The following is a 72,089-nucleotide window of genomic DNA, read 5'->3' as shown; positions in this document are numbered from 1 at the left end:
AATAAATATGTTTAAACAAAACCCCTTAAGGGGCATCTAAACAGCAAATCCAGTCAAAACATTAATATTTTACAGGCCTATAGATCCCTATTATGGTGCAATGTCACAGAAGTAACATGATGGACTTTTAAGTATGTATCATGGCAAACCCTGGGTCTTGCTGTTGACATGTAATTTGTTGAGCTGTTTGTAAATTTCAACAAAACGTAAGAAAAATGCATGTTTCAGGGGGACATAATTAACTCATTTGTATCCCATCTATTACACAAACTTGCCATGTCGTTTTGCTCACAAGTATCTAAAGCACAAAATAGGAGCATTGGTTTGACCAGCTTTGACGTTATTATATGTAAAAACGCTGTTTTTATTTTGATCTTGAATTGCAAATGGCGGTCGTGAATGATATCACACAAATATGGCATATAAGGAGGTATTTAAAACATCAAAAATGCTCTTATTAGACAATATAAAGTATTCTTGAAGTGGCAAGAAGACTGCTTTATGAAAAAATGTTCAACCGTTGAGTTTGGGGTAAAATATGCCTATTTCTGAAAAAGGCTGCAAACTCACCATTTTAACAAATTGACATTCAAATGTTCATGTTACTATGATGAGTTGTCTTAAAAGTATGATATAGGAGTTTTGTTATTAACTGAAATGCCTCCTTTAAGCCATATTTGTGTAATATTATTCTCAGCTGCCATTTGCATTTCAAGGTCAAAACAAAATAAGTATTTATACGTACATACAGTAAAATCCGGTCAAACAAATGCTCCTACCCTGTGCTATAGACACTTGTGAACATAACAGCATGGCTATTTTTCAGGTTTGATCATTTGCGTGACTTAGAATTATTCCATGCCAAATCTTACCACAAAGTTACTCTACAGAAGAAACTGGTAGCATCTATAGCATATTATTGGTGATTGTAAGAAGCTACATGTCCAAACAAACATTTTGGTATATTACATGACATTTTTTGTGCAAATCTTAAGGTATTTATTCGTGTTTGAAATTCAACACTATTCTGCTATATAGATGATCCCTTAAGAAAATATGCCGTACTACATTGTTGTGTCGTCTAGAGACAGGTGTACTATTTCAAATATTACGATCTAAAGAATGCGGTATTACATTATACACGTAACACTTTTATATTAGCTAACTCGGCAAGATGATGACAAAAATCCTGACCCCAGACGTCATCGTGGGTATGACGGAGGACGAAATATTGCGCCTGGGTCACGAGATATACTGTAAATATGTCTAGTTAATCAGACATAATGCGAAAGATCACATTTATAACACCTTAACGTTTAATCGGTCATTGTTATTTTGATACAGGTCTTAATTTCAATTTAAAATAAATCTATTTACATTAATAAGTTCATACGTGATTATTTTACTGAGGAATATTTTGCCAGAAAGCTCGATGATAAAGATGTTTTGATGGTCATGCACAGACATAGGTTTGTCCTTTGTCAATTTTAAGGTATGTTTTATGTTATATATATGTATATAACTTTACACTATTGTAAGTAGCAGAAACTCTGTTTTTTTTTCTAACGCCAATTGACGCCAGTCATACGTTTCTCAGATTTCAGATTTCATTGATCACTCAGACACACACATGTGTGTTACAAGAGGTCAAACATAAACAGCCAATTTTTTACATGGCGGAACACAACAAATCTCATACATTCTTTATAATTTTTTCAAGCCTTTCGTCGTGCAGGTAGACCGAAAGAATGGAGATAATTCCGTCTTGGAGCACCGAAACCTCCAATTCATTATTTTATAGATTTTCTACCCCATTTTTAGCCCACCATCATCAGATGGTGGGCTATTCAAATCGCCTTGCGTCCGTGGTCCGTCCGTCCGTCCGTCCGTCCCTCCGTCCGTAAACAATTTTTGTTATCGCTATTTCTCAGAAAGTACTGAAAGGATCTTTCTCAAATTTCATATGTAGGTTTCCCTTGGTGCCTTGTTATGCATATTGCGTTTTGAGACCGATCGGAAAACAACATGGCCGACAGGCAGCCATCTTGGATTTTGACAATTGAAGTTTGTTATCGCTATTTCTAAGAAAGTACTGAAGGGATCTTTCTCAAATTTCATATGAAGGTTCCCCTTGGTGCCTAGTTATGCATATTGCGTTTTGAGACCAATCGGAAAACAACATGGCCGACAGGCAGCCATCTTGGATTTTGACAATTGAAGTTTGTTATCTTTAAGGGATCTTTCTCAAATTTCATATGTAAGTTTCCCTTGGTGCCTAGTTATGCATATTGCGTTTTGAGACCAATCTGAAAACAACATGGCCGACAGGCAGCCATCTTGGATTTTGACAATTGAAGTTTGTTATCACTATTTCTGAGAAAGTATTTAAGGGATCTTTCTCAAATTTCATATGTAAGTTTCCCTTGGTGCCTAGTTATGCATATTGCATTTTGAGACCAATCGGAAAATAACATGGCCGACAGGCAGCCATCTTGGATTTCGACAATTGAAGTTTGTTATCGCTATTTCTGAGAAAGTACTGAAGGGATCTTTCTCAAATTTCATATGGAGGTTCCCCTTGGTGCCTCGTTATGCTTATTGCATTTTGAGATCAATTGGAAAACAATATGGCCGACAGACCGCCATCTTGGATTTTGACAATTGAAGTTTGTTATCTCTATTTCTCAAAGTACTAAATGGATCTTTCTCAAATTTCATAAGTAGGTTCCCCTTGGTCCCTTGTATTGCATTTTTGGACCAGTCTGTCCTGAAAACAACCTGGCAAACAAACAGCCATTATCGTTAAATCTCAAGTACTGGAGGGATGTCTCAATTTGCACAGATTAGTAAAATGAAGGGAAAAGTAGAGAAAAGATCAATCTGACATGGAACCTATGAAGATCATTCAATGGTGGGCGCCAAGATCCCTCTGGGATCTCTTGTCTAACATGAAACGATATGCAAGGACTGTGTCCTAACTCGTCAAATATACACATGACTATACTTAGCAGTGGTGCATTTGATTTGTGAAAACGCTAATTATTCAATCCGAAAAAATTAACGTCAACTTAACTTCCCATATATATGCCATCACGTGAACTGAAGTACATAATTGACAGATATTTTAACTCTTGATATAAACATTTATATACCTAATTATAATATCACAACCTTTGAACGGATCAAGGTTAATATATGCCCTAATTACAATTTAAAATATTTATTGACCTCCAGTTAAGTATATAATGAGGAATGATGTGATATTTTTACCTATATCATATTTTGTCACAACCCCTGACAAAGGTTGTCATGCGTTCCTTGCCTGCTGAATTCTATATACTTCTTTGGAAGTAATATAATTGAAATGTTATTTAAAGGGTTACATGAATTCAAATAGCAAAGTTGCAAACAGACATTTTCTAATACAATACAACCTTGTAATCTCAAACTCTGATAATTCGAGTTCCCTTTTTAACTGGAACGAGAAATTCAATTTCGAATGAAAAAATTATATATAAAATATACTCTTTTATCTCGAATAGTTTTTCATAACCACCACAGACCTCTAGATAATGATGTTCGGTTCTATACAAAGAGGAGATAATGATTAAGTTGTTTTTCTTTCATTTCTTTTTCCAATCACGATGTTTTAAATATTTTATCGTCTATTCAATTTTGGCACTTATAATTATTTTACATACAAAAACGCACACTAGCGCCGAACGAGACTGGTCAACATCTTAATATTTCTATGAGAGATAATTCATCCGTTCAAAAAAACATTTTCAAGTAAGAGAAAAATACATCTGCAGACCCGATATGAAAAACTAAGCTACTTCTTCTTTTAGGGGCTGTGATGTCCGATTGGTTAAGGTGTCCCGACACTTTATCATTGTTAGCCCTCCACCTCTGGGTCGCAAGTTCGAAACCCACGTTGTGCAGTTGCCTAGTACTGACCGTAGATCGGTGTTTTTTCCCCGGGAACTCCCAAAACCAGGCAAACCAAATCCTTCTTTAGGAATAATAAAATCAGAAGTATTGCGAAGAATTTATGTATAAATTTAGGGTCCGAAAAAGGGAGAGGAACGTAAATGTGTGATTTGCTGCTGTAGATGTATATTTAGATACGGTATTAATATTAGATAATAGTCATACAAAATGTAATGTACATGCGACGTTAGCATGGAAAATCTGTTGGATTTTACCAGGACTATGTCGGCGGCGGCAGCGTTCGCACAATGGTTTCCGTCCAATAACTTGAGTTCCCTTTGGCCAATCAAACTCAAACTTCATACACTGCTTCCTTACCAAAAGTGCTTGCTTAGTTTTGATTTTCAGGTTCAAAGGTCAAAAAGGTCCTTGCTACTATAAATAGAAAATAGGTTTGCTTGTGATAACTTGAGATCCATTGGGCCAATCAAACTCAAACTTGATGCTTTGCTTTCTTATAGGAAGTGCTTGCTTGGGATTGCTTTAAGTTTCGATTTTCAAAGGTCAAAGGTCAAGGTCACAGTTGCTTTTAATAGAAACTTGGTTTCCATTTGATAACTCGAAATCCTTTGGACCAATTAAACTCAATCTTTGTATTTGTATTTATCAGAAGTGCTTGCTTGGGATTGCTTTTCAGGTTCGAAAGTCACGGTCACTGTAAATAAATAGAAAATCTGTCTAGTTCCCTTTGGGTCAATCAACGTAAAAACCTCATGGTGCTTTCTGGTTTCTGCATGAAAAACACTTAATTTTGCATGAAACTTGTTTTGATTTGCAAAGCATCTCAGTTTGATTTTTAACATTCAAATCCTAGCTTGCTGTGCAGGCGACACATCCACTTCCGTGGAATTCTTGTTAAACATGATTCTCTGTTTCCTGTTATACAAATAATTTGATGGTAGATTCTCTGTCTATCAATGTTTCAATGTTATCCATTTGTCTGTATTCTTATTCTCTACACTGTAATGTTTACGAGAATGATCAAATTGTCATTGTCATTGTCATTGTCACGATATCATTATTATAAATCAAAAACAACAGAGGGCCAAGAATAGAACCCTGAAGAACTCCAGCCTTAATATCAACCCAATCAGAATTTACGTTTTTAATTACGGCTCTCTGTTTCCTCAAAAAATAATTTTCAAACCATTTTAAAACAGATCCTGATATACCAATTTCGGACAATTTATGAACTTATCCCGAATGTTAAACCCAATCAAAAGTCTTGCTTATATCACAAAATATTACTCTTATTTCTTTACCAGAAGCAAGACCTTTCGCAAAATTATTAGAGATGCGAATTAACTGATTTATAGTAGAATAACCTGAAGTAAAGCCCGATTGGCATTTCGGTATTTTTGTTGTTGTCGAGAGGAAAATTATTTACATATTTATTGACACATTGTTCAAACACTTTTCAAATTATACTTAAAATCAATTACAGCATTATATAACTTTATCTTGGCAGGAAGTTACCTAAAATACTCCCCCCCAGACATTAGGAAAGAAAAGTTCAAGGGTTTGATAGGGCGTCCTGCTCGTTTTGCATGTAAATAGCAAAACGCTACAAATGTATATTGAAGACATAAAACGGGTTAAATTAATTTCTAACTTTATTTCATTATAAAAATTGCATATCATATACACAAACTTTGTATTGTACAGTGTTCCACATTTTTATTTTGCTCAATTTTTACCGGAACGGGCTGATTATAAATTCGTAAATGTATTAAGTGTTCTTTAAGGCTTTAGAATAATATTCATTTATTGTGATGTTAATAAAACGGCCTTGGCGGTCTTGGGAAAACGCATGCTTGTAAACAATCTTGGAAGGTCTCGTGGTTGTTGGCATTTCCTTCACATCCGCCATACACAAAAGGGAGACACAATCCATTGACATGGAAAAACCGTTCTAAATATGCATAACAGGGTCCAATCTCTGGGGGTGCCGTGCAAACTGGAACACATTAAAATACAGTACATGTGTATACATATTTATTGAAACATCACCACATTATTTTCAATTCGATTTTTTTTTTTCAATTAGCTAAATTAACACCATCAGCTGTTGCATGTGGTATCTAATTTCTATGCGATCAGACCGATTTTTATAAAATAATTTATAAAATAAAAGGTTTTTTTTTCAAACTCTTTGGATTCGACACCAGGGTCGTAATCACGTCAAAGTTTATAACTTTAGCAGTTAGGGAAAATAACCAAATTTCAGAAATTTTCATTTTTTCACGATTTTATTGTTTCCGAAGCCAGGTGGGGCTTTAATGCTTTTAGTAACAAATTTTAAGAATATGAACTAATATGGTTTTTATCTTTAGATTTAAACATATTTTATTGTTTAGACACAATTGGATTGGGCAGAAGTTTTTAACAACTTATAAAAGCCCTCTCCATAAATACATATTACAAAGATTGTGATAGCGATACAGTATACTTATAATGATTATAAAGAAACAAAAGCAAAGAAGAATGGCAGGAAGAAAGACAGATCTAGAGATCTAAGAGTAAGATGAATGTTGCTATATTAGAATATACTACAAATTAGGGTTCATTAACGATGTACACAATATATATCTTTAAATACGCTAAATTAAAACTCATTAAAAACTAATGCATGGCACATTATAGCTACACATCCAATACACGTCACTTATAAATAATGTCTTTAGATATACGAAATCATTTCAGAATTCAGTCTAGTTACGGACTCCATTTACATTCAGGTTTACTCCATCCGCCTTCATTTATCAGCCGTCCAACCGATAAAACTGTATATATATATATATATATATTATGTGATTGTATTTGTGATTTTTTGTGTTTTGATAAAGGGGCGGATTGCCTCGAAAATTTAACAAACCTTATTGTTTACACTGTTTGAATTACTTCTTTGCCCCATATTATATATATATATATATATATAGCAACATTTCAGTATCAAAAGTGATGATGTCCAGCCGGTATGAGAATTTTCAAGAAAATGGTGGACATTTTCCTCGATATGTATTTAGACGTTAGTGCTTAAAAAATATAAAATACTGTTTCCGCAGGTCATAAATAAACAGCCATGTCAGCGTATGCATTATTTCAATCATTAAAACCTACTTTGAGCTTTGTTACAAAAATCAGGTTAAAATATAGATCGCCATAAAAAGGACAGTCCTGAAGCGATGTTTGATTCTACAAGACGTTGTAAGGGTAAACTTACTTTCGGTCCGGGGATAAGGCCTCCATCCTCCCATCGTTACGTTGATTAAAACTAACAGCAGAAAAACTTTTAACATTGCCGTTTCCATTTCTGAAACAAACGAGAGTATGAGTGGGTTTGAAGAATGCTTCCCGAAGGACTTTGTCGGATTTAAAAAAAAAAAAAAAAAATGTCTATTTATTTCGTATTTAGTTAAACGAGTGACATTTATCTGTAAAAATGGTAAAACGGAGAGTTTGAAAGTGGAAAGAATAATGTTTTAACAAGAAGTATTGGGATATTTTACATACCTGAGTTATAGCTAACTTTTGTTATGAAAACAACAAGCAAACTAGCAGGACAATCGAGGAAACTTTGTTTGCTGTTTATAAAAAAGATGATGAACATTTCCTGACTAATCGACTTACAATTAAAGATTTTTTTATTCTCTAGTATAACCAATGCTTCTGTATTTAAAAATATAAGTAATGAAAGAATTCAATTGCAATTTTGTAAACCTATTTCAGATTTGAGTTGTAGTACGCCGACTTTTATGGCCTTCGATGAATTATATCCGTAAAGTGTTCGAATAAAATGTAGAATGACTATGTTAAATTTTGGTATTACAAAAAAAAATGTACTTAATATCTTCTGAAAAGTTAATGTACACAATATACATGAAAATGGAAACATGGGTTTCAAATGAATGGGTAAAGATGTGTCATATGTTTGCTAAAATGAAGATTAGTTTCTCAAATCAAATGAAAAAGAAAAAAAAAGTTCGTATATTAATTAGGCATTTATCCATTAAAACGGGACGATGGTCTGGTCTCGTTCGCCCTGAAAGGATTACTCCCTTGCGCTCTGCGGGTATTGGCGACGATTATCAAAATTTATTTATATATTATTTATAAATATGAATCAGTATGTCGAATTCGACAGTAATAAATATATCCAAAGTCTTATTTGTGTTATGTTCGTGCTCTGTATAATGTTAATAGGTTTGTAGAAAAAAATCAGCAAATTCTAAATGTAGAGATTAGATTTGAATACTTCATGAGGAATGATAATTTTGCTCCGTCATATGTGAAGTTTGCTGAATATGATAATGTGATCACCTGTTATACACATTTGTCTGAGTGAACCATAAAATCTTGAAATCTTCAATATTACTACATATGTTTTTCTCTTTAAAGGGCCATTCCTTCGTTTGAATAAAGTTTAGGTCGTCAAAATTAAACTTACTGGAAAATATGTATTTTTTCCAAGTAGTAAAGTTATAATCTTTACATTAATTCGGCAGTTTTACTCTCATGATAAACCAAAGTTCTTCGAGTATTAAGTCCTGAAAATTCTTAATTCGACCCGAAATATCACTAATTACCGCAAAGACATACGGTATTTGTATACGATACGTCTTTTTCTTGTACAATTCGACATTAATTTAATTACATGTAGACAAAAGTACTCATATAATCATCGTTCGGACATAGATTTCATCAATAGAAATTGTGCATGTTACTGATGTCCGAACGAAGGAATGCCCCTTTAACAAAATGATTTAAAATGCTACATTTTGCTATTTTGTTTCCCATGGGCACGAAACGTGGAACCCTAGCTCATGATTTTATTGCAATCAAAGCAACGAATTTTGATTTACGCTCATCAACATAATCATCTTCAATTTCTCTAATCAAGAAATTTATGAATCTCGACAGATTTTTATAAGAGTGTTTAGCCAGACTATCGCTAAAATACTTTCTAGGAAATGGAACTAGATTCAATTCCTAAAAAGTATTTTACCATACTTTCATTGACTAACTGTTTTAGCGATGGCACTATAGTAGGCGAATAAGGTCCTCGATGACAAATATTCAATAGTTTATAGAAATATACAGATAAAGACACTTACCTGGCTGGTTTACCTGTGGAAATGTCGACAAGGGTTGATCACTACTCAAAATGAACGTCAGCGAGACGTCGGGGACCATTTATATAAAGCCATGCTATAAATCAATCACAGTTTCAAGTTCAAGTTTCACAGAGAAACAAAGCATTGTTATACTTACATAGACGCGTAAACAATATATAATATATATAAAATCACGCGTGTAAATATCCCCTTTACTAATTTTCTATACTTTTTTTCAAATTCAGTATATAATATAAATAAGCACGTGTTGAAAAACTGATAATTGTTTTAAGGCATGAATTAGTATCTTGAAGGCAAGTCATCAGCCGATCTGTAAGTAAACAAGTAAACAGAAAATACACAACAAATTAAAATTGACATTTAGCATGACAGATGATATAGTGCAGGGGGCATTGAGATATAAGTATACGTCTACGTAATGAACATATCGTTGATTAGACATGCATAATGGCATAAATTAAGACTTCTATTATAATATCGCAACTTTTAAACGATTATTATTATGTAATTACAGACCTTAATTACTTGGTTAATTATTCAAATAAACCGCAATAGATAATGCCAACAAAAATGTTATCACAAAGCATAACGATGCGCGAGATTATTGTGTACGTGAAAATAATATAGACATACATGTCCAAAAATAATTTGTTTAGAAGGATAACCTGAAACGATTTAAATAAGACTGTGAGTTTTGTTCGCAGCAAATTGCGTTTTTCTGAAATTAATTTAAAGAATTGCATATTCCTTTTCAGCTATTTTCCTTGAATACACTATCGGAAAAAGATACCAATACTTTGAAGTTATGTTTTTGTTTGATCATTTTTGAAAAAAACAAAAACAAAAAACAAAAACAAAAATAAAAACAAGAAAAAACCCCAACAATCTTATCAATTAAAAATAATCTGTACACTACTTCGAAGAGTTGTTTAGAATTAAATTCACTTCCCTTTCGAATATGAATGATGTCATACAGCCCTTTGCTATTGGGACGGCGTTGAACTCGAGAAACTATGATTTATTTAGAGTTAACATTGTAGACAGCCCCGCCTGTGTCTGTGGATCTGCTTGTGAAAATGCCTATATTTTCATTTTTATGCCCTAATTATGTATATCAGAGTTTTGAACTGTTTCAAAATCTGAACTTGAATAAAAATAATGAAACATCGTCAGATATATCATTATGTGGTTTTCCGGGTCTGTCTTACAATGATGCTATTTTTGAAATATGCAAAACTGTATACATCGCCAGATATTCACGGTTGAATGAACAGCACTACGTACTTATCATGACTTGGCTTAGAATGTTTAAAATATTGGATAACATTGAGGCATGCATACCAACAACTGTACTTTAAAATAATTTATAATAATATGCTGGAGAACGGCGATACGTTGTTAATGAATGTTACACAAGAATTATATAATACTGGCCTAAGATATATCTAGGAGTCAAATGAAGTTGACAGTTGATCAGTTAATATAATTAAAAATAGATTATGTGATTTTTTTTTTCAACAGAAATGTCAAGAAACCATTAAGTCTTATCCAAAAGGTCATATTTTTCAATACTTAACAAATATTTTCATTTTGCAAAATTATGGATTGTTTAATGTTACAATTTCGTTGCTAGACTAGACACACAGTTTTGTCATTTTGAGAATTTGATGTATACGTATTGGATTTGATTAAAACGTATTTTATTGTTAAGACACAATTGGATTTTTTAACAACTTATAAAAGCCCTCTCCACAAACATATTACAAAGATTGTGATAGCGACACAGTATACTTATAATGATTATAAAGAAAGAAAAGAATAATGACAGGAAGAAAGACCGATCTAGAGATCTAAGAGTGAGATGAAAATATTACAACTTGTGCGCAGCCCCGTCGTCTCTGTTTGGCAAATAAATATGTTTAAACAAAATCCCTTAAAAAAATATGCCGTTCTACATTGTTGTGTCGTCTATAGACAGGTGTACTATTTCAAATATTACGATCTAAAGAATGCGGTATTACATTATACACGTAAACACTTTTATATTAGCTAACTCGGCAAGATGATGACAAAAATCCTGACCCCAGACGTCATCGTGGGTATGACGGAGGACGAAATACTGCGCCTGGGTCACGAGATATACTATAAATATGTCTAGTTAATCAGACATAATGCGAAGGATCACACCTGTAAAACATTAACATTAATCGGTCATTGTCATTTTTATACAGGTCTTAATTTAAAATTAAAATAAATCTATTTACATTAATAAGATCATACGTGATTATTTTACTGAGGAATATTTTGCCAGAAAGCTCTATAATAAAGATGTTTTGATGGTCATGCACATACTTAGGTTTGTCCTTTGTCAATTTTAAGGTATTTTTTTCTGTTATATATAACTTTAAACTATTTCATATGTAAATTTCAGGTATCACCGGTACATGTAAGTAGCAGAAACTTTGGCCTATTTTTAGGGTTCTAACGTCAATTGACGCCAGTGATACGTTTTTTGCCGTGTAGGTAAACCGAAAGAGTATATATACTTACATGTACTTAAGCACTGTCTCGGCAATGGAGATAATTCCGTCTTGGAGTACCGAAACCTCCCAATTAAAAATTTTGAAGTATTGGCTAAAATTGAAAAATACTTCAAATTGTATACTAAAAGCTTGTGTAGAACAAAGAATGGAAATGAATGATGAATGGATAAGTATTAAAAATGAGCTAGAAAAAATAGGTTTAGCTTATCTATGGCAATAATCTGTCGTTGATTGTTATACTTACAGTATTATTGAGAATAGAATTAAAGATGTTTATAAACAAGAAATAATTAACAGAATTAACAAGAAATATCTTTAAAAAAGATAAACGGCATACTTTTAATGCTGGTGGTTATAATGTAAAACTGCTGGTGAAATAAATTAACGAACTAATCAATAAATGCGCAGTTTCTACACGGATAACAAAATTATAACAGTTTGAATCACTTTTGGTGATAATAAGACTGCATTTGAATCAGGAATATGATTTTATTAATGTGTCATTTGAATAGATACATCCACTTATTCAGCTTGCATTAAATCTTAATTTTGTTTCGTCTTTAACTGCATATCTGCATTTTGCATTTACCACTACATTGACCAATCACATACTTCATCTTGACCAGTAACGCCACCTTTCGCGTCATATCCGGGGCCAAAAGAAAATTATACGGCTATGCCGAAAAATATGTCAAGGGGATGTCTGCAATTTTATCTTACTAAGCCTATCGATTCTTTGTATAAAAAAGGTATTTCAAGAATAAGACTTTCTTCACATAATTTAAATATACCAAGGTTAAATAGATTATGTTCTTGTTGCCATTAAGAAGAAATTGAAGCCGAATTTCACTTTTTACTACAGTGTCCATTTTATGCAGAAATTCGTGCAAAATATATTAAGAAGTATTATATACAAAACCAAGTGTTTTGAAATTGATTAAATTGTTAAGCGTTAATAATGTAAAAGAACTGAATAAAATTGGAAAATTTATTCAGTTAGCTTTCAGGAAAAGGGCAGAAAAACTAAAAGGTTGATTGTATATTATTAAAGTTTGTAACTTATTTTCCATATACAATATGTCTGAATTGTCCTGAAAATACCATTATTATTATGATCACTCTCCGTCTGTCATATATTCATCTAATTGTACGTACTTGTATGCATTTATATCTATACACATTTTGTAATTTTCTCTTATGGGCTGAAAGGCCTAAGGAATAAACTTGAATTGAATTGAATTGAAAAATCCATTATTTTGTAAATTTTCTACCCCAATTTTTCTTTATTGATGAGCCCTAGGGCAAAACAGCTGTATATATGTATAGTTTTATAAATATTTTTGACAAAGTGATTTGGCACAAATCCAATATCTATGGGCTGTGGCCATGGGTTATCGATTCGTTCCAAGTCCCTATGATTTTTGAGGAAGAAAATAATACCTTCACTATCGAGACCCATCACAGAGTTCTTATTTTCACATTTTCAAATGCAGCTCAACTTGTAGCTTCCATCCGACGTCAACTTGTCAGTTTCTTCAAACGACTGACATTGACCTTCTTTCAAGGTCACAGGGGTCAGATATGTTAAAATCTTTAAAAGACATCATTCCATAAACCAAGCGGTCAAATGACATCATATTGGGTCAGAAGCATGCTGGAATGAAAGGCTACATGCTAAAAGATTGTTCAAATGGCTGACCTTGACCTACTTCCAAGGTCACAGAGTCAAATGCGTTAACATCTTTAATGTCTTCTCGTGATCAATTACCAAGAGGTCCATGGTCCAGTAGCATGCTGGCATGAAAGGCTACATATTAAAAGATTGTTCAAATGGCTGACGTTGACCTACTTCCAAGGTCACAGGGTCAAATGTGTTAACATCTTTGAACCACGTCTTCTCAATTACCAAGAGGTCCAGTAGCATGTTGGGATGAAGGGCTACATTTTTTTTTTCATAAGACCGACCTTACAAACTTTCAAAGTCACATAGGTCAAGTCTGTTAAACATTTTGAATGGGCTCTTCTATTGGACCAGTTGTCTGATGGGATGAAATGCCATAACATTTTTTTCAAGTGACAGACCTTTTAACTACTTGAAAGGGTCACAGGTTTGGTTTGGTATATTTTGTTTAACGTCCTATTAACAGCCAGGGTCATTTTAGGACGTGCCAGGTTTTGGATGTGGTGGAAAGCCAGAGTACCCGAAGAAAAACTACCGGCCTATGGACAGCACCTGGCAACTGCCCCACATAGGTTTCGAACTCGCAACCCAGAGGTGGAGGGCTAGTGATAAAGTGTCGGTACAACTTAACCACTTGGTCACTGCGGTCCCTTCCATTCAAAAGGTCACAGGAACTGACTGTATCTAATTTTGATTTTCTGAAAAAGGAGAGCTAGGGCCATTGCATTGGAAGGACTATAAAATTTGATTAAATGAATACTCTCTCTTATAGTTGAATAAGGTGGTTATTAGCTTAGCATCCACATAAATCAATTTAGTTGTTGCAATAGAAGCAGATGCATGATACAGGTCCATTAGGCATCTTGTTATTAGCAGTGACAATTTGAACCATTGAAATAATCTTAACATGTACTATGCTGTCTTAAGCCAGCCCTTCCCCTGTCTGCTATCAATATAAGGAAGATCAAAATACATTGTAGCTTTGTATAGTGAGGTGAACTTTATACATGTATTTGTATTCTAATGCTAAGTTAAAGAAGGTCATCACATGAGCCTGGCTGTTGCAAGGATGTCAAATCCCTCACATTTGAAATATATCCGGTGCTTTCTAGGAGGGTGTACGTCATACTCAAATACCATGTGAAAGCATTCATCATACTGTTGCATATCAACACAACCTTATCCGGGTAGAACCTATATCTTTTCTTCATCATTCAGAAACCATTCGAAATACATATGACCTTGAAAGAAGTCAAGGTCATTTCTACGACCACTGTACAGTACTCTATCTCGGTTTGACCAATTACTTGTACAATGACCCTGGTTCTTCCAGAACTGAATACTGGATATTTTTGCGTGTTGAAATTCTTGTTTAGTCAGCTTCCAAACTGTTTTGTGGTGTGGATATTTTTGTGCTGTCAGTCATGCTGAAAATATATATTTTCGCGCTGTGATGTCTTTGTTAACTTTGCTAAGTTACTTTTCAGTGAATAGTACAACTGTGAATTTAACAATGAAGTGTTTTTAATGAAATACCGAAGGGGATGTCTATAAACACACCAATTAAATTGTACTAGTACTGTATTAGATTATGTCTTTATCATCAATTGAAATGTAACAAGAGGCCCAGAGGGCCTGTATCGCTCACCTGGTTTCATGAGATATGAAACAAGAACTATACTTAAGTATATTTGCCACTGGTATTGCTATGTCAATACATCATAGGCATTTTATATGGTTACATGAACATTGTTTTTATTGTAATTCTAAAAATGTCAATTTAGCCAAATTGATCTCTTTTGGCCCTGCCCCTCAGCCCCCCGGGAGTCAGCCCCACCAATTGTACAATTTTGAATCTCTACCCCAAGGGGATATTACCAGTCAAATATTTGAGATATCCATTGCTTAGTTTCAGAGGAGAAGTTGTTTATATCAATCTAGCCAAACAGGCCCTTTTTGGCCCCGCCCCTAAGACACCCAGGGGGTCAGCCCCACCATTTGTACAATTTTGAATTCCTACCCCAAGTAGGTGCTACAAAGCAAATACGTGAGATATCCATTGCTTAGTTTCAGAGGAAAAGTTGTTTATATCAATTTAGCCAAATTGACCCTGTTCGGCCGCGCCCCTCAGCACCCCGGGGGGTCAGCCCCACCATTTGTACAATTTTGAGTCCCCACTCAATAGTGATGCTACCAGGCAAATATGAGCGATATCCAGCTCGGTTTCAGAGAAGAAGTCATTTATATCAATAGAGCCCATTTGACCACCTTTGGCCCCGACCCTCAGCGCCCCTGGGGGTCAGCCCCACCATTTGTACAATTTTGAATTCCTACCCCAAGTAGGTGCTACAAAGCAAATACGTGAGATATCCATTGCTTAGTTTCAGAGGAGAAGTTGTTTATATCAATTTAGCCAAATTGACCCTGTTTGGCCCCGCCCATCAGCGCCCCGGGGGGGTCATCCCCACCATTTGTACAATTTTGAGTCCCCACTCAATAGTGATGCTACCAGGCAAATATGAGCGATATCCAATTCTCGGTTTCAGAGAAGAAGACGTTTATATCAAGAGAGCCCAATTGACCACATTTGGCCCCGACCCTCAGGTCCCTGGGGGGTCAGCCCAATCATTTGTACAATTTTGAATCCCCACCACATAGTGATGCTACCAGGCAAATATAAGCGATATCCAATGCTCGGTTTCAGAGAAGAAGTCGTTTATATCAATGTAGCCCGATTGACCTCATTTGGCCCCGCCCCAGAGGCCCCCAGGGGGTCAGCCCCATCATTTGTACAATTTTGAATCCCCACCACATAGTGATGCTACCAGGCAAATATAAGCGATATCCAATGCTCGGTTTCAGAGAAGAAGTCGTTTATATCAATATAGCCAAATTGACCCTGTTTGGCCCCGACCCTCAGCGCCCCGGGGGGTCAGCCCCACCATTTGTACAACTTTGAATCCCCACCCCATAGTGATGCTACCAAGCAAATATGAGCGATATCCATTGCTCGGTTTCAGAGAAGAAGTCGTTTATATCAAAATAGCTAAATTGACCCCTTTTGGCCCCGCCCCAGAGGCCCCCAGGGGGTCAGCCCCATCATTTGTACAATTTTGAGTCCCCTACCCATAGGGATGCTTCTGACCAAATTTGGTGAAATTCCGATCAGTGGTTATGAAGAAGAAGTCAAATAAGTCAATTGTTGACGGATGGACGGACGGACGACAGACGGACGACGGACGCCACGGTATGGCATAAGCTCACCTTGGTCCTTCGGACCAGGTGAGCTAATAATGGAAGTGTCCGTAGCGGGGCAACACGGTTAAATATTTACATCTCTCCCTTCTTCAGCTTAGTAAACTCTGACTGCAAATGAATAAGCGTATACATAGTGAAAAAAGGCTACGGGGATTAATAAGCTCGGGAATCGGTACCATAATTATGACACTGTCTATTTGTGACGAAGAACGTCAACTAGACGGCACCATTTTGAAAGGACTGATCAGCGCAATTTTTGAGTTTTCTCCTGTTATCCGATGGTCTCTGCACAAAAAGCTAACATCAAGTGAGTACTTGGTCACAAAAACTAAACTGAATATTACAACAATATATGCAGTCAATATGATGTACAATCCTTAAATGGACAGTACCGATGAGCACATATCGCCGGGGTATATATAGTAGTCATCAGATCTATAGTCCTGAACCTCATTACTGATCACTTTCTTAATTAGTATAGGGCTCTTTGTCTCAAACACCTGACCGACCATGACAATGTTACACAACACGGACGACATGGTACAAGCCGGCATGGTTTACCACCAGCAACTTCCGTTTTGGATTTTGTTGGATTCAGTTTATTTGATGGAAATTTTCGCGTGTCAGAACTTTCACATCTTAATATGTGTGGAAATTTACGGAAGAAGATGTCTGAAATATCTGCACCAGGGTTCAAACACTTTGTAGCACTAGTTGTCAAGATGACAATGAATCTATCACTATATAACAACACTGGTACATTATACCATGCGAGCCAAAAAAGAAAATGCCAGATATTCTCGTTAAATGATGGTAATTTATTAGTCTGAATGAACTGCTATGTTTCTGTATTTTTGTTTAGATTCCAGTTCAAGTCTATAAAATCTAGGTCTTTCTTTCTGTTTTTATACCCAGCATCACAGACTAAGTTCTGAAGACATGGATGATACGTGTCCTCAAAAAAGAATAAATACAGCTGCAACAAGTGTTTTTGTTTGTATGTACAGTTGAATTCTCTGTCACACATCATCGACTAGTGGCCATGATTCCAGATACACCTGAAACATTGACAAATACACAACATTATTGTACAGAAAAAATAAACACATAATCACAACATAGAGTTTCACTTCTCATAACAGCTATTCCAAGAAAATATATATCCCATGATTTGACTCTAGAAAAAAAGAAATCCTATGCGTGGTGGACACGGGAGAAAATGTGGCTTATGAATAATTTACATTATCATTCAGTTGAATTAACTTTTTTTGATAGCCCCTGTTTAACAAACCATGAGTCCTCTGGGTAGATATTTTACAGGAACAGCCATAGGCATTTTATACATCATTTCAAAGCCTTTGGAATTATGAACGAAAGAACAACAATAATTGGTTTTGACCGGACAGCGACCTTTCTAATATCCTACATCAAAAGTATTACATTCTAAGGGCTATTCAAGTTAAAATTTGCCATCCTCTAGCGGACTTCCCTTTTTGAAAACAGAAAACAGAAGTGATTTCCTTCAGATCGTCATACAGAATAGAAGCATTTTCTTCATTTAGGGTACCACCTACAGAAGCAATTGTTTTGGTCAGATTTCGGTGTGGCACTGGCTAGATCATTCAGAAGTGATTTTTTTTAAATTCCCACCTGGAACAGAAGTTTTTTTCACAAACTTCCGCTAGTTGGTGACATTTTTAGCTGGAATAGCCCTAAGTATTTATGTCAAAAGATGATTATTTTTTCTGCTTCCTGTCAAAATATTTCGGAAGTCCTTTTACAGGCTTGTGAGACTTACTTTCAAATGTAATTTTTTCCGTGATGTTTTTCGTTTTGACGTTTTCTTCTTGGTTCAGGATGAATACGTTGCCATCATTCTGCAGCGTCCATCCGTACTTGTTGATCCACTGTCGTACTTGGTCCTCTGTCAACAAATCAAGTCACACATCAATCTTCTCATAGAAAGCAGCCAAAGTGTATTGTTTATTGGAGACATGCATACAAATTTCTATTTGAAGGATCTGTCATCATATGCACAAAATTCTTCTAAGTTACACCAAAACTTGCTTAAAAGTATTTTGAATCTCTGTGACATATGATGAGAAACTGAGTATATTTATGTGAAAATGTACATTTTCAATATTCAAGAGGCCAAATTTTTTCAGTAGTGATGAGAAACATGCAGACACTTTTAAACATACCTGGTATTTGCCATTTAGTTTTAAAAAAAATCTCAAAATAGAAAGCGAGACATGAAGTTGTCTGCCCTTTGGTGAATTTCGAGTACCAGTAAGTACCCACCTGTGACGTCACCTAACAGCTCCATTAGGGTGTGGACTGGTATCGTCTGGTAGGTCGCTCCGATCACATGACACACGACTATAGTAACACAACAACAGGAATCTTATAAACAAAATGTTCTATTATTGTATTATTATACAATTAAACATGTGGTAAAAAAGCAAATATGCTTATTAGAAGACCGACTACAGCTACTGCTATTCAAATACCTGAGCCCTACCATACAATATCTTTGTTAGTATTCCCATTCTTAGATGTTTGGAGTTTAATACAACAAATTTCCTGCTGTATCAAGGAGACAACCGTATAAACAAGACAAAGGCATGCAGACTTTATACAAAGATAAATTCTACAGAAAGATATTCTGACCTAGTTGATGTAATTTTATGAAGTTGATAAAAGACTTTAAAAGGATGAAATATGAAAAGTACTTAAAACATCACCAGGTACATCAGTGATTGTCACAGAAGTCAAACAAGGGTGGTAGACTAAACATGATACTTACATTTTCGTATTGAGTCATCAAATCCTTTTATGTTTGATGTTACTAAAGGGTTGGATTTCAACTCTTTCTGTAATTTAGGGAAAAATCTTGTCAGCAAAATATATAACATACATATATATAGTACAAGGATTAACAGTTTGAAGATAACTGTCATAGTTGAGGTATTTAGGTTTATCTTGTTAAGCTATCAAGTCATAAATCATTTGTAACAAAACACAGGAGATAAAACAATGCTACAACTAGACCGGAACTGGAAGACTCAAGATATCTTTGATCAAAATTTTTTTTTTCCACACTGCAAACACATTTTTAACTGAAATAATTAGGAGTGAAAGTATTAAAGTATTAGTTCACAAACTACAAACACACATTTTCTTACTTACCCAGAATTCATGAAATTGACAGGTTTCCAACAGATCTGCTAAATGTATGACAGGCACAATAGCCTCTTCCTCATGCTGTAAAACAGAATGTCCTAAAGTCAACACAAGTCGTATTAACATTTTATTCAGATAAATATCTTTTTAATAAAACTTCCAACCAGCCACAGATTTGATACTTCTAAAAAGGAAGCTAAAATTTGGACACAATAATAATTAATATCGTGATAGGAAGGAGTTATGAAAAGTACTCTGCCAACATGTACACTGGACTCAAACTAGCAACCTTTAGCTCTCAACCAAACAACCTACCACTATAGGCTAAAGGAAAATTCCCACTAGTCTGAGCTAGTAATTAGGTGACCTTATACTCTCTATGTTTACAATACTTCCTCCTTCACAATGTCTTTGCCCTCCAACCACAACCAAGTTCAAATTTCTATAGCTCCAAGAAATCATCTCAATCTCTTATAGCTTTCACTTGGTGTGGTTAACGGAACCAAATCTGTAATAGGAAGGAGTAATGAAAAATGTCCTGCCCGCGCTGGGGCTCAAACTAGCAACCGCTCTCAAGGCAAACATTCTACCTCTGGGCTGAAGGGAAATTCCTGCTAGTCTGAGCAAGTAAGGTGGACTTCTACTCTCTACTTTTACACTAGTCCCTACTTCACAAAGTCTTCGCCCCAAAAGATAATCACAACCCATGCTCTTTAGCTCCAAGGAAGCCTCTCAATCTCTTATAGCTTTCACTTGGAGGGGTTAACAGAGTCAAATCTGTAATAGCAAGGAGTTATGAAAAATACTCTGCCCGCGCTTGGGCTCAAACTACGTGAAACTAGCGACCTGTCGCTCTCAATGCATACATTTTACCACCTGACTAAAAGAGAAATTTACTCCAGTCTGAGCTAATAAGACGACCTTATACTCTCTACAAAATGTACTTTTTCTAGATACAAATTTATAAATATTGCTTGACATAAAAGCTATCAAAAATAGAAAATGAGTTAGATTGGACATACTCTATTTCATCTTAAAAGCAGATTTTAATGTTTGTAAAAGGCCCTATAACTAAATACATAAAATCTAAATGAATTTTAATGGTAGACTGTATATATCATTTATCAAGCAATAAGCACAGAGGGCCAACATAACTTTTACTCAAATTTAGGGCTGACTTATGTAACTGTTATGAACAATGAAATAGCATTTATTGGCATTTTTGAGGTTACATAAAGGTCCTTTGGCCTTTCCAACCCTATTGGGATATTGTTGTTACTTAATTTCAATAGATGTAATCTGATTAAATTTATGTCCTAAATTACACTCAGGCTCTGATACTCTCTATGTTGAAGTCAGTTGATTGAAACTTACATTATCAGAGTGTAATCTAAGATCTAGTTTTAATCAAACTGGAATAGATGCAGATAGGCTTATTTAATTGCAAACATGGGTTTATTGCTGAATGAATATAAGAAGTAGTGAATCAACTACATTCTTCCACCTAATAAATACAAAATGAGTAAGCCTCCTCTTATTGAATCTATGAGACTTTTATAGACACTAGTGAAGCACATATTTTATCTACACTATATAGAGACCTACCTTTCCTGACTCTATCAGACATTTACACAATGTAAAGTCGGTGTGTGGGAGGTTGGTGAGGGCTTTCAGCAGGATCTGAGCAGCTACGCTTGGCTGATAGTGATTTGGGTTGAACTGGTATCTGTTAAAAAATTTATAACAAAAAAATCATAACTCATTTTTTTAAACTAAATAACATATACTTATATATTATTCATAATCAATAATCTGTTAAAAAAATTATAACAAAAAAATCATAACTCATTTTTTAAACTAAATAACATATACATGTACTTATATATTATCCATAATCAATAATCCAGTATGCTTCATCACTCATCATAATAAAATTTTTTACTTCAGTCTTGGTGTTTCTTCAAGAAAATAATAAATAAACATGTATATTGTTTGGTGTACAGTAAATACAGTGCTGGCATATCAGCATTTGTTTAAGGTTGCTATGAAATACATGTATATTATTTAGCACTGGTATAAGTCATTATAACTCTCTAAAATACTTTCAATTAAAATGAGTTGGCAGTAAGGACAAGTTGGAGTGTTTTCAGTGGTTACTGAGTGGGATGTCATGCTATGATGTACAGTTATGTCATTTCAGTGTTATAGCACTATAAAATGTCCATGATTGGCCCAATCTTTGGGACCGCTTGGTCTATGATCTTACCTATTGCATAGTCAGATATAAATCTCCTAACAAACATTCACAAATATCATATAAAAGATTCTTTCTTTAGGAATTTGAGATTTAATGATAGGATGTTTAATTCTGTAATAAGCCCACCCACTACTTTGAGTCAGCCCCATGTCAGAGCTAATCATAGTATGAATGTAGGTAAATTCAAAGAATGTTATATGTGAATCTTACAATTTGAGAACAGCTAGGTTAGCCTCGAGATCATATGTATTCTCCTGTGCCTGGGCTGCTATATACTTCTCCAGAGTTTGAAGATTCTCAGGATTGTATCTGAAAAACACAAACAGAGCATGTAGTTATGAAGTAATTATTATATCATTTGTATGTATTGCGGGTAATATTCATCATTTGATTTATTAGAAATAAACAAATGTATGTGTTAATTATCATTTCCTGTAAAACATACAATGTACTACAGTAACAACACCAGAAGATTACAAAAAAAAACCTACCCTACATTTTAATTTGTAGATGACACTTAAACGTTGATATTGAATTGTTTGAAAAGTGACATTTGATTGACGATGCCCCAGTTGTCCTTTTGAGTCCTTGAACACTAGTTATGAAATGTATTGATAAATGGCCATTAATTTCTAATATATTCAAAATTATTGACAGAACATGTGTACTGTGCATGATGAATAACAATGCAAGGGAAGTAACTTTTATAGAAATATATAAAAGACTTGAATATTACAATATAATCATTCACAACTACCACATTTTAAAGTATTTAAACCGTTAAATAGAAATTAGGCCTACGCGTGAAAAGGAAAATATTCTTGGTTTTAGCAATATAGTTTGGCAACATGGTGTCAGACCGACTGTTCATGTAATCCTGATCAAAAACCGACACCGGGCAAAAACGTCAACATGGTATAGTGCGTTATTTTAGGAATTTGTCGACTGGTAATCGGGATATCGAGTAAGTAATAGAAAAGAAAATAAAGTTGCCGGTACATGTGGGGGATATTACCAAAACATTCACTGTACTTACCTGTCAATTCCTTTCAATAAGGCCGCTACATTTGCTCTCATTGCTTCAGCCATTTTCACGTGTGTGTGAAGTTTTACTTCCGGTACGCGGAACGAGATACCTACTAATGTCAGGAATTGTTCTCAACCGTTACCGGGATATCACCGATCAGATTTTAATTGGTGATAATGGAATTTAGATGGACAAGAGAGATCTTTGAAAGAAGCAGTAAATGAACTGGGTATGAAGTCCGGGATGGAATTAACGTAAAAAAGTAGTTTGGGTAACACAAATGTGAATATTCCTTTAAACCGCGAATCTCAATTTACAGTAGGATAGGAAACACTTTTTTTTTCAGGAGGGAGAGAGTGTAAATCATCATGAAAATTAATGCAGAAGTTAAATATCATATTGAAGCTATAAAAATCTGGAGTAAAATTTCTATAACGCCATTGCTAGAATTAATACTTGCTAGTTTCTTAATGATTTTCTTAAATTTATGGAATGGTGGATCAGGCAAAATGTTAGTCTTAAATATCATTGACATAAATGTAGATACGTTTATTTGCTTTAAAATTAAGTAGAATTAAAACGTTTTAAAAAATGTTTAATATTTAACCACCGTTATCGATCCAATTTCTAAAAAATGTTTTTTTTTTTTTTTTCTTATTCATTTTGATGGTAATTGGCCGTCTATTTAGGTCATCTGACCCGAAGGGTCAGGATAACCTACAGTCTTCATGCTTCGCCCGTTGTCGTGCGCCGTCCGCCGTCCCGTGCACCGTGCGTCGTGCACCGTGCGTCGTGCATCGTGCGTAAACTTTTCACATTTCAAACTTCTTCCCAAATTCCAATAGTGGGATTGAGCTGAAACTTGCCTGAAATGATCCTGAGATGGTCCTGACCAAGTGTTGTTATTGTTTTTAGGTCGGTCAGAAACCCATGATGGCCGCCATGGCAGCCATCTTGAAAAACACATTTTAAACTTCTTCTCCAGTTCCATTGGTGCCATTGAGCTGAAAATTGGTGAGGATGTTAAGGAAGGAGAGCCAACAAAGTGTTGTTATTTGTCGGCCTCTTAAAAACTTTGACAGCAGTCATGGCGGTCATTCTGTAACATGATTGCGCAATCATGGTTTTCCTGAACAACACCTATTTCAAACTTCTTCTCAAATTCCACCAGTGGGATTCAGCTGTAACTTACCAGAAATGATCCTGAGATGGTAATTTAGAGTCAGATGACCGTTAAGGCCCCTGGGCCTCTTGTTACAATCTCTGTTTTTTTTCCAGAATGATAGTTTTAAAGGGGCATGCCTTCGTTCGGACATCAGAAACGTGCAAAATTTCTCTTGATAAAATCTATACCCGACTGAGGATTATATGAGATTTTGTGCCTACCAGTAATGAAAGTAACGCCTAAGTGTACAGAAAAAAAAGACATTTCGTGCCCAAATACCGTCTACCTTTGCGGTAATTAGTGATACTTCGGGTCGAATTGAGAATTTTTATGATATATAATACTTGAAGTACTTTTGTTTCACATGAGAGTAAAACTGCCGTATTAATTCAAATATTATAATTTTTACTACTTGGGAAGACTACATATTTCCCATCAAGTTTTATTTTGACGACATACACATTATTCAAACGAAGGGATGACCCTGTAAATTAAGCAATATTTGTCCAGTAAACCCCGCAATTGCAAAACCTTCCCGGTAACAATCAATACAGAATACAACTAAGCCTACCACGAACAGGTGTGTGGCGATCGACAATAATTTACAATGTTAATGTTATCTGGTTCGAAATTGTGGAAAACTTGGCAGAAACTATTCCGGAAGTAGTTTGGCTTTTTTTAAGCACTGACCGAAATGTGGAAACATAATATTTTCATTGACATTGAGGAATTTTGATAAGCAATTGTACAATCATCAACTAAAGAGTCAAGTTGTCAGTGGATAATCCTATCTTAATTACAATAATAAATTGTTTGACGTTATGATAAAATGGTACCATTATATGGCAAGCCGTTTGGGTTTTTACCTATTGAAATGAAGATATCTCTATTTAATTAGAGATATCTCTATTTAAAATGAAGATATCTCTATTTTAGTAGAGATATCTGTAATTTGAATAAAGATATCTCTATTTAAATAAAGATATGTCTAATTTAAATACAGATATCTCTATTTCTACTGAAAATAGAGATATCTTCTTTTAAATTACAGATATCTCTATTTCAAATTCAGATATCTCTATTTGAATTACAGATATCTTTAATTGTAATTGAGATATCTTTATTTTAAATAGAGATATCTTTAATTCTTGTCCAATTAAAGATATCTTTATTTAAAATAGAGATATCTCTATTTTAATTAAAGATATCCCTATTTTAAATAGAGATATCTTTAATTTTGTTTAAATAGAGATGTCTTCATTTTAAATACAGATATCTCTAATTCGAATACAGATATCTCTAATTCAATTAAATATATCTCTATTTTAAATTTACAATTACATTTATATCGTTATTAGCCCCTGTGCTTCAACAAAGTCTTCGACCCCGAAGACACACACGGTACCCTACATCACCTTTGTTGGCATTTAGTTAGGGCGCCAAATGTAACAGGAGAGGGGAAATGCAACGATCAGACCGGGACTCGAACCCGAGACCTCCAAACTCTAGACGGACGCTCTGACTTTTTGAACTACTTGGCCACCCGGCGCTCAGTCCAGTCCAATTCCACTACACATGTATAGTCATATGTATCTTCCTTCAGATATATGTTATATCAATCACTGGTTATTTTGTTCAATTTCGCATCCGGAAAGATATGTCATAATTACAATCTGAGAGCATAGGAATTATAATTTAATCAGACTAGAGGGAAAATATTTAAAATGAAAATTTTGAAAAAAAAAAAAAATAAATTGAAAAAGAAGAAAAAAAAACACAACAAAAACTTGATATTTCTATTATAATAACAGGATAGAGTTGTAAATGATAAACAATCGAAATGGATTTTATTTCATGTCAAAAGGACAATTTCAACAAGTTAACTCGAAAGCGCCACGTTCTTCGATCATCGCGACTTGTGAGTTGGAAATTCCTGACATTAGTATTTTCCTATAAAGTGTACGTGGCGGGTTTGACTTTAGAGTAACGTCCCTTGGTCGTTTCCGCATCACAACAAAATCGGGAAGATGACGGGTCCCGGTGAACCAACGAAATCTTTGCCCCTCCCGAGTGGACCAGCGTCACTATGCTTCGACAAAGACATGTTCATGAAGGTTAATATCTGTTTAATATTGTTATTAACAGGTTGTGTAAGTTTGACCGGGAATTCCTGTTGGACGAGATCAGTTGCAACCGTCGACGTCCGGGTGCGGACAGGGGGAACCAAAATGGGCCGACCAAAATATGCTCAAACGATTGTCCCGAATTAGAAATAAAATAGTGTATGTACTGATGGAGAAATGTCCTGTTGCAACTCATCTATTGTCAAATTAATATATTGACAAATCACAATGTTGTAATATGCATATGAAACTAGTAACAAATCAAAGCTAAAAAAGAAATTAAAGAAAAATAAGAAAAAGAAAACTGAATGTTCAATTTGGTTTGGTTTGTTTTTATTTTGTTTAACGTCCTATTAATAACAGCTAAGGTCATTTAAGGACGGCCTCCCGTGCGTGCGACATGCATGCGTGTGGTGAGTGCGTATGTGTGTTTTGGGAGGCTGCAGTATGTTCGTGTTAAGTCTCCTTGTGATAGGTTCAATCTGAAAGTCTTGAAATAGTTCCTCATATGGATGAAATGTTCCATCAAAACAACGCATGATTGCTGAAATAAGGAATCCTTACCGTGATTTTTTCACGAAATAAGCACAGTAATTGGACGTTCTGTCAAGATTAAACAATTATTATTTGTTAATAAAAGTATTAGCTGTGTTACTGGTTTTTTAAAAACTTTTTATAGTAAGAGCAATGTTTTTATCATATATCAATCATTTGATTATAGACCATCCTATATCTGCGAAATAAGCTTGGCTATATAATACTTCTTGTGAAAACAATAAAATGCCATGACATATAGCCTGTTGTGCTTTACTAGAACGAATATTCATACCCTGCCTACACTGCTCTCCGGCAGGGTATGAAGTCCCTCCCATTGCCGATAGTGTAGCAAGCCCCGATGTGATTCACATCGGGCAGTATTAGCGGTGGTAAAAAATTTCTCGGATAAAAAAACACATGTAAATTGATGATTCTGGTATCTATTATTAATATTCAAGCCACAAACCTGCACATTACGTCAATTGTTTGTCAATAAATAGTAAAATCCAAAACGAGCAAGACACACAGAGATATCAGTTCAAACATACCGCCATCTTTGATACAAGTGTAAAGGTCAATTTCCTTATAAGGAAATAAAAATAAATTGATGCTAATGAGGTTTCCCGCGAGATTTCAACAGAAAAACATATTCGGAGTAATATATCTCGGTAAGGAAGGTCAATTCATTCTGAAATTATTTAATTACGCAAAATAAGATTCGCTTTCTTCACAAGAGTTACAAAAGAGTGGTTAAATATCTCTGATTATGTATTTATTTATCATAGTAGCTTCATCCATATATGGATCACAAGTTCCATATTTGGGTTAGAATCCTCGCGAGAGTTCTTCGAGAAGTATCATGGCGGATCACAGAGACAACTCCGAGCAGTATGATATCAGAATATGCGAATTAAAGATTTCTAGATTAGACGGTAGGCTAATACATTGCAAAATTGTATTAGAAATGTTTAATTATACGAACTATTACTCCAAAGTTAAACGATATCCGCTATTTGTAGCATTTTCGAGGTTCACTGTTTTGCTACATTACGAGCAATGGGAGGGAATCGTAGCTTTGACGACGACCATCTGTCAGAGATTTCCGTCCGTCGTCCAGAGCTACGTTATCGCAGCTAGTGCTTTACCAGTAAATATATAAATTATGTACAAATAATCTAACCCTGTCTTCCTTGTTCCAGGTGAGAGACTACATAATAAATATCAGTAAGGCTACATTTTCGCAGCTAATACTAGTAGTTTACTGGATTGATACATTTCTGTTGAATGATCTATGTCCGAGTTTCCAAACCCTGGCAGAACTGGGAAAAAAAATAATATGCCAGCTATATGTCATGTTGTTAGAAACACAACTTCAGTCCTTCATACATGATCTCTCACAATCACACAATAATATATGATATCCAGTCCTTCAAAAGAATTCTCCTCAAACACCTCCTGAGTCCTTGTAAAATTATAAACTTCTACTGAATGATACATTTCACCGGATTTCGGCTTTCAAAGCGACAGGTCATCCTCAATGATAAATCGTCTTGTTTAGCCCCTATGACTTCAGGCATCCCTCGTTTTACAGACTTATTACAGGACCTCTTTTATCTCATTAACTTCTCAGAATGTCTTGGCCACAGTATTCACTTGCATTATCTATAAAGAAATTCCAAACATGACTGCACACTTTTACAACAAGACCTTATCAAATTAATACTGTAGCAAAAGTGAGGAGACTGGTTTATAACTTTCCATCCAGATAACTGCACAGTTATGACTTTATCCTCTTAAAACAACCTTTGTGTCATAAATACATTCTGCATGGTAACTCTCTCGAAACTTTCACTTGAGCCAAAAATCTTTGAAGTCATGCAATCAGTTTTAAAGTGGTAAAAACGGAACATATCAAAACTATTACTGCTGCAACAAATCTTAAGGTTTTCTGAAACGAAATCTTATCAACATTAATTTTAACATCAAGAGTAAAACTTTCTCATCTGTAGTCTGCCTATAACTGTATGCTATGGAACCCAACACCTATGACTCAATATTAAAGAATTGGTTCAGAGAGAAACAGCCAGATATACCTGCAATAGTTACAAAAGACTAGCAGTGTTTCTTACTTGCGTCAGACACTCCACTGGCTATTGTTGTAGCAATTAATCAATTTAATCAATGACTAGTCATTTTTCCTCTATAATTATCTATCATGATTTTGTGTGATCAATCAAGGTTTGACTGTAACATGGAAACTTTCAAGATATACTGCCAACTTCAACAATTAATAAATTCAGAACAATATCACTGGTAAATTGAAATAAAAATGCATTAAAACAACATTTTAAAGCATTTAAGCATTGATGTCATTTTTTTTTAGTTTCATCGGGGTATGAAACAAATTTTGTATGCAAATTTTTCGACCAATCAGATTTGAGTATTTACCATTAAATTAATTATAGCTTGATGCCTTTAAACATATGCACAACATTTTCTTCTTGTTTTGGTTAATTTATTTGCAGTTATTTCTCTTTCTGTTCATGATCGATCAATAATCGATCATTGATCATTTCAGAAACGGTGATGATCGATCATAAAATTTATAGTGATTCCCAACACTACCGGACCACAGAGCAACACTTGCTGGACAGTACCTTGGAATCTGCTTTCTACAACTTCCCACTATAATTCCTAAAACTGTTGCCTTGAAATTGCTCAATATTTTGGGTCGACGTCATGGGGATAATTTCCTGAAACTGCTTAATAAGTCACTGTTGACTGAGAATTTGATGTCCCATATTTTCAGACAACAGTTGATTTCATTACACTATGTACAACAGGCAATAAGTGCAGTGTAGAGTAATGCAGTCAACCATGGGTATCTGTAGATGAATGTACTAACACCTTTTGTATTACATGATACAATTTATAAATCATTTGTTACTTCCAGGACACATTTGATGTAGACACATTTGTGATGGAGTGTCGGCGCCGAGTGCCCCTGGAGACTCTAAGAGACGACCTTTCCACTTACCTGAAGATTCTGAGGAGTGCAATGATCGAACTCATCAACAAAGACTACGCAGACTTTGTCAATCTCTCTACTAACCTGGTATGTCAATGTCATGCCAGTCATTACCATGCTTATATTTTTGTCTGTGAAAATTTCATGGTGTCAGGGCCAGAGGAAACTCGGGCTACCTGATCAGTACTCATGTATAGAGTTACATGTTATAGTATACAGCTGTCCGACTAAAATGAAATTTTCACTTGCAGAAATAACAACATACTAACATCCTTATATACAGCTAAATAAAGAACTAAGCTTATCATATACCTAATGATTCTGTTTCTAAGGAAAATACATTAGTACATTGTATTTTAAAAGTTTTAACAGTTAACATAAATATAAGCATAATCTTGTTCATGATTAAGGAAAATTTAAAAAATTTCAGGAATATTACAAGTTTATTAAAATCAAGTCATCATAAAAATAATAAATTATTGGAAACTTCAACTTAAAAACTGGAATTCTGTGTCAATATTAAAAGGTGTATTAATTGTTTTAGGTTGGGATGGACAAAGCAATTGGCAACCTTACAACACCCCTCAGTGAATTGAAGGATGAAGTCATGGTAAGTGCATGGTTTTCATTTTTGACAAAGACATATTTATTATACATCATTTACATGAAAAATCATTTGGGTTAAGGCTGTAATACCTAGGATATGGTACCTAAATAATTACATATTACATGCACATCTTGATAATTTTTAACATTACTTCAGAGGCTCAAGAGTAATATTTGAAAGATTTTTTTCAGATAAGTCCATAAATTTTGATGAGTCCTTATGTTAAGACATACTGTATACACATGTATAATATAATATAGTAGGAACTCAAAACTTGAACGAGTCCAACAGGCAAATAAAGAGTCCAGAACTCAAATATTCAAGTCTGAAAAGTCACTGCAAGTTCATGAAACATCATTGATGTACCTGGTAAACAATTTGCCTTCATATAGAAAAATAAAATAATGCATTTCATTTCCTATATGTAACCGAAGATTAAAGTTTCCATATCTGAAGTATGTAGTCATAAATGAAGTAATTTGGTAGTAATTAAACGTTAATCCATTTCTACTACTAGGGTTTGAATGTACAATATGTATTTAGTTTTTATTACATAATGCGTTTGATTTTTGGTTTATGTACATGTTATTTACCACCACCCCCCCCCCGGTAATAGTTTAAGTAAAACATGTATGTATATGACATTTTCTGAAAAGTTTGTTAATGTTCAAATAATTTTGATTATAGACTGTGAAGATTGCCATGGACCAAGCTATCTATGCAGTAGAAGAGAAACTGAAACAGCGAGAACAGATCAGACAGAAAAAGGTAAAAATCATCAATGAAAGAACTTTCCCATAAAATGGTAAGCATGAATATGCAATTACCATTAGAGCAGTTCTGCCAGGTAATCTGCAAATAGTCAGAAACAATTTTGTAAAGTTTGATGCAGGTAAAGATGGAAAAAACTTCACAATGGCTTAATCTACCTCCGTTAAAAAACTAAATTATTTTATTAGTCCCCTGTCGTTTGAAAAACGGGGGGACTTTAGGTTTACCCTCCGTCCGTCCGACCGTCTGTCTGTCTGTCACGCAACAGTTGTCCAGACAACTCCTTCTAAAGAACTACTCCGATTTTAACGAAACTTGGTATACATGATCAGTATAACATGTAGTTGTGCATCCCACATTTTTTTTTCGAAAAACCATTTTTCAAAATGGCCGCCGGCTTCTCATTGGTTGAGGCTTGTCCGGACAACTCCTCCTAAAGTACTACTCCGATTTTAACGAAATTTGGTATACATGTTCAGTATAACATGTAGTTAAAGAAATGCGAAATAAATAGGTGCAGTCCTAGCTCAGGGAGGGGACTTTGTATTGCTGTTGCAATACTACCCATCCTTGTTATATATATTTTGTATGAAATTTTGTTAATGCAGGTTTATAGGTTTTTTTCTGATGTGACGACAAAGCATTCTTGAAAGTATGACTGGATGCTGGACATTGGTATAAGATCCTAGGCAGTACTCTAGGTTTAATATTTTTGTGATTTTTTTTGTCTCAGACATGTCTGCAGAGATTGATGAACATCGTACAGTCTGTAGAAAAAATTGAGATACTCCTAGGGATACAGAGTGGAGAGGGAGGGGAGACAATCCAGGCGTAAGTCAAAATTATTATCTGATATTTTGCATCTCAGCTTCTAAACTGTAGAACAAATTGATGTGACCATGGATTTCATAAGGAATATTATCAAATATCTCCAAGGTTACAGGCAGAGAGGTAGGGGAGACAACCAGTTGTAAGTCAAACTTATCAACATTCTTATTACAAAATTCATATTTAAACTTTTCATTAGCTTTGACCTACAAGTCATCATGTTATTTCTCTATGAAACTTTTTTTTTCTTTATTTACATGAAAAATGAACTGTACATTGATAAAATTTGTTAGATATCTTATATCCTGCCATTGTATTATTGACAGCCAACTGAATGGTCAGTTGATAGAGAGAGTGGCAAACGAATTCAACAAACTTCAGTTTTATGTCATCAAGAGCACAGGGCTCCCCCTAGTGGAGCGAATACGACCAGTAAGTAACACTAACGAGGTATTAACAGTATGTTGAAATCGAAACACAGCTTGAATACCTTAAATTCTTAATATGGACATCTAGTTTCCCCTTCATTTTTAGCAATTTCAGAAGTCAAATCACTATATCTCGAAAATCTGAAAGGTCAAATGATATGTCCCTTCAAACCTGAGAGTCAAATCTCATTTTGGGTCAGTCCAAAACATACTATACATTCAGCTGTGTAAATATATTTTGGAACTAAAAACTTACAGATTTATTATCAGATTTTTTTGTATTAAAGAAACTTGAGTGTTGTTTGTAAGGTTTTGTTCTCAGCTGTATTTGTTTTTGTACGACAGAGAATAGCCAACATTACCAGCACTCTCCAGGTTAGTCTGGAGGGCCACTTCCTGGAGGGACTAGACACTGGAAACACAGAGATTCTTCAGCAATGTCTCCGGACTTATGCCCTAATTGACAAGATACAGGACGTTGAAAACCTGTTCCGACAGGAAAAGGTCCGACCATATATGGAGGAGGTAAGAATTTCAAACTTGTGGTGCGACTTACGAAAAGAAAAGATATGTACAAGTTCTTCTGAAGTTAACTCATATCTGTTGAGGATGCAAAACATCAGAAGAGTGGATCTCGAGTTTGGTAAATCTTTGAGAACTGGAGACTTTTGGCTTGTTACTTGAACTATTTTCAACTGTTTTCAAAGACGAAAAATTTACATACCCATGGGTTAGTGAAAAGAAATTATTTCATTTGCAAAAATCTCCAGGTTGGAGCAGTAGGAGTTTGCCAAAATAAACTAGAAGTTCCATTATGAAACTTGAGAATTAGCAGTTATGCTAATGGACTTTTTTTTTTCCAATGATTCTTGCAGGTATCAATGACTAGGCGTGACTTAATCACATATTATTGATAAAAACTAACAGTATATAGAGGATATTGAATTATTTCCTGTTTAATATAACATATATTTCACTCGTATAACAGAATATTGATGTTTTCACTAGTATGAAATATTTACGTATTTTGTCAAAAACTAGTCTGAATATTTCAGAAATACAGCAAAATATCCAATTTATCTATCTTTGCCTCAATTGGGAAAATCAGCAAGTTTCAATGAGGTGAATACAAAGGTTCGCTCTGATTGGTAAAAAACTTTATCTAGAAATTTATCAAACTAATAAAACTTATGTTTTCACTGCTCATCACTGCAGTGAAATGTAGGTTTTATTAGTTTGATAAATTTCTATATTTCACTGGCAAAAATGCAGTAATAAGATTTATCTAGGATGCAGTCTGTATAAATACAATGTTACCATGTGATAATTACATTGTCTATATAAATACAATATTACTTGGTGATAATTACATTGTCTATATAAATACAATGTTACCATGTGATAATTACATTGTTTGTATAAATACAATGTTACCAGGTGATAATTACATTGTCTATATAAATACAATGTTACTGGGTGTGATAATTACATTGTCTATATAAATACAATGTTACATGGTGATAATTACATTGTCTGTATAAATACAATGTTACCAGGTGATAATTACATTGTCTATATAAATACAACGTTACCAGGTGTGATAATTACATTGTCTATATAAATACAATGTTACCAGGTGATAATTACACTGTCTATAGAAATACAATGTTACCTGGTGATAATTACATTGTCTATATAAATACAACGTTACCAGGTGTGATAATTACATTGTCTATATAAATACAACGTTACCAGGTGTGATAATTACATTGTCTATATAAATACAATGTTACCAGGTGTGATAATTACATTGTCTATATAAATACAATGTTACATGGTGATAATTACATTGTCTATATAAATACAATGTTACCTGGTGATAATTACATTGTCTATATAAATACAATGTTACCAGGTGATAATTACATTGCCTATATAAATACAACGTTACCAGGTGTGATAATTACATTGTCTGTATAAATACAATGTTACCAGGTGATAATTACATTGTCTATAGAAATACAATGTTACCTGGTGATAATTACATTGTCTATATAAATACAACGTTACCAGGTGTGATAATTACATTGTCTATATAAATACAACGTTACCAGGTGTGATAATTACATTGTCTATATAAATACAATGTTACCAGGTGTGATAATTACATTGTCTATATAAATACAATGTTACATGGTGATAATTACATTGTCTATATAAATACAATGTTACCTGGTGATAATTACATTGTCTATATAAATACAATGTTACCAGGTGATAATTACATTGTCTGATAATTACATTGTCTATATAAAGACAATCACTAGGTGATAATTACATTGTTTGTATATATACAATGTTACCATGTGATATTTACATTGTCTGTATAAATACAATGTTACCAGGTGATAATTACATTGTCTATATAAATACAATCACCAGGTGATAATTACATTGTCTGTATAAATACAATGTTACCAGGTGATAATTACATTGTCTATAGAAATACAATGTTACCTGGTGATAATTACATTGTCTATATAAATACAACGTTACCAGGTGTGATAATTACATTGTCTATATAAATACAACGTTACCAGGTGTGATAATTACATTGTCTATATAAATACAATGTTACCAGGTGTGATAATTACATTGTCTATATAAATACAATGTTACATGGTGATAATTACATTGTCTATATAAATACAATGTTACCTGGTGATAATTACATTGTCTATATAAATACAATGTTACCAGGTGATAATTACATTGTCTATATAAAGACAATCACTAGGTGATAATTACATTGTTTGTATATATACAATGTTACCATGTGATATTTACATTGTCTGTATAAATACAATGTTACCAGGTGATAATTACATTGTCTATATAAATACAACGTTACCAGGTGTGATAATTACATTGTCTATATAAATACAATGTTACCAGGTGTGATAATTACATTGTCTATATAAATACAATGTTACATGGTGATAATTACATTGTCTATATAAATACAATGTTACCTGGTGATAATTACATTGTCTATATAAATACAATGTTACCAGGTGATAATTACATTGTCTATATAAAGACAATCACTAGGTGATAATTACATTGTTTGTATATATACAATGTTACCATGTGATATTTACATTGTCTGTATAAATACAATGTTACCAGGTGATAATTACATTGTCTATATAAATACAATGTTACCTGGTGATAATTACATTGTTTGTATAAATACAATGTTACCAGGTGATAATTACATTGTCTGTATAAATACAATGTTACCAGGTGTGATAATTACATTGTCTATATAAATACAATGTTACCTGGTTTTATAATTACATTGTCTATATAAATACAATGTCACGTGGTGATAACTACATTATCTGTATAAATACAATCACCAGGTGATAATTACATTGTCTGTATAAATACAATGTTACCTGGTGATAATTACATTGTCTATATAAATACAATGTTACCAGGTAATCAGTGAACAGAATGTGAAGTCATCCGGAGGACGACCAGGTCTCAAGGGCATGTTCCAGCAGATCCTGGACTTTGTACCCCAGCACTGTGGCATACTAAGGGAGGTAACTACTGGGGGCCGTATGGGGTAAGTCTAGCAATGGATATTATATGTAGCTATACATGTATTTAAACTACTATGATGAAATAGGTCAAGGGAATTCACTACTCAGTTCATTCATTTGTTTCATATATCAAAATAGAACTACAAAAATAGTACTACATGTATGAAAATTTGAAAAAAGTATGAAACATTTGAGTATTGTAAATTTTCATTTTTTCAATTGCAATTATGGATTAGAAATAAAGACATTACTAAAGAACACAGATAAATGCATTGAAAATGGATGAATATATGTTTGATTGCTTTATTATAATTAATCCTAATGAATTACATGTACTTGTTGATAATTAAACTGTACTTTATGTTTCCTGAATTGCAATTCAGATTTTTTAGTAGTTCGATGACATAATATATAATACAAAAATTAACATGACGTCAAAAAAAGACATGACGACTTTACAAATGTAGTCTGGGTGATAAATTTGTTGTTTGTTTTGTTTATGCCCTCAAGGATCGATCATCAGTGGTAGGTATCTTAAGGCCATAATAGTTTATAAATTTGTTGTTTATTTTGTGTCTCTCAGTGGTAGATATCTGAAGGCCAAAGCAGTTCATAAATTTGTTGTTTGTTTTGTGCCCACAAAAATGGATCAATGGTGGTAGAAATTTTTTAAGGTCAAAGAAATTTATAAATTTGTTGTTTGTTTTGTGGCATCAAGGATGTATTTTCAGTGGTAGGTATTTTCAGGCCAAAACAGTTTATAAATTTGTTGTTTGTTTTGTTGCCTCAAGGATGTATTTTAAGTGGTAGGTAGCTTAAGGCCAAAGCAGTTCATAAATTTATTGTTTGTATTGTGTTGTTTTGTGTCTTTCAGTGATGGATATTTTAAGGTCGAACAGTTTATGAATTTGTTGTTTGTTTTGTGTCTTTCAGTTGTAGATATTTTAAGGCCAAAACAGTTAATAAATCTGTTGTTTGTTTGTGTCCTTAAGGATGGATCATCAGTGGTAGGTATCTTAAGGCCAAAACAGTTTATAAGTTTGTTGTTTGTTTTTGTCCTTAAGGATGGATCATCAGTGGTAGGTATCTTAAGGCCAAAATAGTTTATAAGTTTGTTGTTTGTTTTTGTCCTTAAGGATGGATCATCAGTGGTAGGTATCTTAAGGCCAAAATAGTTTATAAGTTCGTTGTTTGTTTTGAGCCCATAAAGTTGGATTGTCATTGGTAGGTATTTTTAAGGCCAAAACAGTTTATAAGTTAGTTGTTTGTTTTGTGCTTGCAAAGATCGATCAACAGTGGTAGAGATCTTTAAGGCCAAAGAAATTTATAAATTTGTTGTTTGTTTTGTGTTCTCAAGGATGGATCATCAATGGTAGGTATTTTAAGGCCAAAACAGTTTATGAATTTATTGTTTGTTTTGTTTTGTTTGTTTTGTGTCTTTCAGCAGTATATATTTTAAGGTTAAAACAGTTTATAAATTTGTTGGTTGTTTTGTGTCCTTAAGGATGGATCATCAGTGGTAGGTATCTTAAGGCCAAAACAGTTTAGAAGTTTGTTGTTTATTTTGTGTTCTTAAGGATGGATTGCCAGTGGTAGGTATTTTAAGGCCAAAACAGTTTATAAGTTCGTTGTTTGTTTTGTGCCCTGTTGTACACAGGTTGGCATTATGATTTATTGATAGTGCAAACCCTACCAGGTGATTTAATATGAAGGTGATATCAAGTTAGCAGAATAGGATAAAAATGAGTGAAGATGTGATGCATAGAATGCAGAAAATATAAAATGAAAAATGGTAATACAAAAAATGTATATAGCGTTTTTCAGTGAGCTCAAATCATTTGAGGTAGATATTTCAAAACTAATGTCTGTGTTACAGTGCCATGGAAAGTGTTCGAGGTTACGACTTCATGGTCAATGCTGTGTGGCCTGAGGTGGTCAGTAACATTGAGGCTCGGACACCGTCCATTTTTGCACCTGGGAATCCAAATACATTTCACGAGGTAAGAGACTGTTAGCTAAACATTTTCTAGTGGCAATAAATCTTTCAAATCAAGAAATTCAAATCATTACTTATTTTTAACAGAACAGTAAGTTTGTAAGGGTTGTTTGAGGTATATTTTACTGGTTAGGATAATTTAATTCCGTGAAACTAGCAGATGTTGAAGGTAACATCTTCTTTAGCATTGGCAGTCAAAGGGAGGTAACTCACATATTGCCTCTGTAAAATGGTACTGCGCTGTTTTTATGTCAGCATAACTTAAAAAATTGGAAACTCAATAGAATTTTGTAGATTTGTTTAACAAGTTTGAAAATTGTGAAAGTTGTTAGTTGTTTTTTCTCACAGAAAAATCACACGTAGGACTTTATATGTATGGTTTTATACTCTAAATATCTTAAATCATATTACTGAGAAATCAGTAATCAGAAATCAGGGCCACAGTGGCCGAGTGGTTAAGGTGTACTGACACTTTATCACTAGCCCTTCACCTCTGGGTTGCGAGTTTGAAACCTTAGTGGGGCAGTTGCCAGGTACTACTCGGGTACTCCAGCTTTCCTCCACCTCCAAAACCTGGCATGACCTTAAATGACCCTGGCTGTTAATGGGACTTTAAACAAAACAAACCAAATCAAACTGAGAAATCCGTTTATTTTGTCATCAGAAATTCCTGATCAGTATGAAGTTCCTTGATGACTTTGAAGCTTTGTGTGGGTCTCAGGCCAGTGTGAGGAGACTGAGAGAACATCCTAGTTACCACATCTTTATGAACAAGTGGAGTTTACCTGTGTACTATCAGATCAGGTAATTATCTACCATATAAGTAAAAATGTCTACATAGATATTAACCTACCAAATATGGTAAGGGCCTGTGAAAAGATAATCAGTTCTTACTGAATAAGGCAATTACTTACGAATAATGTAACTATACCACTTAATAATGTAAATCCAAATAATGTAAAAACCTTACCAAATAATACAAGTATCAATGTAATGTAACAATTAATAATGTAAAATCAAATAATGTAAAAACCCTACCAAATAATGCAAGTATCAAATAATGTAAAAAATATCACTAAATGATGTAAAACCAAATAATTTAATTACCAAATAATCTAAAATTCAGGTACCAAATAATGTAAAAATATCACTAAATAATGCAAAGCAAATAATGTAATTAACAAATAATCTTAAAACTCTACCAAATAACGCAGCAAAAAAAAGTGAGAATATATGTAATGTGATTACCAAACAATCTAAAAATCTGTATCTGGTATTAAGCCCATATACTTTGGTGATCAGTAAAATTACCTGTAAAACAACCTCTAAAATTATATATAAAATTACCTGTAAAATAACTTATAAAATTACCTGTAAAACTATATTAAGGTTTTATAATTAATTAAGAATCCAATGTCATGTTCTTTGGTTTTCAGATTCCAGGAGATAGCTGGTGCCCTGGAGACCTCACTCTGTACAGCCTTCAACAAATCTGCTGGTGAGTTGTACTGGTACATAGAATTCACTAACATAGATAATTGATAGCTGGTTAACCAGAATGTATTTCGTAGCTGTTTTGATCTTGCACTTTTGCAGGTTTTGATAAATTCTTTTATATGTTACACGAACAAGAAATTTGTGAATCCAGATAAAATTCCAGATACTTCTGTGTTTGGTCTGTAGAAGAAAACCTCTGTCAATAGATGTGTATTGATTGCTTTCATTTATTGGGTAATTTTATTATTTCAAATACATCAAAAACCCACTAGCATAGTTACTTTACAAAATTATTTGACACAAACCTGCTAGAATAAGTCATTTTACATCAATGACTGACAAAACTTTTGAGAATAAGTGTTTTTTACAAGTCAATGAAAAAAACCCTGCTAGATAAGAATAAGTCATTTGACAACATCAAAGAGCAAAAATCCTCAAGAATAGTCATTTTACAACATCAATTAAAAAAAATTGCTAGATTGAGCCATTTAACAGTATCATGCATTTAAACCCTTGTCCTATTGGCTTCCCTTTCAGACCAGGCATTGTTCCACCTCAATGTGACCTTGACCTTATGGCGCTGCGTAAGTCGGTGCTGGGGTGAGGACGTCTACCTTGCCCCGATCTGTCACAAACTATGGAAGTTATCCCTTCAGCTCATCAGTCGTTATTCCACCTGGCTGGACGAGTGTTACACACAGGAGGTAAATATTTATATAAATGTTATAAAGGACAAGCTATATTCTTATTATGTGATGGCAACACAGGATAAATTCCTAGTGTGCTTGGTTAAATACGGTTGGATGATACAGGATGCTGTTAAAGTAAGTGGTCTGTAAAGTCAGGTTTCACTCTATTATACATTGAAACTACAAAAAACATTAAGAGAAAACAAAAATGTTTTTATCAATTATAACTTAATCTATTTTCAGAGCTTTTAGGAGGCAAGATACTTTTTTGAAAGAAAATATTGCAGTAAAAGTTAATTTTTTGTTTGCTTATATAATAAAAGCTGCTTTCCTTTTGTATTCTTCCTCGTTAGGATAATTGTCCAAGTTGTGTTTATACGAGTCTGTTCTGTACCTTGTAGATTGAAAAGAAAAACTCAGAAATAGATCATCAGAAAATGACCACATCGGCATCAATGCCTATTCTACCTTCGCAAGACCGAAGTAATGGAGCAATGGATACGAATGGTACAAATGAAGGGCAGACAACTCCAGCAACACCGCCCATTACTCTTGGACAAATCCTCTGCCTATTGTCCGACGTAGAAAAATTCTCACAACAGGTAACCTGAAAAATCATTGCGTGTATCTGAATCCGTAAAATCAGTTTTGAAGTACATGTATCTATTTTATATATTGGCCATAGACTAGATGAGTGTGTCTAATTTCACAACATCTAACCATTATTTGCTACAGTAGTTGAATTATTATAGAGTATTTACCACATAATCAAAATTTTACAATAAAGAAAGAATACTCGGCCTGGTGATATGTATTTTGTATGTCAGATAAAAATGCTATACAGATGCATTATGCAAATCCCCAAGTGTCCCAGTGATAGTGCAGAACTCTTTTGTAAAAAAATACACTGTCAGGCAACATACAGCCTTAATGAGAAGCCAACAGCAGATAAATGTCTTGAGATAAGATATACTATGTACAACCTGGTTTAGGATGGTCTTTGTTTTACAGATATCCAGTCTGTTTGACGAGACAATCAAACCAAAGGTATCTGCTACAGGTTTTGAGAACACAGATAATTTAAAGGGTAAGTGTACATACTCCTCTAATTCATATTTTGTTTAATCAATCAAGATTTCTTTGATTAAAATTGCTGAGAAAAAGTAAAAGGAAGAAAGTATAAGAAATAAAAGAGATGAAGTATTGATAATAAACAATTTAATAATATAGAGACTATTTATTGTTACCTCTAAGCATTAGTGAATGACCTGTTTTACCTTTGACATTTTGATCTTTGACAAAAATTTGATCTGTTGACCTTTGACCTGTTGATTTTGTGTTACATTAATTGAGTGACTTGTTGACTTATGACCTGTTGATCTATGTGATATGACCCATTGACCTATGACCTGTACTGATTTATGTGTTGTGGTATGTATACAGTGTACAGGAGTGCAGTACAAGTCTGTTAACCTTGACCTAATGACCTATGACCTGAACTAATTTATTCATTGTGGTATATAGACAGTAAACAGGAGTGTAATACAAATCTGTTAACCTTGACCTAATGACCTATGACCTGTACTGATTCATGTGTTGTGGTATATAGACAGTATGCAGGAGTGCAGTTCAAGTCTGTTAACCTTGACCTAATGACCCATGACCTGTACTGATTTATTTATTATGGTATATAAACAGTATACAGGAGTTTTGTACAAGTCTGTTAGTCTTTAACCTAATGACCTTTGACCTGTACTGATTTATTTATTGTGGTATATAGACAGTATACAGGAGTGCAGTTCAAGTCTGTTGAACAAACTGCCACGCTACCGTAACTTCATTGTGGAGGAAATCAGCTGTCAGTGCTCCATACATCTAAAACAGGTCAACGATGTCCCACGTCTTTATCGCCGGACGAACAGAGAGGTAAGAATATGGACTGGACCCAATTTATCATTGCACTTTAAGATGAAGGATTTGATCTTTGTAGAGTCTTTGGATATTAAAACTAAAAAATATCTTGATTATGTATCTGTACTGTAATCATGAAAAAATTTAAGGGTCTGCTGGTCCTTGCCATGTAAAGTCAGCTATTACAGTAATGCATATTTTTACTGTTGTGTTCAATGCTCCGAAAGTGTCATCAATTTAGTTTTTCTGTATTTTCAGTTTTAATAAATGCATTCACAACCAACCAACTTGTATTCTATAGTCAGTCAATTTGCAAAGTAAAAAAAATATATATATTATATATATATATCTACAGTGAAACCTGTCTAATCCGACACCTGACTTTTCCGACATTCTGTCCAATCCGACACTGTACCATATTCCCGTGATGCCAAGTGTAGTCAACAACAAATACCTGACTCACACCCTGTCTAATCTGACCAAAACTGTCACTCCCATATGGTGTCGGATTAGACAGGTTTCACTGTATATTCTGTGTCTTAGACTCGCTTGTCTCAGAGGTAGTACAATTGATATGCTATATTCTGTGTATAAGATATAGACTTACGACATCAACTTTCTCTTTGTCTTCAGGTTCCTGTAAAGCCCTCTACATACATTGGGAGTGCCTTCAAGCCTGTCAGCATGTTTGTACAGGAACATGGGGATGTGTTGGGAGAAAAACAGAAGCTAGAAATATTTTATGAAATATTCACACGACTGGCAGATCAGTACGTTTATTACTTTAAATCAATAAAGAATTAATAAAACCAAACTCAGTACCCTGGGTATAGTCTTAGTGTATATATCTGTTTACTCCATGGGGCCTACAACTGGGTGTGCTGTCCAGAAATCTGTCCTGGTAAAGATCACTTAATAGTTCAATTATCTCAAAAATTTAATTCTGTACAGCAAATCAAGCATTTCATTCTGTACAGAAAATCAAGTATTTAATTCTGTACAGAAAATCAAGCATTTCATTCTGTACAGAAAATCAAGCGTTTAATTCTGTACAGAAAGTCAAGCATTTAATTCTGTACAGAAAATCAAGCATTTAATTCTGTTCAGAAAGTCAAGCATTTAATTCTGTACAGAAAATCAAGTATTTAATTCTGTACAGAAAATCAAGTGTTTGCCATTTCTTTGTAATAATCCAAACAATAGTGTCATAGAAATAATAAAATGTTTTTAGCACATGGAAATGTCTGAAGTTCTCATTTAACTTGTTTCTTTGTTCTGTTTTAGGTATTTCACTGTCACGTCTGATGTCCTTCTGTCTGTGAAAAAGATGGAGGATTCACTGAAGAGATTGAAGAGGGTTCGAGGAACAGACAAGGGTGCAGGGTCACAAGGGCTCACGGACGATGACAAGATACGACACCAGATTATACTAGACATTGACAGCTATGGACAACAGGTAATTAACTGTTTAACAAACTCAAATATCTGTTTTAGTTTTAGCCCTTAAAGGTTTGTATCTATGGAGAACAAGATACATAACACTGATATGTTTAGACAAGTTACCCTTAACATCATCGACTGTGGATGATAATAAACCATTAAAACTTAGATATGTATGTAGTCCTGAATAATTATAATGGAAATTAGGTAAATCTGTTTCAACTCAAAAAAATTTTTTTGTAACTTTGAGGACTGGTAAAAAGATGTCAATATGTTCTGTTTACTTTTAGCAATTAAGTCTACAAGTTAATAATTAAAGTTCCAGCAGCAATTTTCAGTATATTTTAATATTCTTGACATTTTATTGATATTTTAGATCACAAGTTATGGGGTACAAAAAGAAGACCTGGAAAGTTACAAAAAATTGCAGCAGCTTTCAGCAGAGGCTAAATCTGCCATGACCACGGCTCAGTGATCACATGACAATGACATTCCTCTATCACATGACTGTCATGTGATTTCCCACTTCATTATCAGGAACTGATTGAACTAGAAACAATTTCTTCTGTGAATCTGTTTATTTATGCAACTTAGATTTAAAACTGACAAAAGAAAAAAAAGATATGTAAGCTGATTCAAATGTGCATTAACGATATCTAAAAAAAATTGTATTGGTATTTAAATTAATTCTTTATATGAGTTGATAAATTATTACACAAAGGAATTTAATATCTATTAATTTAGAAAAGCTTACCTGTAAATTTGTAGCAAAATTAGAGAATCCATTTAAAGGTACATACATTGTATTTAGAATGCTTAGAATTCTAAGTAAGCCTTAGTCCTTTGATTTAGTGCTTAATGAGTTATTTTACTTCAGCTATGTACCCCACAGCTGATGTATATTTTTGGCGAAAAAATTCATCTATTAAAGAGAAGAGGCATAAAATGAATTTTATTTTGGAGTGGGCATATTTTTATTTATCAGGTATTGTGCCCAAATTTTACTGTTAGATACATCACAGAAGAGTTCTTTATGAAGCACGATAACCTTAAATAGTGCAGGGATTATAGAAATTTTCAGGTAAAATCTTTTTATCAAGTCAAATACATAAACCTTACAATTAGCACTCTCTGCGAAGATGTTGATGGATGTATTTAATAAATCATCGTATGATAGTTCAGATTGTGTCATCACTACATGATAATTTAATACTATATTTGATTGACATGTTCGGTCCAAAAACATTATTTATCATATACATATAATGTTACAAAGGCCATTTGCCGTGCAATACTGCTGTTCTGTAAACAAATTAATTTGGAAATGAGCCCATTGTTATTTTTGGACACAATTGTGATGTGATGCATCAATGTCAACACATTATGGTCTTAGAAGTGAGAAAATGTATCTTCTCGAGTTCTGTGATTGTTGCTATATACAGAGAAATATTGAAAATGCATTTGCATGAATATTTCCCCAGTTATCTGATAAACAGAATCTACTACACTTGTTCATGTAATATTTGGTTTATCAAACTTTTTTGTGTGTTAATTTAAAACAAAATTAAGCTTGTTAAATAAATTTGATTTTACATGAATGTCAGTTGTAGATTCTCCATTTAATGAATTTCTGGGAAAATTCAAATATGTTACTCAGTTTGAAATTTTCCAGATTTTATCAGTTATTTATTGAAGTATATTTTATGACTTATTACTGAAATGTCAATCTCTGAGTATGTATACATTCATATATGTGTTATTGGTTTTGCTTTTAAATATATGGTTTATGAAAGTGGGGAAAATGAAAAATAAATCTTTAAACTTTGAAGAGTGTCCTGTTATTCCTGACAACCACAAGTACAACCTATGTTGGTAAGGGCCCTGTATCAGAGATCAGAGATACAGGTGCCCTATAGTAATCAATCTGTCTGTCCAAAAATTTAGTTTCTGGCTGAGAAGTTTAGTATTTATTGACCAATTTACAAGAAATTTGGTCCAGATATTCAGTTCACAAACATGTACTGTATTCTAAGGTCAAGAATCAAGGTCAATGTCAAATTTTGTATCCTTGCATTGATGAACATTTTGTTCTAGTTACATTGTATCACTGTCAGTTAAATGTCAATAGTCCATCAGTGATGGGAGATATTATTTTAGGCTGGGTGTTTGTGTTGGGTTTATAAACACTTCATTCTACATATAACCCATTGTCATACCTCGTATAAACCTTCTACACACACCACATTTAAAACAAGATGCCAGAGGGATCTTTAATTTGTGTCCATTATTGAATAATCTTTATTGGTTCTATGCAAGACTGATTATACTCTACTTTCTCTTCTTTCTTCTTTTTCTCAGTTAAGCATTGATGTCATTTCTTTTTTAGTTTCATTGGGATATGAAAAAAAAATTGTTTGCAAACTGTATGAATCGCATAGCCCCACCCCTCAGGCCCCTGGGGGGTCAGTCTCATCATTTGTATGAATTTTAATCCCATCCCCCTAGGGGTGCTTCTTACCAAATTAAGTTAAATTCCAATGAGCGGTTATGCAGATGAAGTCAATTGTGTCGACGGACGGACGGATGATGGACGCCATGGCTTTAGGAGTGTGAAGAAATCTTTTTTTGAGTTAAGAGCAGTTTTTTCCAAACTTATTCCTCTGCATACTAACAAAAAAAAAAAAAAAAAGAATTCCATGGAAGTGGATGTGTCGCCTTGCACAGCAAGCTAGGATTACTTCTATAAGAAAGCAATGCATCAAGTTTGAATTTGATTGGCCCAAGGGTTCTTAGATTATCGCAAGCAAACCTATTTTCTATTTATAGTAGCAAGGACCTTTGGCCTTTGAACCCGAAAAGCAATCCCAAGCAAGCATGTTTGGTAAGGAAGCACTGTGTGAAGTTTGAGTTTGATTGGCTGAAGGGAACTCAAGTTATTGCATGGAAACCATTGTGCGGACGACCGACGCCGTCGACGATGACGACATAGTAATACCTCCATGTCACCAAAAGAAAAAAAAAACACATCTTGTACATTATTTACAACGTTTTTATTTTTACCCTTGTTTCCATATTAATAATCAGTTAATATTGCTTGAAAGATCAATGCAAGAATTTTATAATAATGAAGCTAGGTCAACATAAACATTAGCATTAATTCATTAACTTCAAACTTCGTCATTTTGAACATGAATATCGTACTAAACTGTTATACTAGGCGGGAAAGGGGCTTATTTGAGGATAAATACAGTACAAGACTGTTACACTAGGGGGGAAGGGGGCTTATTTCCGGATAAATATGGTAAATGCACAGTGACTTGGCATCAATTCTAACAAAAGGGCTATATCTATGGACCATGGACTGGGAACTTTTGGCAAGTCCCTGTAAATGAATATATATTAGATTGACAGCAGTATTTAACAGTCTATGATTTAAAATGTAATCTTCACTGATCCTAGAATGAAAAAAAAAAAATGATAAAAAGCAACCCAAAATATTAATAATATCTACTGGAATTTTATTCTTAACTGAAAACAGAAAATACAACTGTATTCAGATCTCTAGAATATATCAGCTGATAATGCCTTCTAGATTAAACTCCAACACATAAATACATAACTGAAAAATAAATACTATACAATATATATACAATCAATGCTACAGATCATGTGGTATATACATTATTGAATGAGACATTTATAATAACAGTATCTAAATTGTAAACATCCACATATCAGCACATCTCATTTAAAATGCTATTCCAGAAAACCCTGAGCTGGTAATCAAGTCGGAATACTTCTGAAATTTTCTATCTTGTGTTCTGTCATTGCTTCTTTAGTTTATATAAATACTTTTTTTTTAACAATTTCAACAAACTTGATACACTCTTTACACACACCTGCAAGTTAATTATAAAGATTAACTTTTATAAGAATACGCCTCCTGTTTCTGTTTTTTAAACCATCTATTTTAAACAAATTGAACTGTGGTACCTATACTGATCTTGAATATGGGTCATATTAAACTCAAAATGATTTATTTGAAAAAGCTTCCTGCCTAATACACAGGCATTAGTAGTTAAAATAGAATCATTGATAATAAAATATCTAGTACATGTATACAATAGAAAATGTTCTTTAAAGACCTGTACAAGATATTTGATTATTAGTTTTTTTCAATTTATAACTACATACCTGTGCCTCACTGAACAGTATAAGTCATTTGAAGGACAGAATCTAGGTAATTACGATCCTCAAATGTTACACCTTGTTGATATAATAGGAGTGTAGTAGGAGTGGGAAAATGCACGGCCAGACCGGGGTTCAAACCTGGGACCTCTAAACACTAGCCAGATGCTCTACTTATTGAGCTACCTGGTCGCCGACGATCGACCCGGTCCAGTTCCGCTACATTCTTCCCTCCTTTTTAAAGTCTTTGACCCCCAAAGACCTAAGAACTACACAACCCAGGTTCGGGTATCCCCTTGCCAATTATTCACCTCACTTGAAACAAGATCCTTGTCACGGCACCAAATGTAGTAGGAGTGAAAAATGCAAGGCTTAACAGACTGGGATTAGAACCTGGGACCTCCAACAATAGCCGGATGCTCTACCAATTGAGCTATCTGGTCGCCGAATATCGACCCGGTCCAGTTCCACTACAAGAGTAGGGCTAATATACATCTTATGCAGAAGCAGAAGCCTGTGATCAAAGTAAATTCAGCTGTAAAGCATCATATTTGTTAGCAATTGTAATATATTATACAGTTTTGTACAAATACTAAAAATATTTGTGACAATAAGTACAGAAATTAAAATCTTAACACAGTTAATGAAATTAAACAAAATAAATGTTCAGATCTGTTAAGTATCCTATCACCTGACTGAACTTGGACCATAACGTAACTCCTGTTCAAACTGCTCTGCAGTAAATGTTCCATCGAGCCTTTCAAAATTTGGATTAAACACTGAATAGGCACTTAATTTGTTTTTCTTCCTTTTCCTATTACTTAAGCTTCTGTAGAGAAAAAATAAGGCTGACAACAAAACGAAAACAGCGCCAAACTGGATCTCTACGAACAGTCCCCACAGGGCCAGCCATAACACACATTTCAGACCAAACTCTAGTATTGTTAATTTATCCCATACTCTAGGCTCTGGAACTTCCTCCTCAATAACTTCCTGCTGCTGTTGCTGCTGCTGCTGCTGATTCTGCTGGTCATCTTTAGTTGACATAGTTGCTGAAGTTTTATCATTTTGAGATTCAGATTTAGATTGAGGATTGTCACTCCCGGTCGTCTGAAACATACATGCGAACAAAATTGTAATGAAATGAACATAAGCCCTACATGTATGTGTTGCTTAAGTTTCTTCTTGGTTCTACAGAAGAGGTAAATTAGACATTTTGATGGACAGATGCCATATCAAAATGTAAACCATCTTGATCAGGCTACTGTTTGAGTGACAAGACAGAAAAAATCAGGAGGCCAAATTTAACCAAATGGTCTATTAACCTTGTGAGTTATCTACAATACCAGATGTTGTCAAATCACTTTATGTGAAAGCGGAGATATATATGCCGCCATATTAAATTAAAAAAAATTGCTACAAAGGCTACTTAGGCTGATTGGAATTCTCTGAAGCTTAATGGTACATTACGGATGTTGACTTAAGAGATCGAGAGGTCACAATATTGGCAGGATATCTTTTTCATAACTCGTTAAACTTTAGTCTACTCAGAGTCTCCCATAACATAATGTATTGATACAAACCTGGTGCTGGTACCCCGCCCAATCATTAAGCTAACCATAAACAGAACTAAATAGAAGGGATGGTCAGGGGCACCATTGCACTGTCCACTTGACTTTCCTACACAAGCCTATACAATAAATAAATCAAGTACTTTTCATGTCTATAAATATAATGGATCATCATATTCAATTGAAATTATTTCATGATAATTTACTTAGTCATCAATAGATCGATGCAGTTTACAGTACTCCTAAAAATTGTCTCTTCAATTTATCGAAATGTTACAAAAAGCACCATTTTAAATGAGCAATTAAGGGTCTGAACACTGTTAAGTTATGATGTACAGTAACTACATGTATCCCTTATAAGTAATATGGTACCTTATTTCTTCGCAGTAAGTTAGAGATCAGACCAGATTGACTGCCATCTTGTCTAGCAGTTTCTTTTGCTTTCCTTGCTCGATACTCGGCAAGTTTGGCCTCCATTCCACCTCTCCCAAACACATTCCATACGTCCAAATCTGTTGTACACGTCGATATGTTGATATGCTGCAACCTACTTTCGTTTTGAGGGCACAGAAAAGAGTGTACTAAGGGAGGTAACTGCTCCTAGTTAAAAGTATCACAACTAATTATTTTACAATAGTGTTATTGCCAATGATCCATGACCCCAATCGCTCATTTAAGTTCAAATACAAGAAATTTATAACAAATTAAAGTTTGAAGATTTCCCTACTAGAAAAATTATGTTATTGGATAGATTTTAAGAGCAAATAAGAGAGCACTGGTACTTGGAAGACAGTAACCCTAATATTTGCAGCGGACTGGGGAATTCCCGCTTTTTTTTCACATGAAATCCGACTTCTTTCTATTGAAACCAGGAATGTATATTTTTGATTTTCAAACTCTCAAGACCCTACTCTTTAATATCGTATATAGAAAGTATCTAGTCCATGTGTTATTTACTCAGGACATAGCTATACAAACCTATGGCAACACATTTTCTTCAGGGACTTGGTTCTGGTGAAACACTATCCCGATTTTCCTCTGGCTTTATCACTTTCCACAATCATCTTAAAAAAGTATTTGTCTAATTGAGCAAAATTATATCAAATACCGAAAATGATTTCATTATGATGATATCACCTATATTAAATCTGTCTTAAAACGAATTGATGTCATCACTATTATAATGAATTCACATAACTGATATCACTACATTTTAGGAAAAAAAATTAAAAACCTTAAATGGAATCAAAAGTAAAATGGCATCCATAGATTTGTTGCGTGTACAGCATCATAGTTGATTCCGCCAGCGTTGTAATGTGAAACCACGCCCCGTACGGGTTTTACCTGTCAATAAACAATTAGGGGTACAATTGGGCATGCGTGAACTTCAGCAGTTTCGTTTACCATGTTGTAATGTGAAACCACGTCCCCGTGCGGGATTTACCTTTCAATTAAACATTTAGGGTACATTGGGCATGCGCGAACTTGAGAAGCTTCGTTATCAATTAGTGTCGTCTGCACAGAAAGACAGCCATATTTGAAAGTTGTGAATTGCAAGGTTATGAACAAGAAGGGCGGACACTTCAACGTTTCTGAAAGCAGTGATACAGATTTGTTGTAAGTCATGAAACAGGTAATAGATCATATTGTGAAAAATCCTGAAAATATTCAGTCCAAAACGACTTCTAAAGATTTGTGACGACTGTGAGTACTTTACGAGTTTGTTTCACAAGACTTTTATCCCGCTAATATCCAACATATCGACACATGACAATATGTCGTTAAACAATAGGGATGTATATCTTGTGAATCAATTCTCACTATTTTTTTTAATAGTAACGTTTAGGCGCCTACTTCACTTATATTTCATGTAGAAGGCTTGAAGCAACATAAGTTCGCTAGATAAAATATTGTGGTCCCGACAAATTGTAACACGTTTGACGGAAAAAAGGAAATAGACGCATATTCATCACTACTGAACGCAGAGCATGTGGTCACCCGAAATATATCGCTGATCTAGTTAGTTAGCTAGTAGATCTGGATACTTAATGCGAGCTTAAGAGTTACAAAAATGCTATTTTTGTCTTCGATATCCTGTTCAACTGTGGTCGAAAAGTGCAAGATATTCCTTCGTCAAAGAAAATCAATTTCAGTGAATCTGATCGCAGAACTGACGGGCGTGCAATGTATTCATTGACATCATAAAAAGATGTTGGGTAAACATGGCTGAATGGAAATGCTCACTAAATTAGAATATTCTGTCATTCTAAAGTTGAAAATTGTTGTATGCTCCTTTTGTTTTGTGTACGTGTATTTTGTATGAGTTTGTTTCAACTTTTGATTTTTAAAAATTCCTTTTGTTTTTTTCAAGATATACTCTAGATTTTAACTTTTGATAAGACTATTTGATGAAATATATGTACACGCATGTGGCAAAGTGAGTAAAATGCAAACATATTCTTATTTAGCAGAAAAAAATTTGAATCATGAAAAATGATACAATTTCCGTTTGAGCACAGGCGTCGGTTTTAGTTAGTATTAATCGAAAACAAGAAATATCTTTAAAAAAGATAAACGGCATAGTTTTAATGCTGGTGGTTATAATGTAAAACTGCTGGTCAAATAAATTAACGAATTGAATGCGTTTCAGCATGGATATCAAAATAATATCAGTTTGAATCATTTTTGGTGAAAATAAGACTGCATTTGAATCATGAATATAATTTTATTAATGTGTCATTTAAAAAGATACATTCACTTATTCAGCTTGCATTCAATCTTAACTTTGTTTCGTTTTTAACTGCATATCTGCATTTTGCATTTACCGCTACATTGACCAATCTCATACTTCATCTTGACCAGTAACGCCACCTGTCGCGTCATATCCGGGGCCAAAAGAATATTAAACGGCTATGCCGAAAAAAGAAAAGCAAAAATACTCCACTCCTACTATATTGATATAGTAGGAGTAGGGGATAATATGTTTCTATGAATACTATAACCAGAAGCAGACGCCTATGGTTAGGGTTTGATTCACAAGACCCAAGCTCGTCCCGTCAATTCCCAAAATATCGACACACTACCACGCATAAACGTGAAACACTGTTAGAACTAAAGGGAATATGTGCGCTAAATCTAGATAGAACTGTTGAAAAAGTTATTGAAAATCTTTGTCAATATTGCCCGAAAGTAATAAGAATCAATAGGTGATGTCTGTCCTTACATGTATTCCAAAAACGAACTTTTCTTGTCCAATCGGTTCAACAAGGCCTACCTACATTATTTTTGTGAAGGTAGCAAATATATTGGAGTTACTTCCCTTATACTGCTAAAATCTTCTTGTGTGCTATATGTGACTAGAACGACAATAATCAATATAATTTCTTATTTTATTGCGTGATAAATTTCGTATGAACATTAATTCATTATCTAAGGAAACGTTACAGGAAAGGATGACTTCACGTTAACTACAGCCAGAACCTGATACCCGGTATTAGATCGTTTTTTGTTTGTTTTTATTTCCTGGCTTTGCAGAAAATTTAAAATATAACTTTCTACAATCTTGCATTGGTTGTCTCCATTTTTCGACATGGAATTGTCGACTCCCTTTTAACGATTGGAGGCGCCCTTGAGTTTAGAGACTGGATCACCATCGTTTGTGAGTTGTGACGGTGCAGATACAGCTTGTACACACGTTTCATCAACGTTTCTAAAGGTAGGCCTACATATAAAGAAATTTCAGGTTAACAAGCCCCCTGCGAAGATGAAGTGAGGTTGCCATGGATTCAGTAACAATTTACAAAATTTTCACGTGCAAATAAAAAGCAGATAAATATATACACATTTCCAAAAAACCAATAGTTCGACTTCACTTAGAGCGCTGTAAATTTATATAAGGCAACACCAGATCGTTATAATGTTACGCCAAAGTAATGCATGTCCAAGAATTGCTTCCCTAAAACTTTAAAATGTCAGTCTAATTGTTGGAATCATAAACATATAACATGTACAGTAAATAGTTCATGTCAGGATACAGGCGTTAGTTTTTGTCTGTCTTCAAGTTTATAAATCACACATACGTACATGGATATATGATAAGTGCTAACAAGTATATCCTGGTGTTTCGTGGATCACTATACCATATTGTAGAGGGGGTTTGGGGGAGGGGAGGGGGATGGGCAAGTTATAAAAACTAATGTTATATTCAATATATATTTGCAACACTAATATTTACAGTATTTAAGTGTCTTTATTGGACATTATAGATTCCAACGAATCTACTGATATATGATGATCTATTTTTGCATGCCATTATTGTATAAAATGAGTTTTAAATTACCAGGCTTGTTGAACCTTAGGGAAAACTGATGAAACCAAGCAGGTCTTCTCTTACGCTAATTGGTCCATATTAACTTCCCGTTTGTTTTGGCGGCTCACTCGGTTTCTGATTAGCTGTAGTTGTATCGACTTAAGATTCTGATTTAATCCTTGTTTTGCCATTTTTGGTATGTTTCGTAGAGTCGGTCTGTCTGTCGGCGTTTTATCTACCTATAAGTTTATGATTTAGCATAAGATTACATTTAATTGTCAAAAATAACAGCATGTTGAAGTAGTTAACGTCGTAAGCGACTTTCCTTGTAGTTATGTAACAACGTTTTAGTACCGATATGGCTTAACTAAGGCCTACTGGCTGTCTGTTCAAAGTAAACAATCTGGTTCGACAAGGCTTGATTACTTGTATACAAGACCAATGATTGATGGATACAATTTTATTTACATTAAAATTTACTGATATAATCCCCGCCGGAAGATAGCAGGTTTATAAGTGATTATAAACACATTTTACAGGAGCCGATTGGCGTTAACCCATACCTCGCTTGGCAATTCAGAATGTCAATGTTTGCAAACAATACGACGCTATGAAAACATTTTGAATGAAAACTTTTAAAATATCGAATGAATTTTGGCAGAAATTCATAAATAGGTATTGGAGTGCGAAATTAAGAGACAGCATTTTCTAAGGTTCGATTTCGCGATTTCATGCCTGAGTAAGATGGAATTTAATATATAAATGAACCGTACCATAGTGCGAGGATGGCTACCATTTAGTGACGTACATACATATAGGATTGTTAACAAATATACGCAGGAAACGTATTTATAGATGCAGACTTGCAAACTGGAGCATTTTAAGGTTGGAAGGCAGTCTCTATAATAACCCAAATTAAAATAAAGTAACTACATGTATAAGTATTTATGATCCCACGTCATCAGATATTGGGCTATTCAACTCGTCTTATACCCGTGGCCCGCCTGTAAACATTCCTTGTTGTTGGTATTTCTTGAGAATAACTGGAAGGACATTTCATATGCTTGTAGGCTTCCCAATAATTGTGAGTAGGATCGGGAAAACAAAACGGCCGACAGACAGCCATCTTAGATTTTGGCAGTTGAAATTTATCGCTATCGCTAGACATGTCTTCTTACAAATTTCTTAAATATCATATGGAGATTTTCCCTTGTTATGGAATGATTAAAGTGCTAATATCTCTCTGTGATATTTCGTTTAGTTTTACTGATGCGGTATCTATTGGGGTTGTTTGACAGATCAATCATATCAAACTGATTTGTTGTTTGCATGCGAGTATTGTAACATACACGCAATTCTGAAAGTCACAAACATTTATGTTTGATATTGTTATGGTATTAATGAATAGGAATTTTGTATTGGGTGAAGTCTGCACTCTAGAGGAGTTCCTTAGCAACGGAAAACGTTGCTTTTTTGTCAATGATAACCGAATCCGACGTCAACTATGACGTTACAAATCAATTACATAAAAAATGCTTAAAGTCATATGACATGTAAGTGCATACCATTTTAGTGAATAAGATAAATATTAAAACAAAATTCGAAGATTTTATGTTGGATTTCATTTATTTATGAATTATGCCCTACTTGCGTTAGGATGAATTCAATAATCATTTAATAGTCTTTATCAGATGTTCCCTATCAATCTCGATATTATCGACATGTTTGCTAAAGATACTCATTATTATCATATTCCTTGAAATAACGACCCAGCAGGCGTATCGACCTAGATATATACAATTGTATATGGAATTCGGCCACTTTCAATGCCTTGTGTCACCAAGAGATCAATATCTACGCCGTAATCATGTTAAAACGATCGATAGAGTGACCTACATTGTTGTATCTATAGACTGCTGACGTGTTCTGATCTCATACTTAAGTTGTTCTGTGTGATAATGTCTCCCAAACACTGTATAACATATAGCTGATATCATGACACACTTCCACAGCCTTTTATTGTATTTTACTACATATCAATTTCATAATGACTTTTTAAACAAAACCCCCTTTTTTATATTTGTGAATACATATGTTTCTGTTTTTTAAATCATATTTTTTCATTTGGTTTTGTAACGCAAGTCTCATGTTAAATACATTTGTATCTGATCGTTTTGAGTTGTTTTTGTTCCAAGTATTATTGTATATAGCTTCTTGTCAGTGGTTTTTGTACCTTATCTCTAAGTATAGATGGATTTTGACCTTTTCAATATCATAAACGTTTTTTTATCACGAAAACATAATTAATGGGTCAACTGAATTCGTGCGCATGTTTATCATAAAACGTAGCGAAGCTTTGTGACAATTGAAATCTATTGAATGAAGTCGCCTTTGTATTCAAAAGTGGATGGCGAATTTTTGTTAGCGTAAAAAAAACAATTAAGTAATGAAAAGTCAGCATTATTGTACATTTGTATCACGATATACTACATAAGATGTAAGTAGTTCAGAAAAAAACCTTTTAATTCAAACGTAATACAAAACTTTTCCTTAAAAAGACCAAGGTACATCATGTGTTATTGCGTGGCTGACATTACTTTGATACAATGTTACATGTATTAAATAGATCAAAAATCCACAGAAGACAAGTTTGTCAAAAGGATTTTATGGGAGAAGAATGGGAAAGTTTGAATCGCGACCTGGACTCGTACACATTGTAGTTCTTTGTATTATGGTTACAATTCAGGCCACACACTACACTCCCGTCCTACTTGTAAATGTAATTAACATCGACCTTCCACTTGACGACATAAAGCGTTTTGATAGATCTCGGGTTAATCAAACGCTGGACAGAATTGACGAATTGGCTGTTTACTCTCGGTGTATAGGGCATTGCAGGTAACCAAAGGCCTTGTTTACATTCCCCAGCCCCTACCCGATATATGGGACCCAGGACTCGATAACGATACTATTCCCCGTATTGACTGATACATGTCGTACATTCTCGTTCAAGCACCACTTCTTAATTTTATAGTTTATTGTTCATAGCACAAAATCGGTCAAGTCATTAAATGACCCGTCGATACGAGGGTCTCACACCTTTGACAAGTACCGTAAAGTTGCCGGTTAAAATATTGGACATGAAATCACAGATGTTTGAATACGCTTTTGTCATATCTGAGGTGTTTGGTTCGATCCCTAACGGGACAGTTTGTGTTTCTCAGGAAGCTGAGTTCACGGACCAGCTTGTGCTGTCGTGGTTGTGTCCTTGAGCAAGACACTGCACCCAGCTTAGTTGTACGGATAACATGCAACGCGTGTCATGTTTGTTGTTCAATGGGGTAGCCACCAGTTGCTACACAGATACCCCAAATAAATGAACATTGCTTTGACGAGGTAGGGGATCTGTGATGAAGTTGGGACTAACTTGGTAAGATTAAGCTAACTTCCTATTTTTTTGCAACAGTTTTTAAGCAGATTTATCCGGGATATATTTCGAACTTTATCCCTGGGCCCGAAAAATCCATATTAAATTTGATAAAAAGCAAAAAATGTAAACTGTTTTCGTCTTTTACTGAGCATTCTTTATAAAATATTGAAATGAATTAATTGAGAAGATATGATACAGGTATCCGTTCCGACTAGAACACACGCCTTTAACAAATGGCATGTTATGTATACATGTATAGGGTCTTTTGTAACAGTCAAGGTTATAGGACGACAGTGTCCACACATGATGGGACCATTTGAAGGACCACTTCAGAAATGAATGACCCTGGCACTAAATTTTAATAACCTTGACACGCTAGTATGTCGAGTGACACAGGGACACGGTATTAATCCCGACCACTATACGCATCATACATTATTAATGGTTAAGACATTTACATTGGCACATGCGCAAAGTCTATGTGCAGTATTACATGTATATGGCACATGCGCAAAGTCTATGTGCAGTATTACATGTATATGGCACATGCGCAAAGTCTATGTGCAGTATTACATGTATATGGCACATGCGCAAAGTCTATGTGCAGTATTACATGTATATGGCACATGCGCAAAGTCTATGTGCAGTATTACATGTATATTCCCAAAGAGACAAAACTTATTTTTGTAAAAATGGAAATTAAGATATTTTTGTTGAGACCAAATTTATCTCTGTAGAAACGAAAAGTAAGATATCTATCTGTAGGAACGAAATGTTAGATATCTATGTTGAGAAAAGACTTATTTCTGTAGGAACGGAATGTAGGACATCTATGTTGGGACAAAACTTATTTCTGTAGGAACGGAATGTTAGATATCTATGTTGGGACAAAACTTATTTCTGTAGGAACGGAATGTTAGATATCTATGTTGGGACAAAACTTATTTCTGTAGGAACGGAATGTTAGATATCTATGTTGGGACAAAATTTATTTCTGTAGGAACGGAAAGTGGGCTTTCTATGTGGTACAAAACTTATTTCTGTAGGAACGGAAAGTGGGCTTTCTATGTGGTACAAAACTTATTTCTGTAGGAACGGAATGTAGGACATCTATGTTGGGACAAAATTTATTTCTGTAGGAACGGAAAGTGGGCTTTCTATGTGGTACAAAACTTATTTCTGTAGGAACGGAAAGTGGGCTTTCTATGTGGTACAAAACTTATTTCTGTAGGAACGGAAAGTGGGCTTTCTATGTGGTACAAAACTTATTTCTGTAGGAACGGAAAGTGGGCTTTCTATGTGGTACAAAACTTATTTCTGTAGGAACGGAATGTAGGACATCTATGTTGGGACAAAATTTATTTCTGTAGGAACGGAAAGTGGGCTTTCTATGTGGTACAAAACTTATTTCTGTAGGAACGGAATGTAGGATATCTATGTTGGGACAAAATTAATTTCTGTAGGAACGGAAAGTGGGCTTTCTATGTGGTACAAAACTTATTTCTGTAGGAACGGAATGTAGGACATCTATGTTGAGAAAAGACTTATTTCTGTAGGAACGGAAAGTGGGCTTTCTATGTGGTACAAAACTTATTTCTGTAGGAACGGAATGTAGGATATCTATGTTGGGCAAAAATTATTTTTGTAGGAACATGCCAGGTTCTGGAGGTGGAGGAAAGCCGGAGAAAAAACACCGGCCTACGGCCAGTACCTGGCAATTGCCCAACGCAGGTTTCGAGATCGCAACCCAGAGGTGGAGGCTTAGTGATAAAGTGTCGGGACATCTTAACCACTCGGCAACCGCAGCCCCGTATGTATCTCTGTCATACCCCCATCTCACAATGTATCTCTGACATACCCCAATCTCACACTGTAGCCGTGTCATACCCCCATCTCACAATGTATATGTGTCATACCCCCATCTCACAATGTATATCTGACATACCCCCATCTCACAATGTATATGTGTCATACCCCTATCTCACAATGTTTCTCTGTCATACCCCCATCTCACATTGTATCTCTGACATACCCCCATCTCACATTGTATCTCTGACATACCCCCATCTCACTTTGTATCTCTGACATACCCCCATCTCACTTTGTATCTCTGACATACCCCCATCTCACAATGTAGCTCTGCCATACCCCAAACTCACAATTTAGCGCTGACATAACCCCATCTCACAATGTATCTCTGACATACCCCATTTCACAATGTATCTCTGACATACCCCCATCTCACAATGTAGCTCTGACATACCCCCATCTCACAATGTATCTCTGACATACTCCCATCTCACAATGTAGCTCTGTCATACCCCCATCTCACAATGTATCTCTGACATACCCCCAACTCACAATTTAGCGCTGACATACCCCCATCTCACAATGTATATCTGACATACCCCCATCTCACACTGTATCTCTGTCATACCGCCATCTCACAATGTATCTCTGGCATACCCCCATCTCACACTGTATCTCTGACATACCCCATCTCACACTGTATCTCTGTCATACCCCCATCTCACAATGTATCTCTGTCATACCCCCATCTCACATTGTATCTCTGACATACCCCCATCTCACAATGTATCTCTGACATACCCCCATCTCACAATGTATCTCTGACATACCCCCATCTCACAATGTATATCTGTCATACCCCCATCTCACAATGTATCTCTGTCATACCCCCATCTCACAATGTATATCTGACATACCCCCATCTCACATTGTATCTCTGTCATACCCCATCTCACAATGTGTCTCTGTCATACCCCCATCTCACAATGTGTCTCTGTCATACCCCCATCTCACAATGTGTCTCTGTCATACCCCCATCTCACAATGTGTCTCTGTCATACCCCCATCTCACAATGTATCTCTGTCATACCCCCATCTCACATTGTATCTCTGACATACCCATCTCACAATGTATCTCTGACATACCCCCATCTCACAATGTATCTCTGACATACCCCTATCTCACACTGTATCTCTGTCATACCCCCATCTCACAATGTGTCTCTGTCATACCCCCATATCACACTGTATCTCTGATATACCCCATCTCACACTGTATCTCTGACATACCCCCATCTCACAATGTATCTCTGTCATACCCCCATCTCACAATGTATCTCTGACATACCCCATCTCACAATGTATCTCTGTCATACCGCCATCTCACAATGTATCTCTGTAATACCCCCATCTCACAATGTATCTCTGACATACCCCATCTCACAATGTATCTCTGTCATACCCCCAACTCACAATTTAGCGCTGACATACCCCCATCTCACAATGTATCTCTGTCATACCCCCATCTCACAATGTATCTCTGACATACCCCCATCTCACAATGTATCTCTGACATACCCCCATCTCACAATGTATCTCTGACATACCCCATCTCACACTGTATCTCTAACATACCCCCATCTCACAATGTAGCTCTGTCATACCCCCATCTCACAATGTATATCTGACATACCCCCATCTCACAATGTATCTCTGTCATACCCCCATCTCACAATGTAGCTCTGACATACCCCATCTCACAATGTATCTCTGCCATACCCCCATATCACAATGTATCTCTGACATACCCCCATCTCACAATGTATCTCTGTCATACCCCCATCTCACAATGTATCTCTGTCATACCCCATCTCACACTGTATCTCTGACATACCCCCATCTCACAATGTATCTCTGTCATACCCCATCTCACACTGTATCTCTGACATACACCCATCTCACACTGTATATCTGACATACCCCATCTCACAATGTATCTCTGTCATACCCCCATCTCACAATGTATCTCTGACATACCCCCATCTCACAATGTATCTCTGACATACCCCCATCTCACAATGTATCTCTGACATACCCCATCTCACACTGTATCTCTGTCATACCCCCATCTCACACTGTATCTCTGACATACCCCCATCTCACAATGTATCTCTGTCATACCCCCATCTCACAATGTATCTCTGACATACCCCCATCTCACAATGTATCTCTGTCATACCCCCATCTCACACTGTATCTCTGTCATACCCCCATCTCACAATGTATCTCTGACATACCCCCATCTCACAATGTAGCTCTATCATACCCCCATCTCACACTGTATCTCTGACATACCCCCATCTCACAATGTATCTTTGTCATACCCCCATCTCACAATGTATCTCTGACATACCCCATCTCACAATGTAGCTCTGACATACCCCATCTCACAATGTATCTCTGACATACCCCATCTCACAATGTATCTCTGACATACCCCCATCTCACAATGTATATGTGTCATACCCCCATCTCACAATGTATCTCTGACATACCCCCATCTCACAATGTATCTCTGACATACCCCCATCTCCCAATGTATCTCTGTCATACCCCCATCTCCCAATGTATCTCTGACATACCCCCATCTCCCAATGTATCTCTGACATACCCCCATCTCACAATGTATGTGTCATACCCCCATCTCACAATGTATCTCTGACATACCCCCATCTCACAATGTATCTCTGACATACCCCCATCTCCCAATGTATCTCTGTCATACCCCCATCTCCCAATGTATCTCTGTCATACCCCCATCTCCCAATGTATCTCTGTCATACCCCCATCTCACAATGTATCTCTGACATACCCCCATCTCCCAATGTATCTCTGACATACACCCATCTCACACTGTGTCTCTGACATACCCCATCTCACAATGTATCTCTGTCATACCCCCATCTCACAGTGTATCTCTGTCATACCCCCATCTCACAATGTATATGTGTCATACCCCCATCTCACAATGTATCTCTGACATACCCCCATCTCACAATGTATCTGTCATACCCCCATCTCACACTGTATCTCTGACATACCCCCATCTCACAATGTATCTCTGACATACCCCCATCTCACAATGTATCTCTGACATACCCCCATCTCACATTGTATCTCTGACATACCCCCATCTCACAATGTATATGTGTCATACCCCCATCTCACACTGTATCTCTGTCATACCCCCATCTCACAATGTAGCTCTGTCATACCCCCATCTCACAATGTATATGTGTCATACCCCCATCTCACACTGTATCTCTGTCATACCCCCATCTCACAATGTATCTCTGACATACCCCCATCTCACAATGTATCTCTGACATACCCCCATCTCACATTGTATCTCTGACATACCCCCATCTCACAATGTATCTCTGGTATATAATGTAATGACTAAATCACATGTACATACACATTTCACTGATGTTGAATTAGAACTGTAGTTTAATTCAATATTTACAATCACATGTTCATGAAGAAACCTTTGAAATATACACTTGATAATCACAAAACGTTTCAGGTGAAAACGCTTCAATACTGTTAAGATAATCGCATGAAATTTTCACATTGGTGAAAGCAATGTAAAATATCTGAAGAGCAGTACAAACAATGTTTCAAATCTCGTTGAATCTACAACCAACAAAAGCCACGATATGTGTTCCATAAAAAGCAGCAATGCTGGAAGTTTACAAGGTCGTTAATCATCAAGGTCACATAGGAGTTTGAACTGTGGTTTGTTCTATCACTGAGACTCTTTGTTTTGGTCGATCTGTGGCGTATGGACTGTAGCCAAAATGATCTGAGCTTTGACGGATTAGTTATTGATTTTGTTATATTGGAAACGACTAACAATTTATCAATACCGTTCTCTTTCCCCTTATATGATATATTTATTACAAGTGTTGACAATCCGCAACACGTATCGTTCTCTATGTGACGGAGCTCATGTAGAGTATACGTCCACTGTTTTATAACATAGGCTTAACTCCTTGTAGAGGAAACAGCAAGCAGCATTTGTGTTTTACATTCATATCTAAACAACATGTGCCAGGGTAATTAGAAAGAAAATGTGCAAATGCTTATCTATTAGGTTTTATGTAACATTACTATTTACTTATTACAACCTTTTGTTTGTCTTATCTATTAGGTTTTATGTAACATTACTATGTACTTATTACAACCTTTTGTTTGTCTTATCTATTAGGTTTTATGTAACATTACTATGTACTTATTACAACCTTTTGTTTGTCTTATGACAATTTTGACAATAGGAGGCTTATTTTTTCCATTGTTATCTACGTCTAGATGACAATACCATTGTCACTGAAATTAAACTGCGATATTGGCTTTGACCTCGACACACAAAAACATAAAGTATTCCAATAGTTGTCCAATACGAGAAGTTTAAATCCGTTAACAAAATTGTTAAGTGTGATGACTTTCGACATGTGAAAAAATATATTGAAACGTAACCATGAAACACAATCTAGGTCGGTGCAATATCATATTTGACTAATAAGAGAAGACTGGTCAAAATATTTAGAATATTGAATTGGTTATATCGATAACAAATAGTAGGTAAATAGAGGGTAACGATGACCTTGAATTAGACACTCTAGAAATGAACTCGTGCGGGCAATTCTCATATCTGACTAATGTATGAAGTTTAATCAAAATCAGTTTTAAATGAATTCCAAAGAGCAGTGAAAAGAGTGAACGAACGTACAATGTATCACGAATGAAACGCTAGATATGCTCCTCCCGACTTCGTATCGAATTGTAAAATCTGCGAGTCAAGTGTTTCGTATCCACTTTCGTTAATAAAATCCTGCTATAAGCTAACTACGTCGTGTGGGGTTCACAGGCCGGACGGATCAGCTGAGAGGTCAATATTATAGCTATATGACAGCAATATCCAATCACGTCGGATTAGTTCCGTGGTCCGCCTTGATAGCTAATATTTTTGTTGAACACTAGACTCATTGTGTGTAAAGCAGCACATCTAGTGACAGAATTAGACGGGTTTATGATCCCAAATGAAGTCCGAGGAAGAAGTATTCTATTAAATATGCATTTCACCAGTATCCTACTTGAATACCCTCTACACAAATCGAAGATGAATTCTTGGACCGGACAAAAATACAATGCCGACCTTAAGGAGGACGAATATGGCCATGTGGCATTGTCTTTGGTAGTGAAAGTAAAGAACAAATCATAAGTTGATTCAAATATTGTTTCAATTCAAGAGAGGTAAATGCCACTATATAACATTTAGCGAGCGTATATTGTTCTGGCGGCAGTTCTATTACGAACTCTGGTATGTCTGGACCAGGGAACAGAACTCAAAGTCTTCCTCATAGTGGCGAGCTAAAGGTCAAAAGTATGGCAATGTCAAGGGAGACATTAGGAAGGAGAAACTTGTTAATATGGAGGAGAAAGGATAAGATAATAAATTTTGTCGCCTCTTACGATCATGCAATTGGGGAAGCCGGTGCCATTCTTAAGCCCTAGCCGCAGGACAGAGTATCCAATGAGCAACATACATATACATGTACCATCATATTGTTAATGTCGCGTCAGGGGGGAAATCATAGACCTATCCAATGACTCCCAATGAACAGGTCCACTGTCCACTATATCTCTGACGACGTATCGTTGAACATGCATTAACAAATGTACGCGGGGTCACTCAGTGGCATTCTAACTAAAACATTAAGCACATTATTGCATGTTTATAGATCGTTTGGAAATAAAAAGTAAAAAAATAATCCAGTGACGCATTCTTGTATCATTATGATTGCAGTTTAATTAAAGACGACCGGAAGGGCACATGTATCATGGAGACTGTAGTCTCGTTGTCATGACGATCACCGGAAGTTAGAAAAACACTCTTCCTCAAGCTTTTACACACAAAGTTCGTATACCCTCGGGATTGTTCAATTATATACCAAGTATACAGACGATGTTAAACAGGCATTTACGTCAGTAATCATCATTATATACGAATATTTAATGTCCCTGCAGAATGGGGCCATGGAAAGGATGACATGTCATATCCTAACATAAATGTCAACAGAATGAACAAAATTTACCACAAAGCGTTATCATGGTCAATGCGATAACATCTTGTGTCGGACATGTCGTTTCTATTTTGTCTTTAACTGCGTATTAATTCCCATGAGGATGGCTTTGCTACATGCAGCGCCCCCTACATCACCCTATTTTGGGTTGACTCCACTATGTCGGCTGTAACGTTACGATGCTTCACGTGTACACGTAACAAGCTGTAAGTGCAGAGTCATCGATCTCGAGGCTTTCTTAAAGATTGCACTCGATCGATCAGGAAAAGGGTAATTATAAGGCGCGCTTGTTTCTACGTCCACGGATCCAATTTTAATAGCCTCTTTGGATCTTTCTTGACTTTGTGTGGAAATAATGGTAATTTTGAAAATAAGTGAATGTCTAGAAATGAAATACACCGAATGACTCTACAGTGATTTCCTATATAGATTTGAGGTATTTTGTCGATGTCTGGTATGCAATGTCCGTGAAATTGGAAAATCGCTCGGGAGTTTCCGTCATTTTCATACCACTTATATATTAGGAACCGCTCGATTGGTTTTGCAATTGCGGACGAGGTATGTTGTCGTACATGGGGAAGAGTTATAGTGATTAGCTGTATTTTAGTGATAGATAGTGCTTTGGAATATTGGATTGTCTTTAACAAGGAGATTAATATAAAAATAAGATTTACGTGTGACTTAAGATGTCAATAAACTGAAACATCTGTAAGAGTTTTGTTGTCGATGGACACGAAGCTGTTACATACACGTAAATAGCCCTTTTAGGTATTATGTGTGTTAAATATCAAAAATTAGATTTCAGTTAAAGTTAAGATCCTCCAATTTCAATAATAAATAAATAGATAAATAAATAAATAAATAAGTATTGAATAATAAATAACGGGTAAAATGTATTGAATTTCAAGAGGGTTCGAACCGATTTCCGCTTAACAGGTACCCATTCCCCCATCCCATTTATACGATTTTCAATGATTGTAAAGCTTCAGTGCCCTTGACTCTCTTTTGACATATATACATATAAGTACTGCTAATCGCTTACCATTATTAAAAAGCCAAAAATAACCACCGAAACCGCTAGTCATAGATCTTCGAGGTGGCATTGAATCGTTATATATGTTCAGCAAAAAAAAAAAAAACATTCAAATTCAGAATCACTGTATTCTACAGTGTACTAATGACCTGAGGGAGCGATTGATAGATAGGTCAAGGTAAGTATTCACCTGTTATGGTATGTATTAATTGATACTTATATCCACGCTATAGAAATACTCATGTAAGGCTTCTGTAAGTTTTATAGCGGTGACAGGTACTGTAAAACATATAATACGGAATATAACTACCGCAGTGTTGTTTATATACATAATTATAATTGACCCGTCTCATAAACGTTTCGATTAAAAATGTTCAGATACTATTAACTCAATATATATACATGTTTAGTCCTTCAACAACGAGAGAACCGTCCCTCTACCTGTGAGCTACCTTCCCTTTCTGACTAAATTGAACTCAATATGTATACATATCCATATTGTTTAGCCCTTCAACAACGAGAGAACCGTCCCTCTCCCTATGAGTTACCTCCCCTTTTTGATTAAATTGTTAAGATATAATAAACTCAATATATATAGATGTTTTGGCCTTCAACAAAGAGAGAACTGTCCCTAAACCTATGAGTTAACTTTACTATTGCTAATTTACTCGACATTAACATCTGTGCTTCTTATTGTAAGAAAGCCAAGTGCTTGTTCCATTATCACAATTTTCTTGACAAAGAGCTCAGGTTCAGAGATGTCTGTGGACCGGAGAAAGTTTTATGCTTGTCGTCATACTCGCGTTGGTGAATGAATATATCCTTACAAGTTATGACGTTATGAAGTTTGGCATTTCGGTCTTTCTAAGTGTTCTTAGTGATTTTGCTTTCATTATCCCGGTGCTCCTTTTACGAACATGACATTATTCGAATTAGATGAAGCAGAAGTGACCCTTGCACTTCCGGAATATTTACAAGCCTTTGTGAAATATTTTCTTAACTTTCTCTATTTAATCGTCTATTTTGATCTAGAAGAACAGTTATGTCACATGTCGGTTTTCTCTCTACTATTGACAACTACAGTTCATATAGTCTTATTTTTCAGGAACTGATTTATGAATCGAGAAATCATCAGCAACTGTAATGAATATTTCACTTTTCCTTTTCACAAAGCTAGGTTTATTTTTGTTGATGTAAGTTGTGTTAAAAACAACGTCTTAAGGATGAACACTGACTTGTTCGAGGTCCACTTCTACAGTATCACAGGTAATATTATTGGGACAGGTGTAAATCATATAGGTAGGCCGTGACCTTTAAGAATGATTGCTAAGAATTACTGGGTTACGGACATTGACAGGTGATTGCTATGTACAACAGGTTGGTCTATTTCAATATGTATCCACCCTCTGTGTGTTGACAGACGCGACACACAGATATAATGGTTTTATGAAGTCAGCCATAAATTGGCCAGATCATTAAATGTTTCAATTTCTCCGGTCATTTAACTGGAGTAGGCGTACAATAGTTGGCCTGAGATCAGGTCAAACCCTATAGATGGCTCTGACCTTATAAAGCGTTTGGTGTTAGATGATATCGCTAAAGGCCATAATAGTTGATGTAAAAACCGTATCATACATATTTGCTTAGCTATCCTTACTTTTCAGAAGTAAAGCACAACCCCAGCAAGTGATTGTAGTAGTTGTATGAGTATAATAAGCCTTCCAATGCTTTTAGATTTAAGTATGATTGAATTGTTACCATAATGATATATTTACCATTGTATGGCACTGCCACTATATAACCCTACCAATTCAGTTGCGAGTTCACCAGCCTATGAACTGCCAACTGAAATTTGAATTTGAAAATTTCAAAAAAAAAATCGCACGACAAATAAAAAATCGCAGATGGTAAATATAAGCATAAGCGCGCTTCATGGAATTTGCCTCTGCCCAGTTGGCATTCATATTGACTATGAATGCCAACAGAAAGCCGTTCAATGCTTAAATATCCAGCATAGCTTTATCGCCAATATTTATTTCAATGTATAGCATATACAGTTGTTACATACACAAAGTGAAAGTCATTTTGAATTAATTAAAATCTATTGATCATTCTTATCAACAAAGAGAATGTAAGTGCTAACAAACTAAAATGTCAAATTTCAAATAATTACAATTTTGCAAGAAAGGAATAATAAAAGATTAAAACGAAAAAACACCGAAAGCTGCTAAAATCTAGTTTAAGTCAAGGTACTTATAATTCCATGTCCCCAAAATATAGTCTTAGGTAATGCAAACCAACTTACACGTTAATTTGAGCATACAGTGTTGTTATGTTTTTGCTCTGGTCACATCGTACAAATAAAAGCTATATATCCATTTACATTGAATGCATTATATTCGTACTGATATCACAAAGTGATTATCTTAAAAGACTGTGGAAGCCGATAAAAGATATAAAGATGGATTGGGTTAAGACATTATTGCTTCTTATTATAACAAAAGTGTTGTTTACTTTGATCAGAAATAGGAATTGAGGTACATTTATGTTGTCTTAGAAACTTTATAAACACGAACTAGGACTAATTAATTAACTCATACATATTTCACAGTAACCCCATAGAATGTATAACTAGTGACCATGATTTAACCTTGTATCACAGACAGACATGTATGCTAATGGCGCCTGATCCAGTTTATTTATTCATCAGTATTAACGATATTAATCCTAGACTGACGTTAAACAGCGATCACGTATGTTAGGTTTGGTCCATACAACGGTCAATGCCTCATTATGGTGGCTGTCAGAGATCTTGTTACCAGAAGTCCACTACTGAGGTTGGCGATCAGTGGCATACTATCGGCGGTGGTCACTGGCTCAATGGCGTACCGGTCAGTAGCTCAATGTCGTAGCGGTCAGTAGCTCAATGTCGTAGCGGTCAGTAGCTCAATGTCGTAGCGGTCAGTAGCTCAATGGCGTAGCGGTCAGTGCATCACTGATGTCGCGGTCAGAAAGAAGACTGGTTTTCAATATCATAGTCCATATATTGAGATTGGCGGTGAGTGACTAAGGATAGTGGCGATCAAAATATAGAATTCGGGACATCTATCGTCCACTGCTGAGATCGACTTCTGCCCATGTAAGGATGGTCAGTATTTTGTTGTAAATCCACGGTACGAACGTTGACATCATTCAAACAGTCAAGTAAATGGTGGAAATTATAGCCTTTAAAGTTATTTTTTTCATTTATGAATATACTTCTGGTATATTCTAAAATTACTAGAACACATGTCTTTTAATGGTTACAACAAGAATGACAAAGGTCAATAGAGATTACTGTCGGAAATTACCATTGGGCCGGAAGTAACAACTGTTTATGCAAATCATTTGTTGTCAAATTGCATTGATGGAATAGTAAGAATGTCAACGACTGCTTTTTTGTTTGGGTTCTTTGTGAAGCGGATGTTCCACATCTTGTAATGATCTCACGTATTTCGCCACTCTGTGTTACCTATAGACGGCTCACACACCTCTCCCTATATCTTAGAACGGCTCACAATTCTTACAACGGCTCCCAAGCTTTGTACCATGCCTTGTAACGACTCCGACATATACTTCCCCTTGCAATGGGTATCGGAGAATGGGATTTGCATAGCATTATCTGCCTTAAGCCGTTTTAAAAACAGCATCAATTATCCAGTTCACTAGCGGATCCAGGGAGGAGGGCCAACCCCCTTTTTTCGGAGGACATTTTTTAGCCTTAAAAAATACGGCGCTCGCATGATCACTAAATTACTGCCCCCCCCCCACCTGCCCCCACCTTTCGAAAAATTACTATATTCATTTTCCGCCGGGGGACACCGACCCCTAGAGCCCCCCACTAACCCTCGCCAAAAACAATTCGGCTCGCGCCTACGGCGCACAGCGCTCGCATTATCACTAAATTACTGGACCCCCTTTCGAAAATCCTGGGTCCGCGCCTACAGTTATCATATAAGTGCTGCATCAAATGTATTTTGTGAAGCTGTCACAACCAATGTAACGGCCATCTTCTGAATGACCTATCACAGAGTATGTATTTTGCTTTATATGCGAAACCCATTATGAAAGGAGATTTTACGGTAAGGTAGCATACGCCCTTAAGTGATCCAGGTGTATCGATGTTGTTTGACCCCAACTACTACCTGTACAATGTACTCGACGTCCTCTCCCTGTATACACTCCCGGGGGTCAGACAGACGCCGTGTCCGACTTAAAAAGGTTCGTGGCGATCGGTGCCGAAAATCATTAATAAGTATATACAGTTAGAGATAGGTATCTGTGTTACCTGGAGTAATGGCGTGCGGTCTTTATTAGATTGTCGGTACAATGATACACGCGTCCGTTATTATCACGCGTGTTACCAACACGCGCCGTCATTGTACATAACCATACGTACGGTAACCCGATTTGTCGTGGAGTTTTATCTATATAAGGTAAGCATCTGGTCGTTATTGTTTTAATGATAAATTTCAATGTCGTTAGTCCAGTGTGTATTCCCAGACACAGCTCGTCAAGCGGTTTTCGTGATAGTTTTGTTGATCTTCTCTCAAACACTCGCCTCACTATCTCTTAATTCGGTTGTTGACAAGGTTTTCACGATACAATGATGCAAGCTATTTTTTTAAATTGGTTTTTAGGTTTAAAGTAAAAAAAAAAGTACTAAAAAATTTCAGGTATAATTCTAAATTCTTAACTTTAATACATGTCTTTCTCATATGTGGAGTTATAATAAATATTTGCTTTGAAATTTTATAGTTTTTATATAGTTTGCTAAATGTGCATAATTTATTATACGTAATAAAACTCGCGTGGTTATCTAAGCTATAAATATGTTTATTTGATTTTTATCGGAACAACAAACTTAAAACCGTAAATATGTCCCATATCTTATTGCCTGTTAAATAATAAGGTAAAATTAAATATTCAATAAATACTATAGATAGCTCAAGTTTCAACTAGTAAAGACACGATATACAGATTAAAGTTTAAGATAACTATCAACTATAACTGAGATGACGTGGCTATTAGACCCAACTTAATGATATGTATAATTTATCATATGTTTGGCGCTATCTAGGTATGTAATTTATGTAAAAAGTAAATATACCCTAACGTTTCGTTACGGAATTGTGAAGTGCCTCTATGTACACAGATAATACGCGAATAAATATTGGGAAATGTAATTCACACTTCTACACATTTCGTACGTTCAGGGTTTACACAGATGGTCGTTAAGTGCCTATAAGGGTATTTATATATTTACATTACGTACATCTAAACCAAGATATTTAAATAAAACCACACCAAAATAGATGTTAATACATAATCGTAAAATAAAATTTTAAAGCATGAACATTATTACCAGTCATCAATCAAATAGAAAAAAAACATAATGTGTCGTCACCTGTGATAGTGCAACATAGGTCTGAATGTTTGGGAGAGGAACTTTATCATCTCTTCGAAAATATACACAAATCGTTCATAAAAACATTCGAATCCCTACCTTCTCAACTTTTTCATATAACGGTAATGTTATATACGTAATATGTATATATATACATTGTGAAACCTTACACGTTATTCAAACGAGGAACAGTTAAGCAATGCCATATCGACTATAACAACATTAAAACCACTGTTCAATACTTATATTTACATTGTCTTACAATTTCCGTCAACTTTGAAAAAAAAACTGATCCAACAAAAAAAATCCCGCCTTTTTTAATGTCACATGACCCACTGGGTGTTATAGCCTGATGCATTGGGTGTTATAGGCGTACGGTGGCAACTGCCTCTTAGTATTGTGTCAATGGAGAAATGCGAGCAAATGTAAATATAGGCTTATGAAAAGTACTA

General features: G+C 35.1%; 4 protein-coding genes across 5 annotated transcripts; 1 reads left to right on the top strand and 3 right to left on the bottom strand.

Annotated features, from left to right (window-relative positions):
* Positions 1-5,666: 5,666 nt before the first annotated feature.
* Positions 5,667-9,633, bottom strand: LOC117322829 (PI-stichotoxin-Hcr2e-like). The gene is made up of 3 exons (XM_033877772.1): positions 9,105-9,633; positions 7,214-7,303; positions 5,667-5,947 (listed from the first exon to the last, which is right to left on the bottom strand). Exons 1-3 carry the CDS (start codon positions 9,181-9,183, stop codon positions 5,766-5,768), a joined length of 351 nt encoding a protein of 116 aa, XP_033733663.1. The 5' UTR covers positions 9,184-9,633; the 3' UTR covers positions 5,667-5,765.
* Positions 9,634-17,407: 7,774 nt separating this feature from the next.
* Positions 17,408-23,188, bottom strand: LOC117323052 (eukaryotic translation initiation factor 3 subunit K-like). Its single transcript, XM_033878051.1, has 8 exons — positions 23,084-23,188; positions 22,258-22,356; positions 21,396-21,516; positions 19,797-19,871; positions 19,414-19,480; positions 18,909-18,986; positions 18,406-18,531; positions 17,408-17,665 (listed from the first exon to the last, which is right to left on the bottom strand). Exons 1-8 carry the CDS (start codon positions 23,134-23,136, stop codon positions 17,634-17,636), a joined length of 651 nt encoding a protein of 216 aa, XP_033733942.1. The 5' UTR covers positions 23,137-23,188; the 3' UTR covers positions 17,408-17,633.
* Positions 23,189-26,243: 3,055 nt separating this feature from the next.
* On the top strand, positions 26,244-45,533 carry LOC117323051 (conserved oligomeric Golgi complex subunit 2-like). 2 transcript variants are annotated; one of them, XM_033878049.1, is made up of 19 exons: positions 26,244-26,353; positions 29,853-30,014; positions 30,472-30,537; positions 31,222-31,302; positions 32,039-32,136; positions 32,460-32,565; positions 32,907-33,086; positions 36,065-36,195; positions 36,683-36,697; positions 38,049-38,172; positions 38,833-38,972; positions 39,605-39,666; positions 40,203-40,369; positions 40,756-40,956; positions 41,366-41,441; positions 42,135-42,280; positions 42,899-43,035; positions 43,550-43,721; positions 44,082-45,533. In XM_033878049.1, the coding sequence occupies exons 1-19, from the start codon at positions 26,267-26,269 to the stop codon at positions 44,178-44,180; spliced, it is 2,250 nt and encodes a 749-aa protein (XP_033733940.1). In that variant the 5' UTR covers positions 26,244-26,266; the 3' UTR covers positions 44,181-45,533. The 2 variants fall into 2 exon arrangements, with proteins under 2 accessions (XP_033733940.1, XP_033733941.1); XM_033878050.1 differs by lacking the exon at positions 36,683-36,697.
* A 1,203-nt stretch (positions 45,534-46,736) lies between these two features.
* Positions 46,737-50,044, bottom strand: LOC117323049 (SAYSvFN domain-containing protein 1-like). The gene is made up of 2 exons (XM_033878048.1): positions 49,837-50,044; positions 46,737-49,003 (listed from the first exon to the last, which is right to left on the bottom strand). Exons 1-2 carry the CDS (start codon positions 49,939-49,941, stop codon positions 48,581-48,583), a joined length of 528 nt encoding a protein of 175 aa, XP_033733939.1. The 5' UTR covers positions 49,942-50,044; the 3' UTR covers positions 46,737-48,580.
* Between the last annotated feature and the right edge of the window lie 22,045 nt (positions 50,045-72,089).

Source organism: Pecten maximus, chromosome 3, assembly GCF_902652985.1.
Source record: "Pecten maximus chromosome 3, xPecMax1.1, whole genome shotgun sequence".
Lineage (NCBI taxonomy): Eukaryota > Metazoa > Mollusca > Bivalvia > Pectinida > Pectinidae > Pecten > Pecten maximus.
Note: the sequence above shows the minus strand (reverse complement) of the source record. Positions and strands in the feature narration are given on the sequence as shown.

Excerpts from the sequence above, each read along its gene's own strand:
- LOC117323052 (XM_033878051.1), bottom strand. The coding sequence starts at position 23,136 with ATGGCTGAAGCAATGAGAGCAAATGTAGCGGCCTTATTGAAAGGAATT. Across the intron at positions 19,872-21,395 it reads GTCTGATAGAGTCAGGAAAG|CATGAGGAAGAGGCTATTGT; the intron begins GTAGGTCTCTAT and ends TCTGTTTTACAG. Across the intron at positions 18,532-18,908 it reads GCTGTTAGGTGACGTCACAG|AGGACCAAGTACGACAGTGG; the intron begins GTGGGTACTTAC and ends ATTTGTTGACAG.
- LOC117323051 (XM_033878049.1), top strand. The coding sequence starts at position 26,267 with ATGACGGGTCCCGGTGAACCAACGAAATCTTTGCCCCTCCCGAGTGGA. Across the intron at positions 32,137-32,459 it reads GGAGGGGAGACAATCCAGGC|CCAACTGAATGGTCAGTTGA; the intron begins GTAAGTCAAAAT and ends TATTATTGACAG. Across the intron at positions 43,722-44,081 it reads TTGACAGCTATGGACAACAG|ATCACAAGTTATGGGGTACA; the intron begins GTAATTAACTGT and ends TTGATATTTTAG.
- LOC117322829 (XM_033877772.1), bottom strand. The coding sequence starts at position 9,183 with ATGGTCCCCGACGTCTCGCTGACGTTCATTTTGAGTAGTGATCAACCC. Across the intron at positions 7,304-9,104 it reads TCCACAGGTAAACCAGCCAG|AAATGGAAACGGCAATGTTA; the intron begins GTAAGTGTCTTT and ends CGTTTGTTTCAG. Across the intron at positions 5,948-7,213 it reads GCCTTATCCCCGGACCGAAA|TTTGCACGGCACCCCCAGAG; the intron begins GTAAGTTTACCC and ends AATGTGTTCCAG.
- LOC117323049 (XM_033878048.1), bottom strand. The coding sequence starts at position 49,941 with ATGGAGGCCAAACTTGCCGAGTATCGAGCAAGGAAAGCAAAAGAAACT. Across the intron at positions 49,004-49,836 it reads ACTTACTGCGAAGAAATAAG|ACGACCGGGAGTGACAATCC; the intron begins GTACCATATTAC and ends TGTATGTTTCAG.